General features: G+C 30.3%; 1 protein-coding gene and 1 long non-coding RNA gene across 5 annotated transcripts; both read right to left on the reverse strand.

Moving 5' to 3' along the window:
- Nucleotides 1–45,244: 45,244 nt before the first annotated feature.
- On the reverse strand, nucleotides 45,245–46,294 carry LOC129302698 (probable receptor-like protein kinase At5g38990). Its single transcript, XM_054941596.1, has 2 exons — nucleotides 45,490–46,294; nucleotides 45,245–45,354 (listed from the first exon to the last, which is right to left on the reverse strand). Exons 1-2 carry the CDS (start codon nucleotides 46,292–46,294, stop codon nucleotides 45,245–45,247), a joined length of 915 nt encoding a protein of 304 aa, XP_054797571.1.
- Nucleotides 46,295–49,874: 3,580 nt separating this feature from the next.
- LOC129301970 (uncharacterized) lies at nucleotides 49,875–53,510 on the reverse strand. Of its 4 annotated transcripts, none has more exons than XR_008591133.1 (3): nucleotides 53,468–53,510; nucleotides 50,281–50,360; nucleotides 49,875–50,181 (listed from the first exon to the last, which is right to left on the reverse strand). It is a non-coding gene; the product is annotated as an uncharacterized LOC129301970 (long non-coding RNA). The 4 variants fall into 4 exon arrangements; XR_008591130.1 differs by having other exon boundaries at nucleotides 53,457–53,491; XR_008591132.1 differs by lacking the exon at nucleotides 53,468–53,510 and adding an exon at nucleotides 53,213–53,268.
- Nucleotides 53,511–72,089: the final 18,579 nt, after the last annotated feature.

Consider the following 72,089-nt stretch of genomic DNA (forward strand, 5'->3'; position numbering starts at 1 on the left):
GAATTAAATACTTTTTCCAAATAACAAAGGAAGAGTTTAGCATCTAGGAAGGGAAACAAAATTAATATCACACAACATATGAAGCTTAAATGAACAGAAGACAATTTTGGTTTAGGAATTAAGCATATAATTTTATTGTATGGTTCGTTTATATAAATATATAGATAAAAAGTATGATGTTGTTGCTTTTTAAAGCAACAATGTTTATGAATTCAAATCAAAACAATTTGTTCTAATATATGAAAAAATGCAAATGAAAAAAATTTAAGCAAAAAATAAACTTATACCATGGAAATCCAAATTTGTGAAACTCAATGAACATATAATAGCAAAAATATATACAAATTGTAATGCAAATAAGGTAGCCTATAACCAAACACAAAAAATCAAGTACAACAACAGGTACTCTATACTGGTGTAAAAAATATATGTAAAGGAATGGAGAATCTGTTCATGTGCATCAAAAGTTTAAACCATAAAAGAGAATATGAAATCATTCAACAAAAAACTGCTACACTAAACAAAATAAGAATTAAAACATACTATTTCACAATGGCTGGAAACTCCTATCTACGTAGTTCTTAATCCACAATTAACTTCTCATATGATGATTATGTTTGAAGCCATGAAAATTGAGTAATGGGTAAAGATCTTACATAACTTATAAGGACTGAATGTCATAAAGGGTTCCAAGTATTCCATAAACAAAATATGTAATTCATATAATCATAACTAACATATAACATAAAATATGAGGCTTTAAACCAAAGAGTGCAAATGTACTAAATTATAAATAGTACCTGACCACATGTGTAGTGGTGCTTACAAAAAAAAGTTTCATGAAAGAAAATCCATCGATCATAACCGAAATGAAAATGACAAAAAGCTAATCCTTATAAAGTAGCCCTGCAAGCATGTAACAACTAAGACATACAATAAGTTAACAAAATGCAACTACTATTTTAGATATATGGCCATTTAGAGAAACGCATGACTATGCTTCACTTCTTAATGATTTTCATGAGCTTCTAATTTAGTACATTAGTTGAGATACCAAAGTCCCTTCCAACCATTGCACTTAACCGAGGAGATTTCCTACTGGTAAACTTCCTCTTAGCTTTAAAGGAAACGACACTTCCAAAGTCAGAAATTTCAAGCTAATCAAGTTCAAGTCTTATATGTTCATTTGCAATTTTGTCCACCATGTTCAAATCAAGCAATTGAGAAGAAACATTAGGATTATCCACTTTAATAGCATCATAAAGTGATATCTGCCATTGACATGAAGAAGATTGGAAGTTATAAAATTAATTATTTTAAATTTTCAAATAACATACATAAAAAATAATTGCTAAATAGTTACAAAGTCTATGAGGCAATAAATAATAATGAAAAATTGAAGAAATTTTTTCATAGTTGACACTAAAACATTAAAGTTCTCATAGAAATTATTATTCATAACATAAATTGACAATTTAAGTTGTATAATCTCCAGCTGAGGTGAGTTGGATAGATGTTCCTGAAAATGAAGACAAATACTAAGTTGGGTATGTGAAAAATTATGAGCTAAATTAAAAACCAAAGAGACTTTACCTCCAAACCAATAGCACAAAGCTCTTTAATGAGATGAGGAGATTTTGAGTAAGAAGACACACCAATAGAATAATTAGGATGATGGATATTGTATCTATTAAGCTTGAGCTTCAAGATCACTCTCCTACCAACCAAACCATCGAGCTCATCAGGAAAATCATAAGAACGATTTTCCTATATAAAGTAAAGGAAAAAAAAGGAAACAATATCAGTTTTAATAAAGCATAATCATTGAATGAAAAATATAGGAATAACATTATATAAGGTAAAGACCTTCTTAAGTTGTTATATCAACTAAGTAGCAGAGCTTTGTATAAGTTCAGTAGCAAACTTGTCAAAAAATACAACAGAAGTCTTCCTAGAATCATTACTAACAATGTAATGAGCTTTTATCCTCGAAAGTTTTTCAAAGAATAACACAACACATTATAGAATAAACTAATCCACTTACTATTATATGATTCAGTAGGAAAGATTTTTTTTTTTACCTAACAACTATACAATAATAACTATTAAAAATTTTATAAAGTTCATAAAGAAGGGATTTCATTTACTTTAGCTCAATATAATCAAGACTGCTTTCACAGGTGAGGCAAACTTCAACGGCATCCATAAGCTTAGTCTTGCTTGCACATCATAAGCAACCATCATAAACCCAACCATGAGTGATGTCAAGTTTGAGAATATCACATAGTACAAGGAAATAAGTATCCTAAAAAAGAACATTACACATTAATTTAGTTTGAATATTGTGCTATACCAAAGCTCACCTAGATACTATACCAAAACTAACTCAAAAAGAACAAATAACTGACCTCAATCTGGTTTGGAATTTCTACAATTTTGATTTTCTTATACAATTTCAACATATTGTTTACTAAAGAATTGGAACAGTTATAAATAAAGGTAGGAGGAATATCATTGATATCAGATGAAAACACTCTGGTAACACTAGAAAATAGTTACAGATGTTGATAAGTACATGTATTGATTGAAAAGATGAATAATACGAAACATGATAATATAACAATAATAAAGTGTATAGAAAAAAAGAAGACATATATAAATAAAGACCTCTTAATGAAGGTCTTCACTTCATACACACACCTATTCAAATAGATCCTTGTAGCATACAGACAACTATGGATCTCAACCTTCCTTACACAGATAAATAACCAAGTACTGATAATCCAATGCTGATAAATAAGCACTACTTTGTTTAATTAAAAAAATTGAATACTATTTACCATCTTGATCGAAACTAATAATGGCAAGCTACATCAACATAACTATAGGAGGTTCAAATCTATTAAGGAGTGACATGCCAATACTCACAGCAAAATCATTAAACAGAACACATGACACAAAGTTACCCTTGAAGTGGAAAAGAATTAGACTATAATTTAACTGTGCATGAAACATTTTATTGAATGACCAAACTACTACTTCAAATACCTATCATCAGATAGAGTAAGTCTCAGTTTAGTCTTTCTGTGATTGTTAACAAAATGTTCTTCGATTGTACCAATAGAACTGATAAACCTAATAGCATCTACATGAAAAAAGAAAAATTAACATCTAATTAATTAAAGTATAATTTTTGAACAATAAAAGCAAATAAGGTAGTATTATCACCAATTAGGTAGTCAACCACTGTTGACTCATCCATATTACTAATTTGTGAAATAGGGAGTAGGCTATAAGATTTATCAAGGATGATGGCAAGACATTCCTTTATATATGTTTGGCTACTAGCTACAATCTTGAATGGATGGCTAGTGGCCTTGAATTCCTCATTGTTATGGCAGACAACAAAGTTTGCCATGAAGTAAATATTGCCTTCATCAATGAAAGTCTGGAATTGATTGAATGCAGACTTGACCTTAATTATTGCTTGTATTGTAGAACCCTAGACAAATATATTATGAAAAATAAGAATTAATAATGGACAAACCAATTGACTTTAATAAAAACAAAGTACAAATCAAGATTACATCTTCATCAACAAGCAACATAGACACTCTAAACAGATCTAATAGGGACTCCTTTTGATAGATATTCCATCTCCTTACAACTTTGGTTATTATCTTCCACTTATCAGTAGAATCATTAATCTTTTTAATCATGTGAACTTTAGGAGCTCTCATAAGGAAAAACAAAGTATGCAATCACTTAGCAATCAATATAAGAGGTGACCTATGAAGATCAATGCATGAAGGTACTTATAAAGAAAGGACTCAAAAGATAGAAACATAGATGTACAATGGTAATATTAGTTAACCTACAGTCTAAGAAATAAGGATTTGATAATATAATTTATCAGTTATTCCCTGAACATCAGGATTGAAAAGCAGATTTCTATTTAATATTATCTCTTCTTAGAAAATACTTACTAGAATTACATAACCAATAAAAGATTATGTTGACAAGACTTTTCAAAACTAATATTGAATTTTAGAAAGTACCCAAATCTCACACGCAATTGTATCTATTTATAATCACTCAAGTTAATTTTAAATGTATAAATATACCTCTACAATATATCAGAGGATCTGAACGAACAACAGAAACTGTTAAAATATTTGTGATATATAAAGGAACAGCTATAAACACATTAAAATTAAAATTATAAATTGTAAAGGGAAGATAATACATGAAAACACATAAAATTATAAAATTTGATGTCATTATCCAAAATTGTCAAACTTCTAAAAAATCTAGAGAGAATCCACAAGGAATGGCATAAAGGATTGACCTACATTACTAAAAAAATGTGCCAATATCTTAGTATAGATGCTAGACAAGTTTGTAACAGAAATTAAATCATAGCCTGTACCTGCATCATACCACAATATCTTAGTATAGATGCTAGACAAGCTAAGAAGATGTGTGGGTAAGTTTATTAACCCAAATGATGACTTGCTACCATGAAGCAAGTACAGGAATGACAAATGATGCATATAAAATACAATTAGAAGAAAAGAGTCATGAACTGATCGAAAAGCATATTTCTATTCAATCTTATCTCTTCTGAAAAATACTTGTTAGAATTACACAATCTGTAAAAGATTACTTTGACAAAACTTTTCAAAACTAATACTGAATTTTAGAAAGTACCTAAATCTCACATGCAATTGTATCTATTTATAATCACTCAAGTTAATTTTAAATGTATAAATATACCTCTTTAATATATCAAATGATCTGAACGAACAAAAGAAATTGTTAAAAGATTTGTGATATATAAGGGAACAACTATAAACACATTAAAATTAAAATTACAAATTGTGAAGGGAAGATAATCAATGAAAACATATAGTGGTTTCATAAATTCAGGTAACAATGAATTGTATAAATGAAATCATTGTAAACTCTTCAAAATATAAAAATATCCATATGAGTAAATAGTTCACAGACTCCAGCCTTAGTGATTTGAAATAGCAAACAATAATAAAAAAGATTTGTGATATAAGGAAGAAAAGCTGTAAACAAAAAATTAAATTGAAACTTTAAACTTTTTCAAGGAAGAGTGTATTTGTAAACATACAGGGATTTCATACTTTAAGCTGTGACACAGTCTAATGAATTAAATCACTCCAATTATTTTAAATTACCTTAAAAATAATAATATCCAAATCAAAAAATAGGTCCCAGACTAGTGGTCTCATTATTATAAAGATCTCACTAATGAAATGGAACATTACCTGAATGTAGCCTAAGTAAGTAACTGTAGGTTCAGTTATCCACTTAGCCAATATTCAATAGTCCTTTTATGTTGTACATATTAAATAAACTGCTCAACTTATACTTTAAGAGGATAAAGATTTAACTATAATGTTACTAACTATTCAAGGTTACGAAATACCACCTAAAATAAGCCATTCTTCTCACCTTACTTTAACAGGAGAAAGGTTTAACCACCCATTGGTTATCCAGTTAATAGCATTATTTTTAACCAACTACAACTTGCTTTTTAATCACACGCTTCTGTAAATAAGCCTTTCAGCATTCAGAATATGTTAACCAACTGCATTATATAGACCCGTAAGTTTCAAGTGGATACAAGAATAAACCAAAAGGTTTAATCCAAGATAATAGTAAAGTCTGACACAAACATCATAATTCACTGGAAAAAAAATATTTCTACACACTTTACGTGTAAGCAGAATAGATTAAACAAAAAGCAAAATAAAGAGGAAATTAAAAATATAAGACCCAAGGATGATTGAAATAAATCCTGTGCTCTAAACATGCCATTCATAGAAAGAATTATTTGACTTTACAACAACAAACCAATGGACAACAATACTATGGATCACGGATAATTTTACAGAACTGGATATGACTATCAACATTCATAATAGGTTAACTAGCTGCATCATGTAGATTGATAATTTTTAAGTGGATAAAAGAATAAACCAAAAGGCAAATCCAAGATAACAATAAAGTCTAACACAAACATTGCAATTCACTAAAAAGAAGATTTCTACACACTTTACTCCTAAGCAAAGTACATTAAACCAAAAGAAAAATGAAAAGGAAATTAAAAATGTCTGTGTCACGGATGCTTGAAAAGAATGCTCTACTCTGAAAATGCCATTAACAAAAAGAATTAATTGACTTTACAAAAACAAACTAATAGACAACATAACTATTGATCAAGTTTAATATTACACAAGCATTGATACATGTATCATTATAAGGAGTAATGCCTCTTTAAAATATGACTATATAACAACCACTTTATTTAATATCTGTAAAATTCAAAGGTTTTGTTCAAAAAAATTATAGACTAAAACAATAAACAAATCATATAATATTTTAGAGGGAACAAACATTAAATTGCAACATTAACAGGATAAGATAATTTGTTTAGGCATTATCTGGATAGTCAAAAATATTAATATGATATAATGTGAGTTGAGAGTAGCAAAACATGCAACAATCCTACACATGTTTATATTTTTAGCTTGTCATATATTTACAAATAGCAACTACAATTAAGAGCCATCGATCAACTGTCCAAAAATAAAAGAAGACAAGAGTCAACTAAGATTGAGATACAACCCTAACTAAAAAACTTAAAGCTATGCCCATATTCCACAAGTCCAACAAAAGTCATGACACTGCTTTCTATTCAACCACATGGGTTAACAAAAAATACAAAATATATGTAGGCCTAACACTACAATAACTAAAGCCCTACAATAACACCTCCAATGCATTTTCATTAAAACCCTCCTTGTAGGCAGTATCTCAAAGAATGTAGGGTTCCAAAAAACCCTGGTGGCTGTCCCATACATTGTTAAGGCGATACTCCTGAGCAATCAAAAAGCAAGATAAATTTAAAGGAAATCAATAGCATTATTAAGAAAAAAATAGAAATACATAATAATATATGACTAAACCTTTTTCCCTGATAACTCTACCATGCTGCACGATTGCTGTGAGCTTTTGGAAAGTTTCAAGTGGCTTATACTTTTGCCATGCATCCCTTGCAACATCACCATACAGTACACAGTTGATCCTATCTTTCCTAATGTATAAGTTTGTAGATCAAGACCTAGCCTCCATAACTGTAATAATAGATAAACTTCCTCATTCTCTAAATATCTAAAATAAGTTAATAAAAGCATCAACCTTGTGTCCCGGAGCACAAATTCCAACTTCCATGTATACATTCTATTGACCTTCTTCACATTCATCTTCCTGGCCCTAACCACGAGGCCCATAACATCTAGAATAAAAATTTAGAAAACACCTCAGGTGATAGAAAAAAAGTATCAGGAAAAAAATTGTTTATAGTGTTGTAAAGGATGATAAAAAAAACTTACCCTTGACACGGACTTCAAGAAGCACATCAACACCTATCTCATAAATGCCCTCAAGAATGAAATTGTGTTAAGGCATAAAAACAGGATACTCCCTAATGCGAGTGTCAACCTTCAATTGGATATGATATCTTTCATGACAACCCTCTCTACTTATGGCGACGATAATGTTGGATATGAAGTATGTACTCTTTTCACATAATAGATTCTTGAACCTGTCGATAATCTCATCATCGATAGCCCTAATTAGCATATTAGTACCCTGAACACATACAAAAAATTCATTTAATAGTTCAGAGTAGTTTTTTGTGCAAAGAAAAATCTCTAAAAAATCATCTAAAAGGAATATGTATTCTCGAAAATAGTAAAAGGAACCTACTCATCAAATACAACAAAATCAAGAGATAACAACTTCTTAGGGAAACCAACATCAACTCATAAACATCAACTTCTGTATGCATGAACACTCTGTCAACCTTAACGAGAATGTTCCACAGCTCCTCTAATGGCTCGAGATCATCGAGGCTGGAGTATTCAGAGCACATTTTGACATAACAATGTTAGGAAGAATAAAAATTTAAGAGACTCTGGAGAAAATGATTAAGAGAATGAAAAGAACGAACAGAGCGAGCAACACATAAGAATAGAGTTCCAAAGATGTTTCTTAATAACACTAAACGTATGCAATATTGTTTAGAGAGGATAAGCCATAAATACATCATAGAGTTGAATCTTGGAAAAGAAAAACCGCCGTTTGCTAGTTGACAAAGAGTGTATTCATGACATAAGTAATAAATGAAGAAATGGAGACAAAAAACGTAATACTAATTGCCTAAATTGCCAAAAAGGTCATAATAGATGACCGATTATTATTATTGTTGTTGTTGTTGTTGCTGCTGCTGCTGCATAAAAACATATAAAAATATTTACAGGATAAGAAATGATATTATACCTAAAAGTTGGGGCATTTCTCTTGTGCCAACAATTAAACATTGCCAGCAACTCTGGAACATTCTTCCTGGAACTCATATCTGAAATGAACAAAAGTGAAAGAAATAAATGAGAGGGTTTGGAGTGAAATGATAAAAAAAAAAGGCAGAAACAATCAAAGATCAATCCACTCTCTACCATCCCTTACACGTGTTTGTGAAGCTGACTTGTATATGCACCAAATGGAGAAATTTTTTAAACATTATATTCCAAACCAATGTACCATGACCATCACACATGGATCCATTAACTTCCCATAGCTCAAAGCCCAAAAATGAATAGCAAGATGTAAAAGAAACTACACAAAGCCCAATATTTAGCCATCTGAAATGAAGGAGCTGGCACTATTCAATTGAACAGTAAATCATGAGAGGAGCCGACCATGAGCCTCCTTTCGGGCAACTTATGGATGGAGAATGGATTTATATAATCCCAACCCTTGAGCATATTGGTTATATACTCCCTACCCTTCCAATAAATTTCAAATTAAGCAATAATTTGCTTTTTGGCCAAATCAAGGGCTTTTTTTAATCATAAAAAATAATTTGGGTCATAAAAAAATTGAAATCTAAGAGCCTGTTTAGTTTTTGTTTTCATTTTTTTAAATTTTTTTGCAATATAATTTTTAAAATTATTTTTAAAACAAAATTATTTGGCTATGTTAATTTAAAATAATTTTAGAATTAAGAAATAAACTTGATAATTATAGGTAGTTAATGGTGATGGTTTATAATAGAAATTGATCAAGGTAATTGTAATTTTCAATAATCAAATATAGTGTATTTTAAAAATAAGAAAATAAAATAAAAACAACTTGAAATTTTTTCTATTGTTTTGTTTTTAAAAATAAAAAATAAAACTATTTTAGAAACAATTAAATCAAGAATACTTAACAAACATGTTTTTAAATTTTTTTATTTTCAAAAACCAAAAACAGGTTTAAAAAAAAAAACAAGACCTAAAACACTTGCATTATTAACACAATGAAATATTTATTAAAGTAACACTTTACATATTGAGCGTCAAAAGTGAATTTGTTTTGTTTCTAGCATCCCCATGATTTCATATACTGAAAATTGGCCATACTTTTAATAAAGATTTCATGAGGATAAATGACCACCGGCATTTTTTTTTAAATAAATACAATAAAATATTTCTCTAAAGTAAAAAATCTCAAAGGATGTATAAAGCAGAAGATAGCATTATAATTCTAAATTTCGTGGTAGATCACTTGTTCATAAATATCCAGTAATGAGATCATAAATAAGATTATTTCTTTTAAACTTTTAATGTGATTCATAAAAAATGCTTCAAACATAAGAACTTTTAAAATACCTAAAATATGTGTCCACTAGATGTGTTACCTTGTCATGTTCAATCTATGGAAATTCTGATTCAAGGAGAAATTTCAAATTAATGACCACAAAATCATACAAATTATTTTAATTTAATTTGATTCATCAAGAATTTTATTTCTTCCCTACCTAGCCCTTGCACACTCACAAATCCAGCAGCAATTCCTCACTTTCCAAGTTCTACTAGTGCTATTCTAATTTGACAAATTTGTCCTAATTTATTTATAACTAGTGTGTAACCCGTGCATCGGGGTGTGAAACTATTGGCCTGATTGGGTTGTAATGCTATTTTGAATAATTAGTTTGTAGATGAATGTGAATTTTATAAGTTGTTGTATGATATATGAGTAAAAGAATATGCATTTTTTGTATAAAAATAATGTCATTTCTTCTACCTTTGGAGTGATTGAATTATTATCCTAAATTCTTTTATTTTGATTTACTATAAATCAATCAATGGTAACCATTTATGTTAACATCATTACCATGTATTATATATTGTATCAATAATAAACATTTGAAATGACTTCTAGGTCCTTTTTAATATTGCAAATTAGAAGTCAAATGTTGTTATTGAATAAGAAATTCATATGTAAATATCAAAGAGATAATCAATGCATATAACATATTTATGGTTGAAATTTTCATGAGAATTTCAAAGAAATTATTGAACACCATTGAAAATTTCTTTGTAAACAAAATTTAAAGTCTTGTTTGTAGGATGACCTTCTTCATCTAAAATCAAGATCTTCAATCCTTCCTTGCTTTGAACACATGAGATAGCCACATAAAGCTGTCTATGAGTGAAAATAGGATGTGGCAAGTATAATCCAATGCTACTAAGACTTTATCATTGACTTTTGTTGATAGTCATTACACAAGATAATATTATCAAGAATTGTCTTCAACAAAAAGTAAATGGCAAACTTGTGTCGGATGGAGTAATGGTGACTCAAGGAATTAAGACTTTGAGGCCCTTATATATATTGCCTTATCACAATTTTAGCTTCTATCACTTACTTCACAAGTTTTGTCACGATCAACCGTGTCCCATTACAAAGACCAATTGACTTGTCAATGTTTCTCATAAGCATAATAGGCACCCCAACCTTTAATTTGATCTCATGATTTGGATCCAGACATGGTAATTGAATGCAAGAATTCAGTGGAATGAACACTTTTGATTGAATTTGTTGTGCTATCTTTATTAGAAATTGAATTTGCACTTAAGTAAGTAACTTCATCTCTTGGTAGCATAGACAACATATAATCATTCACCTCATGAACTATGGATAATGTAGGAGCTAAAATGGCATAATCTTTGAAATATGTTACATTATGTAAATTGTCCCAAAGATTAGGAAATATTGATTCAACAATGCATTGTAAAGGATCTTCAGTAGGATGCAAGAATAAATCTTCAAATATTGTTATATCTTCATGTCCATCATTATTACCACCTATATTACCCTCACCAATTGAGATAATCCACATTGAGAATTCTTTTACACTATCTAATTTTTCAGGAGATGAATTTGTCAACAACCTCATATTTTTTGTAAGAGTAAATATCTTATAGTTTGCCCACAAGTATGAAGAGATGATAGTTGCAAATACTATATCTTATGGCTGCCTTTTGAAATAACAAGAAGAATTTGCCTAAAATGCCCACCAAGAACAATTATTTTGCCTTCGAAGGCCTTTGAGGGAGCATTTAAGTTATGTATCTTCAATATATTCCTTAAGGACCTGTCAAAAGCTTCAAAACAATGTTTTTAGCCATTAGAGCTTCATTCCATATAATCAGAAATGTATTAATTAGAAGCTTAGCAAGATGACTCCCTTGCTTTATATTGCAAATAGAATCTTCATTAATCACAATAGGAATGCAAAATTGTGAATGAGTTGTTCAACCACCAAGTAACAATAATGAATCAATAACACTTGAAGCTACATTTAGAAAACTTTCCCCTTCGATCTAAGATAGGTAGAGAAAGTATTCCAAACAAAAGTTTTCCCTGTACCACCATGTCCATATGCAAGATAGATATCATGCTAAGTGGTTAATTCTTGTTGTATACATATGATTTCAAGTATAAGTGGTTAATTCCTACAAGTATGAGGGAAGAAGAAAGGGAATTGAGAAAGGAAGGAGCATTTGTAATAAATAACTGCTTGGAGATTACTAACCCACTCAATCACATACATGTATTATTTGAATGTCTATAATAGCAATTTAATAAAGAAAATGGTGTTGGAAAAAAAAAACAAATTTCAAGAATTAAAACCATTTTGTAAATGTTAATACGTACATATTCTGCTAATTTATAAAGTTATGGAGAGATTATGAAACCATTCATATAAAATTAAAAGCTATAAATAAAGGGTAGTTATTCAAATGAGAAAAATAATTATACTAATTTCAAAAAATAATTTTTCAATTAATAGATTGAGAGAATTTTGAGATTAATTTTGCAAGGTTTTAATATTATTGATCTCATTATTGGTGCTTTCAAAATAAGATAAAATATTTATATATATATATATATATATGTTTTTTTTCCTAGGGTGTACTGAGAGCAATTATAAATATATGTATTTATGATTAAACAAAACTTCAAAATTTTGCTTCGGTTTGCTTATGAGAAATTAAGAAAGTTAGTAATGGAACTAGGGAAGTTGAAATTTGAAATCACATAATGAGAAGAGTTGTTACAAAAGTTAGGATAATGGAGATAATGGAGATAAAAGCTTAAATAAATGAGGAAAATGATAAGAGTATTAAAGTAATGGATGGTATATTTATATTAAGAGATAACTGAGGAAGATAATATGAGTGACATAAACAATCTAAAGCAAACCTGCATTATATACTTTCCATATTCATGATAAATGGATTTATAACTTTTTTAAAATTTTTATTTTAATAAAAATGATAACTTTAAATTTGAATCATCCAAATTAAATTTGAATAATCCATATTACATTAAAGGTGATTAGCGGCAAATGTGCAGTCAGTATACAGGTGTGTTTCTCACTTTAAGGCTTCCTCCTTGCTCCATTATTAATTGGATGACTTTATAGAATTATGAAAGTCATATAGAAGCAAGTAATGTGATAAGAAAAAGAAAATATAAGAGACTTTAGATGAGGAAATACATGCCTAAAATAACTCCATTTTCCCACCCAAAATTAGATATATATCCAAAATCAAAGAGAGGGGACAAGACCCATGTGAGTTTTCATGAAAAAAGAGTGGACAAAGTGAGAAGTTTTGAAGAGGAAAGTAAGTGATGCATAGTGTCAAGATTTGTAAGTCTAAATGCTAAAGTTAGACAGTAACAACATAATTGCATAAAGCAAATAACATTATAAGTCTAAGTGCTAAACAAAAACTAAAATAAAATTCAATATAACAAACTATTGTTGATTCTCAATAATCAAGTTCCACCTTGATTTTCTTCTTCAAAGAAAATCTCTTAACTTTAGGCGTGGGCTCCTCTTTTTTTACTTCATTTGAAGATTCAGCTTCAACCACATTAATGGGAGTGAGATTTGATGAAAATATTTTCTTATTCGAAGGACATCTATTAGCTTTAAGAGCCAGCTCATCTTTTTCTAATTCATTTAAGGATCTAGCTTCAACTGTACCAATGGGAGTAGTGAGACTTGCTGAAGTTATTTTCTTTTTCAAAGGATATCTATTAGGTTTAGGTTTTAGCTCATCTTCTACTTCATTTGAAGATCTAACTTCAACCACATCAATGGGAATGGGACTTGATGAAGTTCCACATTCAGAATCTTTCAGAGATAAATCCAACTCCTATGAATAAAATGCCATAGCCTATTAATAAAATTGAATAGTAATGAACATAATAAAGAACACAAGAATTTGCATGTATTAAAACAAACCATTTCCTCTTCAGAAGCTACATATTTGGCAGGGTATCCCAGCTTTTCCAATTCTTGAAGATATAATTTAATGATATCCTCATTATTAGTCATCCCAATTACCACACATCTACAAGCTAATCCTTTAAGATAGTCCTCTGGTATGTGGAGATTAAATAGGAACTTCTTGCCAACAAATTTCTCAAACATATCAACATGGCAACTCTCACTAGTAACCTTATAAGAAAAGGATATATTAGTAATCTATTATAATTGAACACACAGCTCATGTAAGAAATATAACTACATCAAAAAGAAGGTTCAAAGCACAATAACATGACTCACATTTTCAACTTTATTTGCAAGATCTTGAGCTAAGATTTTCAAAAATTCAAAAACTTCATAATCAAATATCACTAAATTAGCTGACCTAGAAGAATCAAAGACATGATGAGGTAAACGGTATCTTGAAGAAAACACAAGCAAAGTGATGCTAAATTAGAATTACATAGATTCACATCAATATATGAAATGAAAATCCAATATATGCTACATACTGAGGAATCACATGAGAAATCTTTTTCTAGCATTTATCATAAAAAAAGGAGTCTCCATTAGGAAGAGCTTTCTTAGCACAAGTGATGCATCCATTATAATACCATCCATGTTTCAAGTCCACACTAGCTATTGTAGCCAATGTTACAACTTTAGCATCCTACAATCACATATTTAAATAAAATAATGTTATAACAATTTTTTTCTAATTAGAAGACTAATAAATGATGTTTAACTTACAATGGAACCATCTTGAAGGTCGTCTACATTTTTCCTATCTGCACATTTCAAAATGTCATCCTTGTTTTTTAAGATTTTCTTGTTAGACAAATTGCAGGGTTCTTTACCCACATCAATAGTCACGGCCTACAACCTACGTGTGTTCAAAAATATCTTATTAATTGTTAGAGACCCACACATGATAAGAAATTAAAAAAATGAATGCATTTTCATGAGTGAGAATAAAGAAGTAAATGTTCTTTTGAATTGAAACAAATAGTGAAATATAATTGAAATAAATGGACTTGAAAAGAAATATACACAAACGTTGAAAATAGGGAGAATGACATACTCATATAGAGTCTATCAACGTGCACAACCCACAATAGAGAAAGGAAGCTAGTGGGTTGGAATGAAGGAATGAAGAATGAAAATGGTAGTGATTTTTGACAAAAAAAATACATTTTAAATAGTAATATATTAATATAAATTATGATATATTAATATTACTTAGGGAGAATGACAATTAAGGACCTTCTAAGAATCTTAATTTCAATTACGGACCACGACATTTTGAAAGCTCAGTTAAGGACCATGGTCCTTAATTGTAATAAAAAAATGTAGTTTGTGAGGTGGCATTCACTATTGCTACTTAGGAATTCACTAACCCAACTTGAGAAAATTTGTAACGTATATTGTAAAAACATGAAACCCCACTTGAAAAATAGTTGTTTAACAAAAAGCATCACTTGGAAATTCACTAACTTGACTTGAAAAAATTTCTAACATATACTGTGAAAACATGAAACTCCACTTAGAAATCGATTGTTTAATAAAAAATACCAATTTGGACAAGTCACTTTTTATTAAACAATTGATTCTCAAGTAGGGTTTTATTTTTTTCACAATATACGTTAAAAATTTTTTCAAGTCTAGTTAGTAAATTCCCAAGTGGCACTTTTTGTTAAAAATTCAATTTTCAAGTGGAGTTTCATCTTTTTACAACATACATTAGAAATTTTTTCAAGTCGGGTTAGTGAATTTCTAAGTAAAGCTTTTTGTTAAATAATCTATTCTCAAGTGGGGTTTCATATTTTCACAATATACGTTAGTAATTTTCTCAAGTTGGGTTAGTGAATCCCTAAGTTGCATTAATAAATCCCACCTCACAAATTACATTTTTTTATCACAATTAAGGAGGATGGTCCTTAACTAAGATTTCAAAATTTTGCGGTCCGTAATTGGAATTATTGTTCTTAGAAAATCCTTAATTATCATTCTCCCTATTATTTAATATTGATATATCACAATATTTTTTACTCAAAAAATATATTAAATATTCATAAATTGTTATATGTAATTACATGATTTGTCAATGCTATATTTTCAAAAAATATCAATTTGAAGTCATTTTTTAAATAAATGAATAATTTTTCATATCTATATTAAAATATATATATATATATATATATATTAATTATGGTATATTTAATATATTTTAATATTTTTGGAGTCAAATATATATAATTGATATTTATAAATTGTTATATGTAATTAGATTCTTTTTCTATAAGTTAATCAATGTTTTGTAAAGGTTCTACTATTTTTTAATAATAATCATGAAATATGAATTTTTAAAGTTAGATTAAAATATAAATTATACCTCTCTATGAAAGAAACAACCTCATGGATTGATGGTCGAACCAATATGCGAGCAAAATAAGGTGTTTAACATTTTCTTTTGATCTATAGTAAAAAATAAGCAACGTAAGAAAAGCTTTGTGTGTGTATCTATATACATAAATGGTCAACAATAATTAAACATATATAGGATTTAAAAAAGATATACTTTTAAAAGTTTTCATCTTGCACCATTGGATAATGACAATAACGAGAAATTTTGGAGATCTACTCATGTAACTGACAATGTCCTTAGTGAAATTGGCCCCACAGTGTGCAAGAAAGATGATAATAACTTAAAAATTGGAGAAAAGACAAAAAAATATGTTAAAATTAGTCAGAATCAGAAAAAGAAATATTGAAATTAAAAGGAAGGGGTCTTAACTAACAAATCATCTTCCAACTCTATATCAATCATGTGTTCTGGGTTTCCATTGACCATAGAAACTTTTATCTCTCCAACACTAGCTAGCTTTCTAATCACATCTAATAAGAAAAGAATGAAAAAGAAAAATATTAACACGTTTTCTTTTAATGGCAAAGGATAACAGATGACAAAAGTAAAAGAAGAAACTGTATGGGTGTATAATCCCTATATCATGGTATGTCAAACCAACTAAAAATTCATTCCTTAAAGCACAAGAGGTAATATCTACAAAATTTGTAAAGTTGAAACCGTATGGATGTATATTCCTTGTGTCATGGAATGCTTTAATGGATGTTGAAACTTGAAAAAGAATCTTGTACTTGTGTTGTCTGATATAAGCCAACATTTATATCCACTCCAAATTAGGTAATCACAAAAACTCTCCTTTCTTTCAGCCACTTTTTATGATGTTTAGCTATACCTAACGGATATAGGCTCCTATGCGATCACCCTATCATTTCACAAACAAAAACAATGTCAAAATATAGGATAGTACATGCAAAAGAAATTAATACAATTGATAAAGTAATTACTAATTCATCTTGGAAAACCATCTCAACCGTAGAATCATTATCTTGCATCTTAGCAATAGTTACAAACCATAATTAAATTATTCGAACTTTGATTTTCCACTATTTATGGGTGTTATTAATATCTCACACAACATGAAAGGAAGCCATATGAGACAAAGGACTATTGCATGCAACAATAGAAGGCCAATATAGAAATAAGATTGCCCGTCATCGTGAAACATACTAATTGCAAAAAACTAACCTCATGATAACCTCTCACATTATGGCTTCATTGGAGATAACTGTAATAGGTGGGTTGTGAGAAATAAACTAGGTTAAGGCGGATAACCATATTAAGGGAGGTATGGGAAGCAACTGTGCTTATGGTGAGTTGTAGTTAAAATATATAAATTTTAAACTTTGTAACAATTAAAAATTTAAACATTTAAATTTTAAATGACTAATTTTAAAAATGTATATTATTTAATAATTAAAGAAAAATTTAGATGCCATAACCGTAGTTTAAAAATATTTTATTTAAATGAACAAAATTGAATATTTAAATAGTTATTACACCTAATAAAGTTGTTAACCATTATATGTTTTAAACAAAATATTAATGAAATATAAAATATGATATAATTAGATTCTTAGTTACACATGTTATTGAAAATTATATGAGGAGGGAGATAATTTTGACCCAAAGCCATTTTATTTTGTAAAATAATAAAACTTTAGAAGCTTAAACTTTAATTGCCAGATTTTTATTATGAAAATGAAATTAATTTAATTACATTGATTTAGTTTTTAAATTTGAATTAATTCCATAATATTAAGATATGATTTAGTTCTTTGGATAACTTCTAATGCTAATAATAATTCTTTCTTTTTATTTCTGCTTTTTTAATATTAAGCTTACTTGATTCTGACCCAGTCAACAAAATAAATATTCATATGGCATTTGTAAAAAAACATCTATTTAAATATGCTCATTTAAATATGTATTTAAATATCCATATGGCATGCGGTGAATAGTAGTATTTGACATATAAATTTTAAATTTTGTAACAATTAAATATTTAAACATTAAATGACTAATTTTAAAAATATATATTATTTAATAATTAAAGTAGAAATTACATGGCATAACTGTAGTTTAAACATATTTTATTTAAATAAGTTAAATTCAAATTAAAATAGGTATTATACCTGATAAAGTTGATAACCGTTATATCTCTCCGTTAAACAAAATATTAATTAAATATAATTTATGATCTAATTCGATTGTAAGTTATACATATTATTGAAAATTATATGGGTTGGGAGATAATTCCAAGACCCACGATTATTTTCCATGTTGTAGGTGGTTACTTAAAATCTTTATTTAAATTTATGTATTTTGTGAGCTAAATATGAGTTTAAAACTTTAACTTAACATTATAATTTAAATTTGTATATTTTTTAAAATAAATAAAAATTTAGAAACTTAAACTTTAAATGCCACACTCTTATTATGAAAATGAAATTAATTTAAATACTATGATTTACTTTTTGAATTTAAATTAATTCCATGATATTAAGATATGATTCGGTTCTTTGGATAACTGCTAATGCTAATAATAATCATTTTTTTTTATTTTTTTCTTTTTAAGAGTAACCTTAGTTGATTCTGATCGAGGCATTTGGGTAGTTATAAAAATATCTATTTAATTATGTTAATATATAAATTATAAAAGCTATTGTGGGATATAAATCTATATATAATGAGAAGTTATCATGATCATGGGTGATTGTTGAATCTAAAAATAAGAAAAAAATATCAGAAAAATTTTAAATTTGTATATAAAATTTAAAATTTTTTGGGTCCATTTTAAGTACATGCGGTATATGAAAGCAATTCTATAGCTACTATGCTTATAAGTTATGATTAACATACTATCTATCATTATTGTAATTAAACTAAACTCTTAATATTTAGAAAAATTTTTATTTCTATTTTTGCAAGACAAGCAATGAAGGGACATATAATTTGCTTAATATTAATCAAATTAGAAGTTTTATTATTATTTTTAAAGTTTTAATATTATTTTTTGGTTAGACTATTAGTATTTTAATCATTATATCTTAAAATTAAGTTGGGAAAGTGGAGAGATATGTGAGTGATTTTTTTAATTATAAAATTGGTTCAGAATATTAATTTTTGTAACAATTATTTTTTTTATTATTCTTTTAATTATTACAATCTTGAAATCAAGTTGGGATGGTAAAAAGATATGTGAGAGGGGTAATAAGCAATAATCCAAATTCATAACTGACCCGTGGGGAGTGAGGCAGCTTAGTTTTTTTTTTTTTAAAAAAAGAAGGATACGTGGTGACTCCATACATGAGCTTGTGGTTCTACTTTTATATATATATATATATATATAGACTAAAATAAACTCTTAATGTTTAGAAAGTTTTTTATTTCTATTTTTACAAGACAAGCAATGAAGGGACATATAATTTGCTTAACATTAATTAAATTAGAAGTTTTCTTATTATTTTTATAGTAAAAAATAATTTTTTAATATTATTTTTTGGTTAGACTATTAGTATTTTAATCATTATAATCTTAAAAATAAGTTGGGAAAGTGGAGAGATATGTGAGTGATTTTTTAATTATAAGTTGGTTCTGAATATTAATTTTTGTAACAATAATTATTTGTTTATTATTCTTTTAATTAGTATAATCTTGAAATCAAGTTCAGATGGTAAAGAGACATGTGAGAGAGGAGTAATAAACAATAAACCGAATTCATAATTGACCCGTGGGAGAGAGGTAGTTTTTTTTTTTTTTTTTGAAATAAAAAGAAAAAGAAAATGAAAGACATGTGGCGTCTTCAAACACAAGCTTATGGTTCTACTTATATATATATATATATATATATAGATTGTTCTAGTTTAAACTAGGGAGAATTTCAATAAAGGACCCTTAACCATATTCAATTACATTCAAAATCTCTAAATTCTTGAAATTTTGCTTCAATTTAAGGGTACTAATTTAATATTAATTTTTTTTAAAAAAATAAAATTGTCCTTCATTTAAATTAATATTAGGATTTCCTTGCTTCACTTGTTAATTGCTTTCACTTGTTCATTTACTTCCTTGAAATGAAATCAAGTGAAAGTTTGACAATGAATAAGTAAAATAGAACAATTAATAATAATCTATAAGTAAATGAATAACATACAGTATAAGAATTAATAAGTTATCTTAAAATGATTTAAACAACTAAAATTAAAAAATGTTAAGTATGGCAATTAACTAAATAAACAAGTGAAGTAGGTCAATTAACAAGTGAAATAGAGAAGTACTGATATTAATTTAAAGAAGTGACAATTTTGTTGTTTCCCTTCAAAAATTTAATATCAAATCAATATCCTGAATTGTAGTTAAATTTCAAAAAATTAGGAGCTTTGAATGTAAATAAGTTTGGTCAAGGGTCATTTATTGAAATTCTCCCTTCAAACTATTTTTTATTTCCCACTCAAGATCTTCTTAAAAGTTTCACACCTTATTTTACTAACATTAATCACTAACATATATTATATCTCCATATATATCTCATAATTCATAATAGTCCTTAATTAACCAATACATTCTATAAGATCGTACATAGCTTCTTATTCTTAATTATGACTCACATACTCTTGTTCTCAAATCATAATCAAGTCTAAAACCGGAATGTTGCTAGCAAAATGATACTGCACTTAATAGAGGGTTTTACTCTTCAACAAAGAAAACTTCTATACAAAATCTCCATGTTGATGTTAGTAACTACCCAAACCATTTGCCCTTAATGCAACCAATCAAATCCCTCCATAGTAGTATAATAAATTTTATATATTTTCAAAATTTCCGAAGTTCTCAATATGTATAAATTTTACCGCATGACCAAATTTTTTTCAAAAATCTCAAAATATTCATTAATTAAGTTGAATTTTATTACTAAGAAGTAACATTCAAAAGATAAATAACTAGTTGGAGTGAGACCTTTAAAATAATATTTCCTGTAAATTAAGTTATAATAATATAATTACTCCCCCTTCAGTTCCTTGAGAAATCATAAATCCACAAAAGATTCCGATACATAGAATAATTGTGCTAGCATGAAATGTGAACTCATGTTTAAAAGATGCTCTAAGCAATAAAGGTTTATCACATATTTTTCAAATGCGCATGGATACACACAAGTTTTTTTTTTTTTTTGTCTATTTCATTTTGTAAAAATTTCAAAATAACTAAAATTTGGGAGGCAAACTCTAAAATGTCATATTTATTTTTAGGCATAAATTCGTATACTTAATTATTCATAAGTCTATAGAATACCATTCACTCCTTCAAATTCTTACCTTGTCATATATCCATTGATATGTCATCCAAATCTTTTTCTAACTCCTTTAATACTCATTTGAGGAAAAGAAAATATAAATAAACTGATTAGTTTACTATCATCGCCTTAATTGTCATAGTCATCATGTTATCAATATTCACTATTCCTTCTCTCTCTATACTCACTACATCAGCATTTTGTAGATATACTATGACAAAAAGTACATTTTATTACCCTTTAATTCACGTCACATTTTTAAAAAGTAACTTAAAATAATTTGTGGTGGCAGTGTAATAAATAAAACAATCACTTATTACGCCACTTTTTCTAGCAGTGATATTATTAAAGGGAACAAGTCATTTTTCTGGAAGAGCGACGTGGTTTCACCTATAAGATTTTTCTTTTATATTTTAACAACCACGTCATTTTCACATTAAAAGGGACGTGGATCCGTAAACCCAGTTTCAAACACCTAGCCCTCTCATTAATAATGGCAAGGCTAAGCTTAACCGCCCTTACCCTATCAACTATATATATACCTATATACGTGCCCTTGCTCTTCCTCACTTGAATAATGTTACTAGCTATGAAAATACTGTTGCCATATAAAAAAATATTAGATGTTGAGAGTACAGCTTGCTCTTGCTTTAATGGTAGTTTCCAACATCTCAACAAGTTCATTCTTGTTATTCTTCAGCTGCTTGGTCAAGCCCTGATGAATCAAAGGGTAACAAAGTGTTATACTTCCTCTATTATATTCTCCACAGTAATAATCAGTATATATATTTAGCATCACTCAAATATCACACCAGTGTTGTTTATTTCGATTTTCGTATTTTATGTTGAATTCTGACTACCTCCTATAGTGCAAGTCCCGATTTTCAAGCTTTTCTTTCAAGAAATTTCATCATTAATAAAACAATTAATATAAAAAAGTTAGAATAAAAATACTCAAAAAAAAGAGAGAAACTGTTATCAAAGTTTAAAACAAGGTAACACCTGATCATGTAACATGACAGTTAGTTCACTGCATAATATGAAGTCAAGCTTTCAATAGAAACATCCAAAAATAAATTTATAATCAAAGAATATACCACAATGGATGTTAGTTCACTGCAAAAGATTACTTTTACCATTCTTGGGTTGCGTATTGGATGTTATCAGAGAAACCAGTATATCTGTTGGACTTAGTTTGATGGTGGACGCTTATGCATGCCATTGAACTGATATAATAATATAATATAATATTATTGAACTGATGCTTGCACCTGGAGAGAGAGGAACAACCATTATGATATCCCATGTACCCAGGAGGCAAATACGAAAATTCAGTCCATCTTTTTCTTTGTTTTCTTTCCTCCTCTTGCTTTCTATGTCGTTGCCGATGTTTCATGAAGAAAAAGATCTAAAAGCCTTCATTCCATTTGAAATCTTTAGGGTAGATCTGATAGTTTTGCTAATGAAAAAGCACATATAAGGTAGTGAATTTCTGCAAATCGTCTTCTTATTTAATTTTTCAATGAATCTCTTTATCTTCATCTTCTCTCTTGGCTTCTTCTGGGGGTTCTCCTTTCTTTCTTTCTTTTTTTTCAGTCCTTCACATCTAGTCTCTCAAACCATCCAGCTCACCCAATAGTTTGGTTTTCTCATTTTTTTCCTGTTTATTCACCAGTTTACTAGTTTTTGATCGGTTTGATTAATTACCAGTTCAATGCTGTCTATTGCACTGGAGCACTGATCAGTTCCCAATTCGACTAATCAATCTGGTCCAATTTTAAAAACTCTAATAATATCTCAAGTATACTTTTCCCACAATCAAACTAGCTTGGATCCACAATGGCTAGGTAGTCTTCAACATTCAATCACAATTCAAAATACAATCACAATGCAAAAATGTGTCCCTTATTTGCCTACTTATATATAAAACAATTAATACAAATCCTTTACACATTAATTGAACAAGAGGCATATTGATGACAAGAGTCTAATTTGTCTCCAATCCTTTTCCCTTGCTACTATCCAAAGCATCACATAATCATCCAAACCTCTAATGCCACACTAATTGCCACTTTACTCCTGACTAACAACTAATCATAGGATTAAAAAATTCAGGATGTTACAATTCTCCTCTCCTTTTAAGAATTTTGCCTCCAAAATTCATAAAACACTTAAATACATACCTAAGGAAACAAATAAGGATACTATTGCCTCATTCTATCCCCTATCTCCTAAGTGGCATCACTCAGAGCCATGCCTTGCCAAAGAACCTTAACCAATCATATAGTTTTATTTCTCAATTGTTTCTCTTTCACATCTACGATCCATTCTATCTTAGCCTTATGCATCAAATTCTCTTGAAGTTCAATCTCCTCCAGTTCTATCACATGAGAAGGATCATGTTGGTACTTTTTAAGTTGCGATATGTGGAACACATCGTGCACACCATACAATTGTAGTGGCAAAGCAATCCTATAAGCCGTTAGTCCAATTCTCTCTAGAATCTTGAAAGGACCAATGAATTGAGGAATCAACTTCTTGGCTCTAATTGACCTCTCAATTCCTGTTACTAGTGTAACCCTAAAAGACACAGTCTTCCACCAGGAACTCTAACAGCCTTCTACGCATATCTACGTAATGTAACAGTCCTCACCCTACCCTCCTATAGGTCTTTTGGACTGGGCCAACCTACATCACTGTAGCGAAAGCCAATTTTTCCTAAGGTGGTACTTGGGTTATTCCTCACCCTAGCCTCATAAGGGTCTTTTGGAACCTTCCCAAACTCAAACCTCTAACCTTTACCATCTTAATGAAGTTAAGGCTAAGTCTAGTACCATTGAGTCACTTGACTCAATGGTATTAGGGTTGGCCATAACTTTATTAAGGTAGGAGAGATTGGGGGTTTAATTCTAGGGAAGGTTCCAAAAGATACCTTTAGTAGAGTACAAAATAGCCCATGTACTACCATGGGAAATTCACACGTGGGCTCATAAGGAGACATGTGCCAACACCACATTCAGTAATGTAAGGAGTTGGGGGGCTGTGCTGTTACACGTAACTCTTTTGCCTGCTCTAAGCCATCAACTACTTTTGCCTAATTAACTCAATCTTTTGAGTTGTCTAATCCACAACATCTGGTCCCAACATACTCCTCTTACTTAATTTTGTCCAACAAAGAGATGACATACACTTTCTTCCATATAATGCCTTATAGGATGCCATTTGAATATTGGAATGGTAATTGTTGTTGTAAGAAAATTCAGCCAAAGCAAGATAGCGATCTTAGCTATCTTTCAACTTCAATACATATGCTCTCAACATATCTTTTGGGGTCTGTATGGTTCGCTTTATCTACCCATCTGTCTGTGGATGATATGCTTTACTGAATCTTACCTCAGTATCCATAGCACGCTGTAAAGCTCCCTAGAACTTAAAAGTAAATCTTGGATCTCTATAAGAAATTATACTCTTTAGAACACCATGCAGCCTCACTACTTCTCGGATATAAACCTCTGCCAACTTTTTCAAAGAATCACTGATTCGAATAGCTAGGAAATAAGCTAATTTCATGAGTCTATCAACTACAACCCAAATTGTGTTATGCCCTAACTGAGGCCTTGGTAACCCATTTACAAAATCTATAAGTATACTATCCCATTTCCACTTAGGAATATCCAACAGTTACAGTATTCTTACTGGTCTCTGATGCTCTATCTTAACCTTTTGACAAGTTAAACATTGAGTTATGAACTCAATAACATCCTTCTTCATACCAAACCACCACCAATATCGCCTCATATCCTAGTACATCTTTGTAACTCTTGAATGGATTGTGTACTTACTATAATAAGCTTCACTCAATATCACTCTCCTCAGGTCTATAACATCGGGCACACAAATCCTATCTTGGTAAACAATAAAACCATCATCACTAGAACTGAAATCAGTGGCCTGATTCGCTTTAATCTCTTCTCTGATCTTCAGAAGACTCTTATCTTCTAGTTGTGCCATTCTTAATTCTCTCCAGAAATCAATGTTAACCTCCATAGAATAGGCACCAACTAATGCCTTTAGTGCCGCATCCTGCAACGACTCAATAAATAATTCCATCGATCTATGCTCCTTAACCATAAAACTTGCCACATGCAAAGTCTTCCGGCTTAATGTATCAGCAACCACATTAACTTTACCCAAATGGTATTTCAATTCAAAGTTAAAATTTTTAAGAAGCTCTATCCATCTCCTCTACCTCATATTTAGCTCATTCTGATCCACCAAGTATTTCAAACTCTTATGGTTGCTAAACATAATGAATATTGCACCATACAGGTAATGGTGCCAAATCTTTAAAGCAAACACCACTGCTAAGAGCTCTAAATCATATGGAGGATAGTTCTCTTTATGCAGTCTCAATTGTCATGAAGCATATACTACAACCCGACTATCTTGCATTAAGACACATCCAAGACCTCTCAACAATGCATCCATGTACATTCATAAGGTAACCTCGAATTAGGTATAATTAACACTAGAGCTATAGTTAACTTCTCTTTTAACTTCTGAAACACTACTTCACACTAGTCATCCCAAATACAAGGTTGATTTTTCCTTGTCAACTTGGTTAAAGAAGAAGCTATCTAGGAAAATCTCTGGATAAATCATCAATAATACCTAGTTAATCCTAAAAAACTGCATATCTCTATGATTGGACTAAGACATTCCTACTTCAATATTGCATCAACCTTATGCGAATCTATCGAAATTCCATCCGTAGACATCATGCGTTCTAAAATTAGACTTCTCTTAGCTAGAACTCACAATTATTAAGCTTAGCATATAACTTCTAATCTTTCAAAATATGGAGCACCATTCTCAAATGCCTCCCATATTGCTCCTCATTCTCAAAATAGATTAGGATATCATCTATAAAGACCACTACATACTGATCCAAATATGGTCTAAAGATTCGGTTCATATAGTCCATGAACATTACAGGCACATTGGCCAAACTAAATAGCATAACCAAAAACTCACAGTGTCCATGCCAAGTTCTAAAAGTTATCTTAGGTGTATATGCTTCACTGACTCAATTAATGGTACACAAACCTCAAGTCAATCTTGCAAAAGACTGAGGTACCAGTTAATTGATCTAAAAGATCATCAATTCTCAATAAAGAATACTTATTCTTGATGGTCACCTTGTTCAACTATCGATAGTCGATGCGAAGACGTAAACTACCATCCTTCTTCCTCACAAACAACACTGGCGATCCCTAGGATGATATACTTGGTCTGATAAATCTCTTGTCTAGTACTCTTCAATCTGTTTCTTTAACTCAGCCAACTTTGATGGCGACATTCTATACGGAGTCTTTGATATTGGTTTAGTTTCAGGAACCAAATCAATTGAAAACTCAACTTCCCTTCAGGAGATAATCCAATCACTTCGTTTGAAAACACCTCAGAGAACTTACTGTCCTAATTTTCTCAATTCCACCATGATACACAATATTAGAGGTAAAAAAACACCATATACACCTCACAACCCTACCGAATGAACTTCTTGGCACTTACTACCGATAGGAACATAAGCTACTTCAAGGAATCTATTGTTGCACACAACACTAGTAGTGAAACCACTTTTTTGGCACAATCAAGCATAGCATTATATGCTACTAACTAACCCATGCCAATAATTACATCTATTCCTTTCATAGGAATACAAATCAAATCAATCTTGGAAACTCTATTCTCAAATCAAATCTCCATGTTTTGACAAGCCCTACTAGTGATATTAAACAATTTAGAAGGCATCGTCACTCTAATGAGCATAGACAACTCTTGCAATTACATATTCTATCTATCCACACACTCCTTAGACACAAAAGAATGCGTAGCACTAAAATCAAATAATGCCTCTACTTTATGGCCACAAACAAAAATTATACCTTTGATCACGTTTGGAGACGCTCTAGCCTCTTCCTGCATGACTGCAAACACTCAATTAGGGATAGTGGAACACTTCACAGTCCCCTCAACTCTACCCTCCAGGCACTGTCTCACTATATGACCCGACTTGCCACACTTGAAGCAAGCCCAACATCTTGGATGAGATCAGTTGCAAATGTTACAATTAGGTGTCCTTCCAATACTCAAGGTCAATGCTAGAACATTCGACGCTTGCCTTGAAGACTGTGGAGGGCCAATTCTCACACCTCTACTTCTCTGAACTGACCCTCTCTAAAATGATTGAGATTATGTCCCTCTAGTAAAACCTCTCTTTCCTAAGGAACTAGAATTGCCAATACTAAACCGAGGTCTCTTTAAAATTTTGCTTTTCAGACTTAAAGGGAATGAAACTTTCCCATACTATCTTGTCTCCTCTTGGTATCTGCCTCTCTACCATATCTACTTGCTACTCTCAACTTGTGGCACATTTCCTTATAAGTTGTCATAGTGCTATTTGCTGGCAATACTTAGGTCTTATCTTTTCCAATAACCTCTCAGCTTTCTACTTTATATCACTGCTATGCTAGAGGTATGTGGAATAAGTTGATAAGTCATTAAACCTTCTTATAAACTCTTCCTTATCGAGATTTCCCTGCCTAAATGCATGAAATTCTTCTTCCTTTTCAGTTCTAAATGAGATTGGGAAATACTGACCAAAGAAGACCTTCTTCAACTCATCCCAACTCAACCAAACACCACCAGTCGGCCTCATAGACTCCCACCACCTTTTAGCAGCACTAACAATCTACACTGTGACCAAGATAACTTTTTGGATAGGGGTACAGATCACCGCCTCAAAGATGTTTTCTAACCACTTAACCCACAACTCTGCTTCTTCCTCTCTGATACTTTAGTCAAAAGTAGGCGGGTTAAACTAAACAAACATCTTCTAAGCACGATCAATTAATGGATCAATATCAGGAATCTCTTGCCTACTACCCAGACCTTGAGTTTGGTCTAAGTCTACTATGTGCTTCCTCATGTATTAAAATATTTTGAGCCTTAACTCTCTCTTCTTACTCTTTACCTCTCAAGATCGTGTCATGATGCCTAACCGTCTGCCTTATATCTACCACCATATCTCTAAGCTCTTAAAGTAACTCATCATGTCTATCTCTTCGCGGCTGAACCGTTAAACTTTTGGACCTCACTCCTTCTTCAACAACGTATTCAGACACAACACTTCTAGCACGAGTGCCTCTCCTCATACTATACTATTTTCTCCACTCTTAAGGACAAAAATAAGAAACACAAAGGATATCAGGGAAAGAGTTGTGTAATGAACAATGATAAGTTGCCACATCTCTAAGTGAATGCATCAAAGAAGAATCAATCACCACAATTAGGTCTTGAAACTCAAGAAACTAATACCAAACTTGTAATCTCCTCCCATATCTGCTAGATATAGGAGAAGATTAACTAATTACATCATAGACACCAATTAGTACTTAAATAATTTGTTTGAAAAGCTTTGGCCAAAGACTTGTTTTGCAAAACATCAAAACCATAATACATTAGAGCAATATACAGCAGAAATAAATAATATACATTCATCTTAATCATTGCATGCCTTAAAAACTATAAAATTAGGTTGGAAAATAGGCCATATGTTATGACATGTAGTATATACGCCACGGCATGTGACGCAGAGCCACACACCCAAACTTTTTATGTCATACGCCACGACACGTCAGTCTGAAATTTTTGCTGTCATTTTGATAGCAAAATGACAAACTTTCTTGTATGCTGTTTCCACATATGATGTTCGATTGAAGTGATTCAAGTGCCCATATGAAGCTTATCTCTCAAGCTAGCTAATGAGATAGGTTTGGATACGATCTAATGGTCCGATCAAAATTTGAACACCTAGGGTGCAAAAGTTACTTTTTAAAAAACTTTTGCTCTTCCAAGCACTTAAATCGATCCCTTTCTCTCATTAGACCATACAAAGGACCTAATACACTTGATTGACCATAACATAACATATATATACACATTTACTAAAATTTGACCCCTGAACGGCCAATCTCCACATTTCTCAACTTTTTACAGTTTAACATATTTTGGCACAACCTAGCCCACTTGGCCCTTTTTCTCACCAAAATCACATCTATCCATAATTATAACATAATCATAACTCAATCTTAGCCCTAAATTACTCATTTCATCATAATTTCACACATAAGCTAAGATTCACTAAACTCACAATATTCACAACGCACACAACCAAATCTTAGCCCCTGATTCATTTCACCACATGCATACACAATTGTGCTAAGATTTTAGAAAAATCTCTAATCAAAACATGAATGCAATCCTATGGAACCTTATTTACATATTTATACATGATTTTTTAGTTCATTACACAATACTCTGAGCTCACACGGCTTTCACAACTCTAAGCTAATCCTGACTCTTTTTCCTTAATATGATCACTACTTTGTCCTATAAAAATATAACCATGAGGGTGAGATAAAAATCTCAATAATAGAATAACTCATTCTTATTGACTATCATAGGTAACTATATGAAAGTAAAGCATAATATACCATTTAATAAAACATATAACATATTTCATTTCAATTATCACTTATATAAATCATTTCTTCACTTTTACACTTGTTTTACCACTTTTTCCACCAATACAACATATAGCAACATATAGTATAATCACTACCGAGCAAACCTCTAAATCACTCGAACATGAAACCATAGGCTCGCTTTAGACCAATTGTGAACACTGTATTTTTTCCGGACATTTTTTAAATTTAATAATAAATAATTAAAAAATATATAAAAATACAAAAATAAAATTTAATCCTTTTTAGGATTATTATTTTTTAAATATTTGTTTAATCCAAAATAAGATTTTTAATCCCTTAATCTAATTTTTGAAATTAATAAAAATAAAAAATAAAAAATGTATATATAGAGAGAGAGTTGGGGTTTCTTTTAAGAATATATATATATATATATATATATATATAAACCGAAGATTAACCATCAACTCCAGAATCCTTCTTTCAGTCAGAATACATGTGCATTTATATCTCTTGGCCATCTGTTCAGCCTTGGATGAGAGGAAAAAGAAAAAATAACACAGCAAAAACGCAATACGTACACACTCATGAGCATTTTCAGGAAGAAGCAGAGATGAAACGCAGAAAGGAAGAAGAGAGAGAGAGAGAGAGACCCTAACCTACACGAAAACACAAGAAAAAAAAAACAGAAGGAGAGAAACAAAAATCATGCACGTTACAGCAATAGCAAACCAGGGAGAAGCAAACGTGCACAGTGAACACAAAAACAGAACCCGACACGCCAGCTGATACATACAAAAAAAAAAGAGCAAAGCAAACACACACACGCGAGACAAACTAGACAGACACAGAGAACACATACACATGCGAGACAGAGCGGACAGGGACTCCTCACACGTAAACTTCCCTGTTTCTGCTTTAAAAGGGATGAAGAAGTGAAGGAATGAGAGGGAGTAGGAGATCGAGAACGAAGGGGACCGAGAGAAAAGAGCATATACAGAAAACCAGCAAGAAAGAGGAGGAGAGACTGAAACTGGAGAGGGAGAAAAATAAAGAAAAAACAGAGCATGGACGGCATTCAAAACAGAGCATGAAAATGGAAAGGAAGAGATGGAGAAAAACTGGAAGAAGGAGAGCGGAGAAGCTGAAGGATGACTAAATAGAGAAGCTGAATGAGAGAGAGCACGGAACATGGACAAAAAATGAGGAGAGACAGAGATGAAGAGAAGAGAACACAACTGGACGAGAAACATAAAAAACAGAGCACTGAAAAACAACTAAAAAAAAGAGAGCCAGGAAGAGAGGGAGAGACCGAAAAAACTGAGAAAAAAAAAAAGATAAGAGAGCATGAAGCTGAACAGAGACGGAGAGGAGGCAGCACAGAAAAAAAAGAGACTGAAAGAGTGAAAGTGACCGAGGAAGAGAAGAGAGAGCACGAGAACGAGCTCCTTCTTTGCTAGGGTCTGCTTTTACATCTTGCTAAGGAGTGTGAAGGAAGGAGAATGAACAAGAAGGAAATGCATGAATTGAAGGAAGGAGAATGAACGAAAGGAAATGCATGAACAGGAGCATGCATGCACACTCACACGAGTTTGTGATGTTTTGCAAGCAATAAAGATGTTCTCTTCTTCCTCTGCTCCTCCCTTCAGAACCAGAAACATGTTCAAAACTTGAAGTCAAGGTGATCAAAGCATTATCTTAAGAGGAAGAAAAATGTGTATCTGCTAAGGTAATATTTAAATCATGTCATCTCCCCTATTCTGTATTCGTTGATGAACATATATATATATATATATATATGTATTTATTGATAGATATTAAGATTGTGGACTGATTCAGATGTATGTTTAGGCATTAAAAAAAATTTCAAGAATCAAATACTTTTATATAGAATTTAGAACATATTTGAGAGGTGTTTGATAAAATAAAAAAAAAAAGAGCCTATAAAAATATTGATAATTTGTGAGGTTGATGGTAGTTTGGGGTCACATCTATTGTGGCTATGATCTTGCTAAAAATTTATGCCAAATCTGATGTTTTTTAGAATATATCCTCAAGTAGAAAGAATAGTGAATTATCAAATTAATTTATTCTTTCCATTGCCTTCATTGCATAAATTGTTTAGCCAATCATAATATTACGCACCGATTACAAACGCAAATATCTTGATTATCTATGTGTGAAATTTAGAATCTCCATAGGCATTTAAAATGATCTTGTATCATGAAAATCAATAAGATTTCGGAGGTACGAGGATTAATTTTGTATATAATAATATGGGTTTCAAAAGCTCATCATTAAAATTAACCCTTTTTTTATATAATAAAATATTTAAGTCTAATGAGAGATTTCAAGAATCTCCATAGAGACTTAAATTAATTAACTCATCGTGTGGGATAATAATTCCTCGCAGATATAGTGATTCTCAATTTTTGTAATAAATAAATGAATTTTTGTAAATAAAATATAATATGGTTTTTATAATTTTAAATTAATTAAATTAATAAATTTAGATTATAATTATATTTACCAATTATATCTTTTGGTCATATGAGATTTTTGAATGTCTATAGACCTCTAGAATAATTATCTTACCATGAAAGTCAATAAGACTTCGCAGGTATAGTGATTAAGATTTTTATATTTAAAAATGTAAATTGTATAATTATGTATTAAAATATATAATATTTAATCCTTTATGGTGTGAGGATTTTGAATCTCCGCCGATATTTAGGATAATCATATTACCATAAAATTCAATAAGGCTTTACAAGTATGATGATTAAAATTCTCTAAAAACATATATATTCATACTTGAATAAATTATTACTAACATATAAATAAATTTAATTCTTTTCTTGTGAGAGATTTTGAAATCTCCACAGATATTTAGAATGATTGCATTATTGTATGAGCCAATAAAGCTCTACAGGAACTGTGATTAAATTCCCAATCATAAAATATATAGCAAAAATTTTAAATCCTTTTCTTTTCCAAAAATTCAAAAATTGAGAAAATAATTGAAATTAAATTACTTTTTGCAATTTAAAACACACATATCAAAAATTTCAGAAATTATTTTTTTTATAAAATGGTGAATTATTTTTAATTAATTTCTCTTCAAAAATATATATTTTCACCAACAAATTACCAAGCCCGAACTACGTGGACTTTGATCCCCATCACAGGGTACGTATGCCTCAGAGTCAGATTCTAAGTACGTATGCCTCAGAGTCAGATTCTAAGTCAAATCCTCCCCGTAAATAAATAAATATTTCTCGCTTAATTCTTATCATTTTTTATATCAAACACATGAATATAAAAGGGATAATTAAAATAATTTTAAAACCATATTAATATATCACAACAAACTTTAGGTAACTGTTCTCACGAACGGGTGTTGTGGGGTGCCTAACACCTTCCTCACACTCAACCAACTCCCGAACCTGTTCTTTGTTTTCGCAGACCATCCTTATCCTTTTTTAAACGGTTTCTCGAGATTTCCCTCAAAATCTTGGTGGCGACTCCCATTTCTCCGGTCTCCCTTCCAAAGGTCGGAACCTCCGCTTTCGTGCCGTCCGTGTCGCATTTCTAGGTGCGACACCCATGCATACTATCATTAGCCCTAAACTCACCTTTAGTGGTAGAATCACTCGGCCAAAGGTGTTTTATCTCAATTTCAAACTATGATTTTTCCTAACACAAACAATAAGGTGTCATTGACTCCAACACCGTATCACACAAACACTAAGGAATTCTAAATCTCTAACACCACACCTCAATAGGAACTAAGGAGATCTTCTCCAACACCACACCTAAAAAGGCACTAAGAAGGTATAACTCTCTAATACCGCACCCCGTCATGCACTGAGGAGAATATGTCATATGGTCTTATCACCACAACCTACACGGGTGAACTTCCACCCTTATGATCATGCTTTTTGAACCATTCTTAAGTTCTCAATCACCATTTATCATGTTTCAATACATAACATATATATATATATACACACACATAATATATATCAAATCACATGTTTCAATATTTCTATTTAATCAAAGGTCATTTCATGCAACATTCACAAAGTGTCATAAATCATGCTTAGTTGAAAACCATTTCATGCACTACATAGCATACTCACACACAGTTAAAATAAATAATCAAACAAAAGAAGTTATCTATTTACCTCAACCCTTCTATCATTAGAAAGGTTACTTGTGGTTTTCAACCACCACTATAACTTATCAGAAGCTTTCTTTTTAAACTCACCCACTCAATATGTCAATCTGAACACATTTGGCATAATTTAGTCATTTAGTTCAATTTAACTAAAAATACATAATTACTACTTATGGCTATATTTAGCCGTATATTCTTTTTGATTTATCCAATCTAGGTTTATTACTACTCGATTATTACTTTACATCACTTCAACCAGTCTCACTTCATTCAAACATGATTTCTTACCCCTTTTTCTCTCTAACTTAGGGCCAAATTGAGCCTATGGGTTTAAAGTTTTATCATTCAACTTTAAACTAATCACAAAGCTCAAATTTAACTCCTGAGAACCTTTTTATTACTATTAGATAAGAATCAAACCCCTAAAATTTCACCGATTTAATTTCTCTACAACTCATATTTATAAAAATTTAGGTAGAATGGAAGGTAAGGATTATACGTAGCTTACCCGCTAAGTTATCAATCAAAAGCACCTTCCAATGACTTCAAATGGCTTACCCTAGCACATCAGCCCTTCCCCTCTTCTCCTCTCATGCATTTCTGATTTCTTCCTTCTAAAAATCACCCAAAATTTAGGACTTAAGGGGTTATTTTTTGGTCCATGTACTGTGGTGCATGCACCATAAGCCGCAATGCATGGCACGATGAGAAGAATTCTCACCATACGCAGTCAATTCGACTTGAAACGCTATCCTTCTACCCGTACCTGTTCACTTAACATCTCAATGAGCCAAATCATCACATAATCATCCAAATCTCTAATCCCACACTAATTACCACTTTACTCCTAACTAACAGCTAATCACAAGATTAAGAAATTCATGATGTTAAGTAGCATATGATGACTTTTCTTAAAACTCCTTTTATTGATGTTTTGCTACTTGAATCTTAATATTCATTCTATATAAGTAACACGCCTTTCTCTAGATTTTTTCATCATCAAAACATTTGGTGCAACAATACCCACTCCTAAAGTACCATCAACAGACCCAAACCCATATCTAACTCCTATCTGAGTAGGTGCCATAGCTATACAACAATAGGAGCTCCCCAGGTGTTGTTTATGCCACAGTTGATTTATAACACAACAACCTCACGACTATGGTGAAATTCCCACCCATTTCACTTTTACAATGATGCCATCATGTTCACAATTATATGTAAACATAATGTATTTTTTGCATGTCAATGATATCATATTTTCAACAATCATATTCAATTCCATTAACATTTTCATATTTCTTGAACTCAATTTTCATAGTCATCGAATCATTCTCATAATTTTCAATATCACATAATATACTCAATTATCTTGAATTTTTGACAATTTATTTCACACCTACTTTACACATGTTCTAAAATACAAAAAAAGCATCATTATATACAAACATGCTTTCAATACTTTCAAATTTACCAAAAATATTTAAACAAGTATATGAAAAAATTTATTTTTTCAATTACCTCCAATTCTTGAGTCAGTCAAAAGGGACACTCATGAATACAATCCAATTCTAAGCTCCCACTCACTCCAAGAGCTCAAGGGAGTTGGTCTACAATTTAGACAACTCAACATCAATTCCTTATCAAAATCATAATTTTTCTCAACTATCCATTTCACTCAAAATCCCAAAATTCATTTTACCAGATAACTTAGTTACCCATTAGTTCCATTAACTTATTTAGATCCCAAAGAGCTTAGCCAAACCCAAAAACCCCAATTTTTCTCTAAACTTTAATTTCTTTTAAAATAATTTTTTTCATCCCAAATATATTCCTATAATTCAATAACCTCGTTTCATTAGTTTGAGTTATTAAACAACACTAATTTACTCAAATCATCCTCAATCTCAAAATTCCATCATTTAAAATTCTCACCAAAATCAAAAATATTCACATTCTATCATTAACCTCAAAACATATCCATTTAATAATTAATATAATCTCCATTAATTCAAAATAAACCATTAGTCTTGAAATATATCACTACCAAAACCATAAATCACAAAATTTCAACTAAACCCTCACTTTAATTCCTCCAAAAATTCAAAGTCTAACAAGCCCTATATTCTTCTTCATCAAAAAACTCAAGAACTAATGAAAAAAGATGATAAGAAAAATTTAGGTCACTTACTTAGTCTAAAAGAAATAGAACTTATCCTTTGAGATCACCTTCTCGGATGCACCCTGTTCCGCCTGTGCTCTCCCTCTCTGTATTGCAACTGTTATAGCACAGGGAAGAAGGAAATGGAAATGAATACAAGGAAGGATATAGCGGGCTTGGCCTATGTGCCACCCACTATGTTCATGTCTTTTTTTTTATCTTGTATAGTTTCTATTTACCCCATAAATCGTATATCACGGTCTGATAACAATAAATCTTCAAATCATCTTCATTTTTTCAAGATTGTCATAAAATTCAAATGAGTAAACTTAATTTATATATTTTTCTCAAATAAAATTTTCATAATATTTATACAATTAAAATCACGCAAGTGAATAAATAGTTTACATAGTTTAATTAAATTCCACTTAACCATATTAATTCTCTTTTCTTAAAAAAATAGGAATTAGAATTAAGATCTTAAACTTTAACTCAAAGAAGGACATGGTAATTTCTAATTACCATGGAATAATTCCCTCATAATATTACATAATTTTTAAAAATAAAAATAGGGATGTTACAGCATGTCTTGCCTTTCCAATTTTGATGTATATCATTATCTTCTATATAAAATAAGAGGCATTCTGATATTTTAAAGACCTAAATGGTGGAGTTTTGTAGTTTTATTTTTATATAAAAATAAAATGAAAATAGTTTTGAAATGTTTCTAACTTTTTGTCTTTAAAACCAAAAATGAAAACAGTTTTAAATAAAATGAAAATCAGAACACTTATTCAAATAAGTTTTTTTTTGTTTTTTATTTTTTCTTCTAAAAACAAAAATAAAAGATTTTTGAAAATAGAAACCAAATAAGTACATAACTACCATGACATTGACATTGAGCTGGGATCCCCACGACGTTGAGCGCCTGAGTCCATTCAATTGTTGGAGAAGCAGAGTATTGATTTCATGAAGAACAAGAAAAGCCGAAAAGGGTATGTCGTCTTGGACTTTCCAGATTATTATTTCAAAATCAGGATAATGATTCAATTCTCGTCCTACATGGGTCACACATTCCACAGTCTTTGCAATTTTGGGTTCATGATATCAAACTTCTAATAAGGGGATAGTTGCCGTCTCATGTTCACTTGTTTAGATATTTGGTGGCTCAATTCTTTAGAGCCAAAGTGCATGACATGAAGCATATGATGAAGTTTTGCAGTGGCTTAGAAAAATTGGCTAAGACATTGAACGTGGACTGTAAAGCTAGGAAGAATCACCAAGCTAGGTCTGATAGTTTGCTAACTCTACAACGTTTATGAAGTCGAAGGATCTTTATTTTTAATGGAAATTTTGAAGTCATGGCTTAAATGGATGTGCATCACAAGGCAGCACACAACATAGCAAAGGCATGCCATGGTGCATTTTCTCTATTCCACATGCTGCAGCTGATGTGCCTTCAGAATGGTGATAGAATGGAAAAATGACTATTTCGCCACCAATTAATGTGTGATTCTATTTTGATGTTGTATTTTACTTCCATTTGTTAGATTACTCTGGTTTTTTACTCTTGAGATCAATGATTTTATTTTATGGATTTAAAAACTAGGAATCCCATTTTCAAAAGTATTTCCTATTAAACTTATGTTTGACTTTTTTAACCATGGTTAATTCTATTTACCATAGTAATGACTAATATGGGGGTCTTAATCATTTATTACCATGGTAGTGAGGTTTTAAGTAGTACATAATTGTGGTGAACATTACACCCTTAAAGCCTAATTTCGACAAATCTGATTCTTTTCAACCCATGTAATAACATGCCCTTTAAGTCTAGTTTTTATTGGCATTTTTTATAAAAAAAAATTGGCAAGACCTCGTTAAACCCTATTTTGACTAGCCACACACACTCATATCCGATGTAAACATGCACTTCACTTCCATAAGGCCTTAACTTGAATAGACCCTATTGTGAAATTAGGTTTTTACAAGTCTTGTCTTCATTTTGTTTTTTGTTTATTCTTGAATCTTGTCCCCTAAATAAAATACATGCTTCTTTCCTCATTTGTTCCAAGGTGAGAATATCATTTCATGATTTTCTCACATAGAAAGCAAATAAAGAGGGGGCAAGTTGTCAACATGATATTTTGTTTGTGTTATTTCTTTTATGTTGTGCAAGTTTTAAGAATCTGTTGGATCATGTATTTTGATTATTAGAAAACTAAGAGAAGTGATGTTTGTTATGTGTGCAAAGAAATAAATAATCATGGATGAAGACAAAACCTTAAGAGCATGAAGAATCAAGAGAAGATGAAGAACTATAGGATAAATCATTTAATTCTCTTAGATTCAATGTGAAAACTTTGAGAGCTTAATCACATTTCATTATCATTAAAATGAATGCATCATCTTTAACTCATAAGTCTCATTTATGCACATTAAGACTCATCTTTGTACTTTCAAGAATGCAAGTTATGTCATTTTAGCTTGTAGTGGTTCATAGAAGTTTGGCTTTTCATTGTCTGCAACATTACACATGATTTTATATGATCACTCATTTGATTTAGCTAGTTAGGCACACCAACTGACATTTCATGCAAAAATCAGGAAGTGATCCACACATAATTTATTACTTGTGTTTGTGTGATGCCTTGACACTGCTTTTGTGTTCCAAATCACACAAGCAACCCCTTAGTCTGCTTGCTTGATTTGGCATATTGTGTTACATTGCATTTTGTCAAGAGTCATTTCACACGTGAGAGCAAATGATAACCACATGTGATTTGTCATTTGTTCCTTTGAACACATTTTGCTAAATTAAGTCTTAAATCATTTCAAGCTTTCTTTAATTTATACACTTGCATGATTTATGATTAACAATTCCATATCTCTTGATCATGCAAAATCTCACTTGAGTGCATAATGGTTTCATGTGTGATATGTATCCCAAAATGGTTTAAGCTTTACAATATGCCATTTCATGTGTGAGTTATTGTGTTCCACGGGTGATTTGTCTTCCTGAATGGTTTGTGTTTGGGATAAGTCATTCCACACGTGATAGTCTATTGTGTCCATGCGAGTTTTGTTATACAAAACTAGTTTTGGCATTCTGCCAACCAAACCACGTGTGAGAGCATGTTGGTTCCATACAAGTTTCGTCACATAGATTGGGGCTTAGCTTTCTACCAGCCAAATAAAGCATGAGGACAAGTTGGTCGCACACAAGGTTTGTCACATACAATTGATTTTGGCTTTCTGTTAGCCAAAGAATGTGTGAGAGCAAGAGGATCGCATGCGAGTTTTTGCACACAAAATAGATTGCATATTCATATATTCAAAACCACATGTGAGATGTCCTTGAGTTCATGCCTGATTTATCACATATAGATATCTGGAACTTGATACAAGCTATTTCATATGTGATATAACAGGATGCATGCAAGAAATAACACCAATGGCTAGTAATACTATTTCAACAATTTATCAACTACCAAGACCATATATGTGATACAATTCAAGTCTAAACTAGACCTTTTGATCTTTGAGCGAACTTTTTTTTATTTGAGCACTCAAAAAGCTTTCAAATTATGCTTAATCATTTAGCATTCATTCATCATTCTTGAAAAGAATTGTGAAAAATCTCTCACAAGTTTATAAGCTTTCAACTATAATTTATCTACTATTTAGGAGATTTTTTTTATGAAAGTTTAACTTATTCTTCTGAAATCTTGGAAAGGTTTTTTTCAAGTGTTTGTAATAACTTACTAGATTGTAGTAAGGTTTGTTAATTGACTCAAGACATGTTAAGTATTATGAGTTATACTGTGGTGGCAAACACCCATTGAAGCTTGTAATTTTAGTTAAAATTCTCGAGTATGATCTTAAAGACTAGATATAAGCCAAGTTTGGGGTTGAACTAGTATAAATCTTGTGTGTTTCATCCTTTTCCTCCAAACTAAAGTTTTTCACTCTTTAATTTTTTAAAAATTTTTAAGTGTTACCCAATTCACCCTTTCCTTGGGTGCCTATGTGATTCAAACGAACCATGTTAGAGTCCATAAAGTTGTGTCAAAAAACTTTTCAACTAAAAAAAAACTATTGCAAAAAAGTGTGAGTAGTGGCATTGTCATAAATAAAAAGACTTAATAAAATACTTTCTACTTAGGTTCCATATATAATCGATGTAGAAATTTTTAATTTTTTTAAAGAAATGTAAAAAAATGACAATAATTCTACATTGGGTCTTTATTTACCCTGTATAGAAAGTAGTTACTTTTTTAAAAAAATATATGAAAAATCATATGTTTCAACACCAAGTAAAATGATGTATATAGAATAGAAATTTAAAATTTTTAGAAAAGAAATTAGAAAATAGTTTTTGCACTAGGTGGACTTTACCAACTTCAAGAATCAACAACTTCAAAATGAAGACTAGCTTCAAAAATTGAGGCAGTGCATAAATTGCATTGAAGATTTTTTACTCCCTTCCTTAAAAATTATAAGACATTTTTAATTAAATTACATTCATAATAAGTTAGTTAATTGTCTTTAAATTAACATTATATTTCCTTATTTACCCTTGTTATAGGATGTCACATACATTTAAAGGTGAATTGGTCAACTAGTTTATTTATCAAGGGTGTTTTTGGAAAAAGGTCATTAGTTACACATTGAAAACTAAAGCTAAAAATAACTTCTATTTTTAAACATTCAATCTTAGATAAATGTCTTTTATTTTTTAATAGATGGAGTATTTTCTAATACTTGACAAAAGGGTAAGGGATTGACAACTTATTTGATCTGAGAATATGCTTACTCCCTCCTTTTTCTTTCTCTGTCTTCCCTATCTCCTCCCATATTTCACAACTTACAAGGAACTTCTAATTATCTCATCAAAATTAAGAAGATGTAATTAAATTATTGATATTATTTTTAAAAAGAAAGAAAGCTGTTAATTTATTGTTATTTAAATAAGCCAACATTCAAAATATTTTCTCTTTCATGCATAACTTTTTTTATTCTACACAGATAATTACAATTAAAATTAGAAAAAATAATTAATAATCAGGTTTCTTGCAAAGTGATTAATAAAAAGGAATATCAATTTTTTTTAAAAAAATGACATATTTGATATATATATATATATAAAGACCGGAGGGAGTATAAAATTGTAGTAAAGCTCCTTGAAGTCTAGAACTCTCAATTGGAAAATATCATTTTATAAAAAAAAATGAAATTTCTATTTTTATTTTTTAAGATTGAAATTGCCTTTTGTTTTCTTCCCCCACCTTCCCTTGGCATCCACCCGTTCCCAAATTACAAAACAGCCCCTAAAAAGAGATAAATTAAAGTATATTATTGGTAGACATTGAAGTTATAAAATATTTATACTATTTAATTAATTTAAATGCAATTATAGCGAGACCAACTATTGGGTTCCTAAAGTCTCATATATGAAGTTTGAATAGTATCTGGTGGCGATGATTCAGTTTGAGTAGTCAGACCATTATTGCGGTTTGCCCCAAACAAAAGTTTGAATTTGTTATCCCTAAAAAAAAAAAAAACTGACAAACAAACAAACAAAAGTTTGAATAGTCAGACTATTAATGCAAAATAGCGATACTTGCCTTGTCCAAAAGCATGGTAGCTGGTGTCAATATTTTCTTTTTCCATTCTAAATTATAAAATATTTTTAAACAAAATCACACTTATCAATAAAATTTATTAAATATGCTTTAAAACTTTATGTTTTAAAATAAAAATATAAACTTTTAAAAATACTCTTCATTTAATACTCTATTTAGGAAAAAGTATTAAGAAAAGTAAGATAATATTGAAAAAAACATTATTAATAAAATTTTATTTTTATCAAAGTGTCTTATATTTTAAGACATCAAATATTTTTTAAAAGTATTTTATAATTTGAGAGAAATAGAGTATATATCAACTTTCAACAACCACAATTTTATACATGATATTTAATTTGAAGGATTGGCAGGCATGTCTTATGTCCCGGCATGATGTGGAAGTTATGCGAAACGTTCTTCTAACTTATAAGGGGTTGAATAGCAGTAGTTGGAGGTTGGAGCTTCTATTATTCAAGCTGAAAATTGATGACATCTCTTCCTCAGGTTGGGGAGGAATATCCAAGATTATTGCAGAATATCTTAAATTAATAGTGATTATTTTAAATTCATTAGAATCTCATGATCATAGGAGAATCTTTAGTGGAATTTTATTTCACTTGCACTAAACTCAATTGTTAAGAATTAGTGGTATAAAGTTTGGAGAGCGATTAAAGAGTTCGAGCTCTTTTTACATGATAAAAAGAATATATTAATTAGGGGAAAATAACGAGAAGGAAAAGGATGTCACGCGTTTGAATAGTTGTAAACATTTAACGAAAGAAATTAGAAGACAAAGAAAAGAAATTTAAAATTAAAGCCGATAATTTGAACCAAATCCGACGGACCAGCCCGAATCCACCGAGAAAATTTAGAGCCAAACTTAAAAAAAATATTAATTTTTTATTTTTCGGGCCTATTTGGGCCCAAGGAAATTCAGGCCAAGCTCGATCAAGTTCGGGCTTGGCCTGAATACCCGAATAAAAAAATAATTTTTTAAAAATATATATAAAATATGATAAATATTAATTAATTTTTTAAGTTTTATATCATTTTATATCAAAATATTATATATATATATATATAAGTGTTTTAATGTAATTATTTTTTTATAAAAATTAAAAATAGTTATATTTCATATTTTTATTTTTTAATCAATAAAATATCTCAAAATAATATTTAAAATATATTTTAATATTGATTTTAATATTTTAAGACATAATTTTTTTTAAAACATTTTGAGTCCTATAAATCATTTGCATATATAAAAATAATTTTAAATTTTTTATAAATTAAGATAATTAATTTAAAAGTAAAAATAATTTTAAAAATAAAATTTAGGCATGTATAAATTTCCGACTCTACTACTAGATAAACATAATAAATAGAATAATATTCTTGAATAATTACATAGTTATTGTCCATGCTAGATTTAGTTAAAAATTAAGAGTAAACTAGAGTAAGAATCCTTTATATGTTTTACTCATAATAGTCTATTTAATTATAGAAAGTTATATAATTTACTCATAATTAAATAATATAAAAAATTAAAGAAAAATGATTTCAAAAAAATAATATTTTACTCATAATTAAATAATTTTTTATATAATATAATGATGGAAATTTTTTTTATATTCATAAAAATGAAAAGTACAATTTACCCAAAAAGTTATTAAAAATTTTAAACTAATTAAGATAATAATTTTAAATTAGTAATCTAACTGTGATTGAATTAAAATTAACTTAATCATAATTTAAATAATATAATTTAATTAAAATATATAAAATATTTATGATAAGAGCAATATTTAAACAACTAAGACATTAATTTACAAATAAAGGAAACATTCATGAATAAATTATACATAATACAACAAAATAATAACAAAGCTACTTAAGTACAAAGTTGATAAGTTATTTTTTATTTTATTTTTTTAAAATTAAGATAATATTTTATGCTTAATAGAATTATTTAAAAATTAAAATTGGTTCAAAAAATAAAAAAAAATACTTTTAAAAAGTTTTGGGTACTCGGGTCACCGTGCATAAGCCCGAAGCCGGAAGGTGTTAGGACTGAACTTAGTTATATGGGCTTTTTAGAAAGGGTAGGATACTTTAAGTTTGATTCGAATAAGCTCAACTCGAATTGAGCCCAGCCTAAATAATCCTAGCCTGCCTAAATTATCGGCTCTATTTAAAATAGTGTTCCATTAATATGAAAAGTTTACAATATACAAACTATCCTAATTATAATTAAAGAATATCCTGATACTAACTAATTATTATAAGAAAAAAAAACTTATGTACTTTGCCTTGTATACTTAAGGTGCTTGTATTTAATTAAATTAAGACATGTAGATCTTTTATAAATTATTTTTCCATGATGAATTATTGTTATTAATTAAATTAATATATAAAAATTCACATGTCATGATTTAATTTGATATAAATATATTAAGTATATAAGGTTAAGTACATAAGTCTTACCTGTAATATAAGATATTCTTTAAATATTAACAGAATAAATATCAATACACATAATATCTTAATAGTTGGCCCAAAAAAAAGATGTAATATCTTAATGGACTAAATCTTTATAGATAATATATCATGACACTTCCATTCAAAATTAAGGTGCCATTGAGTTTGTAACAACTTACATTAATTAATTTAAAAAATAAATCTCAATATATCTTGACAAGATCCCGTCAAACTCAAGGTGCTATTGAGTTTATAACAATTTGTATTGCTCGGAATGATTCTTTTCTGCATAAATCATAAATCATCACCAAACAAATCTTGAAATGATTCTCAAAGGAGATGAATTGGTTAGTAGGAAATTCATGAGTGATTCTTAAAAATAAATCACTAAGTAAAAAATTTCAAATGATTCTTAACAGAAAATTTAATTAGGAGCGATTATTGGAATGAGATTTGAAATGGTGTTATACATGAAAAGTTTATTGTGTATTGACTGTTCTAATAATAACTAATGAATATTATAATAATAACTAATAAATAAAAAATATTCTTTAAATTTCAACAGAATAAATATCAATAAATAATATCTAAATAAAATAAATCTTAATAAACTCAAGATGCCCTTACAATTTATAACAACTTGTATTGTTTAATCTGAAAAATAAATCTCACTATAACCTACTAATCAATACAAGAAAGACAATTATACTAAATATAGGAAGAAAACAATTATATAGTGGCCATGGGAGTGAAAGATAGAGTTGGGACGGTAGAAAGATTTATAAAAAAAAAAAAGAAAGAAACAGAAAATGAAGGAGAAACAAATTCAAATCAAGAAAGCGCGGAAACTATGATGGGCATCTGCTTCCTGTTGTAGTTGCAATGCACGTTCAAGCTGCACTTCAACTTCACCCATGTCTGGCCTCTCATCCGGATCTATTCACGTGCAACTCGCTGCAATGTCTATGTAAAATCTCCAACACTCTGGTGCTATCTTTCCTACCAAACTAGGGTCAATTTTTTTCCCAATATTTCCCTCTTCCTCAAGACTCCTTAATCTCTCAGCCATACTTGCGATAGATTGCAAAGCAAATTCATCAACAAATGTCAGCAGAATTTTGGAGATGTTTTCTCGGCATATTAATTCTACCAAAAGCATTCCAAAACTAAAGACGTCGCATTTACTTGAGATCATAGAACTATGAAGATACGCAGGGTCTGTGTATCCCAAGGTGCCTGCTATGGGTCTTTTCACCTCCTTGGCCTTTTCCTTCGATGAATATTTTGGTCCTTTTAAAGAAATCCCGAAATCTGTGAGTTTGGGACTCCAATGGTCGTCCAAAAGAATTATACTTGGTTTCACATTACAATGGACGATGGTGCGCTTGGTTCCTACGTGGAGGTAGTGTAGTGCACGCGCTACTCCGATGCTGATCTCTAGCCTTGTCTTCCATGAAAGCGCTGGCGAGTTGCTATCCCTTTTGTGAAGTTGATGGTGGAGGGATCCATTAGGCATGAACTCATACACCACCATCATTTCATCTTTAAATTCATCGTCACAAAATCCAAGGAGGGACACAAGATTCGGGTGGTGTAGCTGGCACAAAAACAGGATCTCGTTCTCGAAGTTGGAACGCTGTTCGATTTCATATCGATGCATAAGCTTCGCTGCAATTTCCATTGGTTGGCCATCGATCGAGATGTGACCTCTGTATACCTTACTAAAACATGTTTCATCGATTAGTCGGCTTTCGTCAAAGTTGTTGGTTGCTGCTTGAAGTTGGGAAAGAGAGAAGCAGTAGGAAAGCTCTTCTACGGTTGCAGAAGGTCTTTTAGTAGAAGCAGATCCTCGAAAGCACTGGGTCAGGAATCCCATCGTTGGAGTGGTGGTCTGCAAGGGAACTGGCGTATATGGTGAGTACAAAAGAAGGCAATTTTAAAAGCTAGAGAAGGGGGTCCACGCGAACGCGGATTCGGATCCTGACCATTAGATTAATCTTATGGTTGGAAGAAGTACCAGTTTAAAATTAAGTAATTTACTAGTTACCGAAGTTGTTTACCAAGACTCTTAATCTTCACAAGTCCCTGATGAAAAGTTTCCTACAAAGGCAACAAGCCAGCTAAGTCAACTACCACAGACTTTTAGCTATTGGAAGAACACAATCGAAAGATTGAATCCCTATAACATTTATACATATGTACGGGAGGAGACAAACACAAATGAGCAACCATCAACTTTATTCAAGCGGCAAGGTCGAAGAAATTTGTGTAGATAAAGAACGGGAGATCAGAACACGGGTGAGGGCTGCAGTGATTTAGAACCCGGACCGGTTCGGCCGTCGTCCGGACACCTTACAGGCTCGTTTTTTAGTTTTGGACTGTTTGAAGAATTGTCCAGGGTTGAGACGTTCAGAACCAGCTTTTGAACCGGAACCGGAGCTGATTGAAGGAAACCAGACGGCCAAAATAGAAGAGAGAGAAGGAGAAAGAGAAAGAAAACTAGACAGAAAGAAGGAAAGAATGGAAAAGGAGAGAAAAATACACATATCGCTCTTGATAAAGAAAAACTTACCATGGATCTATGATCAGAACAGGGCGACGTTGAACAAGGAATACAAGAAGGCTGATCCCAATGGCGAAAAGAAAAAATGAGGGGAGAAAGAAAAGCTAAACATAAAAGATAAAACATCAGGAGGCTAGCTAACCGCAAAAAGTGAAACAGCCTGAACGTAAGGAAGCTTGAACGTAACTCCTCATTCATAACTTTAAATGCCATAATTCTCTGTAACTTTCACAGGTTAATAAACACTCATGTAACAGCTGAAACTCCTTCATCAGCATTTAAGTCCTTGAATCTAAGGTTTAGTATAAATAACTGTGTCATTTCCTTTGTAAGGAATCGATTTGGAGAATAAATAGAGAACTTTGTTCAGAGAGTGGTTTCTGTGCCAAAAAGAAACTCTCGCATGAAACCTGGAGACAGCTGTCCAGCATTCTTAATTTCTTGTATATTATTGAACTAACTTTCATCCTTTTCATTTGAGTAAAATAATTTCAATATTCTTTTATTTTACCTTAATTACATAAATTTTTTTATTTTAAAAACATACAATTTAATCTAATTTTTAATTTGATTAAAAATATTTTAAAAAATTATTTTTAAATTAAAATTTATATTAAAACAAATTTTATTTACTAATTACCCCTCATCCTAATAAATCTTAAATTATATTAAATTGATAGTTATATAGTTTCATTGTAAAAGACATGTTTATAAATTTTAAATTTCAAATTTAAATTATTTATATAATCTTTCAAACTTTTATATATATCATTTGGTGTTATGTGATAAACAAAAATGTATTTGAAATATGTTTTTAGCAATATAAAAACATAAATAAATAAGTTTCAATAAATTTGATGAAAATTAAAATTTTATAATATGATAAAATTGATAAATTTTATTATATAATAAAAATTTCAAAATGTGTTAATTATATTTGTTAGTTGTATAAATATTTTCAGAAAATATCAATTTTTAGATAATTCTTATATTAAAGAATGACATTTTGGTCAAGTTTTAAGTTTAAAAGTCATATTTAACAGTTAACTAACAGTTGAATGTATGTAAATAAAATCTCAAATATTCAAGGGAAGTTTATATGATACTCATTTCATTAAAAAATGTACGAAATTTTTTAAGAAATTAAATATTTTAACATATAAAGTATTTTTAGTTCTTCAAGGTGTAATCATTATCTTTTTTTTTTAAAGTATCCCTATTGATTAATAAATTTATATTTATTATAGGATATTTAATAGAGATAAATATAAAAAGATAGAGTTAGTTTGAAAGTAGGTAACTACTTTATCGAAAGTAAGATTCAATTAAAAATACCTTATATTTTTGAACAAAAAGAGTATATATTTTAATTTTAATGAAGGTTTATATGAATTTTTAAAACAGAGAGGAGGTTTGTGTCATTAAGGTATAATAAAAAGGATGTCAGTATATTTTACTCTTTTCATTATTAATATACTTTGATCTTTAACAAAAAATAAAAAAAAGGCAGATGATGCAAACATTGAGGATAGCTTGAAGTCTTTGCATTCTGGTTAGTTAATGTAAGTTGCTATTTGAAAAAAAAAAGGCAAAAAGAAACATTTAAAAAAAAAGATGATGAAACAGGGCTTTTCACTTTTTACATACAAGACTTTAATGGGGAACAAGAGGAGGGGACCCATGCGTTGCATGGGTAATTTAAGGGACAATCATTTATATAATTATTAGGGTGGAACCATATTTTTAATTAAGAAAAAATAGCATGTGATATTTAACCTCATAACTTTCATGTAAATCAAAACTGAGCGAATTGGCAAACAAAATAATAGTTGTTAAAAAATAGTCAGCGAAGACATTAATTTTTAAGAACATCAATGATTTCTAAGTTAAACTGTGATAAAATAATGTAAAACAAAATAATGGCCCTAATAATTAAATATCCAAACCATGTTTAGTATATAAAATAAATTCAATGACATGAATTTATATTTGGTTAAATAGATAAACAATTAACTTAATATCTTATATTTTAGACAAATCAAAGTTTTTATCGATAGTTTTTGTTTACTGTGTGTGTATTTTCATACTTGGTAATATTGGAAGCGATAGTCTATATATTGAGGTTATTTTTAATTTCCCGCTATTTCAGATTTAATATGTTATGACATTGAGAAATTAATTGAATGAAAATTTCATAAATTATACAACAGATTTTATTATATTATAGAGTTTATTATAGCATATATTTTAATATAGGCAGGTTTTTTTTCCTTCCAAACATAAAGCATAACTAAAACTCTTTAAGAATCAATTTTTAATAATGGAATAAATAAATACATCCCTATTCCTTAATAGTATGTCCGTTTCATTTTTCCCCAAGCTAAAGTATAAGCATAACTATTTAATATTGAATTGCTTTTTTTTCAATTACATAATTTTCATAAAATGTATTTCAAACACAATTTTCGAGCAAAATGTCAAACATTTATTGAGAACAAATAGAATGTAAGTTTTATGATGGGACCTTTTAAATTTTAATAGTCAATTTAAGTAATATGAAAATAAAATTCATTTATAACTATATCCCTTTAATTATGGTCATTTGTTATAACATGATTGGATGAATTATAGTAACTCTTTCGTTTAAAAAAAATTAAAAGTCTATACAACTTTGAGTTCAAGGATAACATAGCCAAAAAACCTACAATTGGATAAAATAGCATTGAGCCTTATGGCCCATATGGCACCCCATACTTCCTTGCCTATGTGGGGTGTGAGTGTGTGTGTGTGTGTTTTTTTTTTTTTTTTGGGGGGGGGGCATGTTCATCCCTTCTTATGGGGAAGGATTAGGTTAGGAGTGAAAAGAAAAGGAGGAAGAAGAAGAAGAAGAAGCTTAAAACATCAATTCTCATTTACTTTTTCTCCTCATTTGTCATTTAAAGATCCAAGTAAAGCCATGTCTCATGCTCGTTGACCTTGAAAATAAAGGGATAACAACCCTTAGATTATCAATGACCATAATTCAAATTATGGCCTTTATAATCATTATAACCAACCCTCTTCAAATAAATAAATAAATAAGGTGAGCAACAACAAAACAACTCCAATTTGTCACATGCATCATGTAATGTTTTAGTCATTGTAGCAACATATTGGTGCTGTAGTTGGAGTTTATTGAACAACTCAAGGGTGTCATCAACCTACACAAGATCAGAAAGTCCAAACAATGAATTAAATGAGTAAAAACTACTGATAACTATAAGATATTACTATACCATACCTATAAATGAATAACTCACCCGCTAAAGTATATCATCACATGTTTTGTATGTGATTTGTTAAAGTGGTCACATAGTGTTGACACTCCCTTTATATATGCCTACACGAGGAGAATGAATTGAGTGGCATATCAAAATTCATACAATTTGATCCTTTGCTACAAGAAGTTAATAATTAGGGGCTTTTTCAAATATACCATTCCAAGCACTAATGTATGTTGGTTAGTTCTCAAGTTATAAGCATTACAACCTAAGCATGAGTTGGCTAATTCACTTGAAGGAAAAAGATAGAAGGCATCAACCGTAAAAGTAAACTGTAAAGACTTGCCAATTGATTCAATTGGCCATAATTTTAAACGCAGTTTAAGAAAACACTCAACAATGTTATAATATGAAGATATTTCATCAATATTCTCAAAAGTGAGAAGCTTTCATTGATATTCTTAGTAGTGAGAAGCTTTTGCTATGTACTGATTTGACAATATTTTAAATCCATTTACATGACTATATTTATCATCCTAATTTACACAATCAAAACAATGAGAATTAACATGGAGACAGAGAATGGCTAATTCCTACTCTCCTATTTAGTAGGCTAAAATAATATGACCAATTGCTACACTCATGTTTCTCTTGAGATAATTAAATCAATCAAATTCTATCTCAAAATAAAAAGAGAGAAAACGATTCATCTAAAATTTTAGGAGTAGATGTAGGAATAGTAGGTCAATAGAAAAACCAATGTTAATGTATTTCAATGTGGTATTAAGTGTTTCAAATGACTTGCTCTGAATGCGATGTTAACATGCCTTGCATTAGAGTAACAATAATTCAAGCTAGTGGCAAAACATACACAAAACACAAAAAGTCTCAAGTGTAGAAGAGAGAAAAAAAGTTGTATAACTTCCCATTTCCACCCTCTTCATTTCAATAACAAAATTTACTATATAAAATGCTTATACCCTTCTCCTTTCATGATAATCTCCCTACTTCTTATCAATATAAATGTCCAGTTGATGTTCTTTAACTAATATATGTGTAGATTGCATGTCCTCCACCCAACCTTTAACAAAATGTAGATGACTTGTATAGCCATTAGAGCCATTAGCCATAAGCAAGGTTGGATCAAGACAAAGGAAGTAGGTGACTCTGTGGGTCTAAAACTAATGGAGTATTAGCTCTATTAATCACATCTCATTCATTGAATTCATTTTCATAAGAGTGAGGCACTTACATGGTCAATCACAATAATAGAAAGATCTATGTGGAGGTAAGTTTACAAATTTTATTGTGAAAAGATTGTCAAATAAACCAGGTAAACTTAGGAAACATTTTCAATGATTACATGCTATTAATTACTAACCAGCAGTATATTTTGGACTCTCCAACCTATCTAGTGACTAGAACAAACAATATATCCATATCCTTTCTTATTAAAAAACCTTCAAGTGGAGGCATCTTTAAGCTTTAAACATATTGTCCACAATATATATGTAACAAAAGAAGTTCAAGCATACCTACAAAAAACTAATGTCACAAATATAAGAAGTGGCTTTCAATCCAAAAAAAAAAAAAAACTATCGCTCCAAGCAAAGTTTAGGGTATTATACCAAGAAAGTGAAAGCAAGATCAACTATGGTTCATGTCACATATAGTCATATGTGAAAACTAAAAAAAGAAGAAAAACTCAACTAATTATCCCTTGATCCACCTCAGATGATGAATCTCCCCTGAATACCACAGACATGCTACATGAAGATAAAGATGAAGATGACATATATGAAAAGAAGTAATAGGCAAATGGTCAATTACAAAATCACTAACTTTCAAAGCTGGCTAATTTATGAAATTCTACCCATTTTCATATAAAATTGTTATAGGTCATCAGTAACAAGTGACTAAAAAAATGATTACTGTACATTCTTTTTTATGAGAATTTGTGTCATAGCTTTAAAGATAATAATAATAAAAGGAAATTGGGAAAAATGATACATAAAAAAATTATAAAACCAAACATGAAAACTTTATTGTAAAAAAAATATCCTTTTTAAAACATCAAATATGATCACATTAGTAATAAATAAAAAGAGTCTCATCGCCTTTTTGATAATATGGGCATTACAACATAATTCTTAGCCAACAAACCAATTTAACAAATTTTAGAAGAGGCAAATTAAATCCACTAAATCATAAGAGGAGAAGCACAACATCTGTAAACCACACAAATGAGATTAATAAAAATGGAGCATATCAAAATTATTTTACAACAATATTAATTGATTCATCATTAGTTTCCACCCACCATGTTGCCATCATTAATTATTGTAGATACATAATTGCAGCATAAAGAATAGGAATAACCCATAACCAATTTTTGTAACACAAAGAGTTTGAGAATGAAACAGGAGATCATACCACAGTATTAAATAAAAGCTGGATAGATTCAAATGTTGAAGTTCTTAGTGGAGTTTGATCGTTATTGATCTTCCTTAAGAAATAGTCTATGAAGGAGAAAGAACTAATTGCTTGCATTCTCCACTTAAGTGTACTTAGTATGATATACAATCATAATCAATTCACAAACATCTTAATTTTCAAGTATTATCTTTAGTGGGGAATTTTACCCTTTGCAATGTTCACAATTTACTTTCAATGTCAAATCAAATACTAAACATAAGTTAAAAGGGTTATCTATGAAATACAAAAAAGCATGTCAAAATTTAATAAAGGTTATAAAATCAAGAAATAGTTTAAAGCTAATTAAGTATATAATGTTCACATCATTAGCTTAAAAATCAATGAGATATTTTGTGCAAAACATAATAATGAGCAATCCAAAGCTTCAATTGCTTATTAACATTAATTAATCAAGAGTTTGGTCCTTGTCCCATTCTCTTGATAAAATCAATGCGAATCGGAAGTCTTAATGGTCATAAGGTAAATGACAACCTACCATTCCAATCAAGACATGGAACAAAAACAAAAGAGAAAGGGAAAATGGGGAGAATTGTTGAAAGATCTAAATAAGACATGTAAGATCACATGTTGGAGATTTTAATAAAAAAAAAATTTTAAAGAAAAAAAGTTATTAACTTTGCCTAATGTAAAGCATGCCATCATGTAGCAGTATAAAAAACTAAGAATTAATTTTGTTTATGTTTATTCTATATTATCAATAAGAGAGAGGATAAGTTTACCTTTAGCTTACCATATGCACTTTTTAAGCCTTTTCTCCCACCATTAAATCTTCAATAGTTGAATTGAATAGCATAAGCAAAATTAAATATACTTGAAACAAACAAAAAGATAAAGCTAAATATGTTTTTAGATATAACAAAGAACACAGCAAAGGAATTAACCTCCACAAGCCAATCAATCAGAATTTCCCACATATCCAGATCGATATCCTCCACAACCTCTTAGTCAAATTTACAATGCCCAAGATATCTAATCTTAGTTTTGCTATTTCTACATTAACCAATTGAGACACATTCAACCTCTGGTTATTAGCAGATCCCAACATCCTATATTTGGTTACATGTAATCTAAGTGTTACTTATACTTTTAATTCTTTAGAAAAAGCAAAATCACACAAAGTTTTTCTTTCTAAAAAATCAAAAAAAAAAAATAACTCCATGAAATTAAAATTGAAAATAGTTTTGAGTAAAAAGCCACAAGAGTCATTGTGTTCAGATTCTAATAATTTGTATGTAAAAGTCAATATCAATTAACATTTATTTCCCAAAAATATATCAAATAACATTTAGTTGTCCTGATTATAGGTGATATAATTTAATATAATACACTAAAAGGAAAAAGAGCTAAAAAAATCTAGGCCCTTATAGTCTTTCCACTTAAAGCTACGACAATGTCTCAAGGCTTCAACTAATCATATTCTTAGAAGTAGCAATTACAAAAGGAACTTGCACATGCAAGCATTTGCCCATCATTTAGGAAACATTATGCATTTGATAAATGTGGCATTTTTCAAGTTAACCTTCTAACTTTTCAAGTACTTAGAGGCAAAATTTCAAACATTTGACTATAAAATAAGATAACAAATGAGAGGAAAACACAAATGAATAATAGACATGTAAAAATGAAGAGTGAATCATAAACTATTTGAGATGAAATCATCTCCCTGATTAATACTTGTAATATGGTTCTAAGTTCTAGCATTCTTAGATCTTAAGCTTGATTTCTTGAAGCCTTTATTAGCCAAAGTCTCCAGTGTACACTTGAATGTCTTTATGGTTTCTTGGCAGACTTTATGTTGACATGATATGTCTGTTTCTGTTCTCAACATTTTCATTTTCCTAATTTAGATTATTTATGCTAAATGTTTATCAGAAGCTAATTTTGGTACAATGGTTGGTATCATTTGAATCTTAGCCTAGACATTGAATAAAAATTGTCTAGATAGTAAGTGTTTTGGAGAAAGGAGCGAGGAAGCATCCACAAGGTGACAACATATAGGTATGTTACAGTACCTTTTTTCCTTCATTTCATGCCAGAACTGTAATTTCATTAGAGGATTTTTCTCACTCATACCTTACATATATAAATTGGACCATGCAATCAACTTATGGTTGATAACACAAGTGACAAGTTTTGTGAATAAGTAATGAAACAATTCTTTCTTGTCCTATAGTTTACATACAGAGAATAATTATTGACTTCCCTCATGATCAAGAAATACAAGTCTTGGTAATTGAAAGAAAGTTTTGATATTATATATTAAAGTGAATTTATAATAATGGGTGAAAATTAAATTTTTTAAAAAAATATTAATCTTGACACCCATTCAATGAGTGTGTTGATCCACTTACTTTTATATTTTTCATTAATAATGAAATAATGGAGAATTTTGAAATTTCAAATAATTCCCCACTAAATAGTGACCACAATTCTCCTTCTATAGAGAAAATGAAGACATTATGGATAGTTTCAAAACCTTTTACTAATTACTAACTTACTACAACATTCTAATTTTGTTGGTTAACTTATTATTGTGTGGAGACTAAGAGATCAGACTCTAAAAAATACACGCATGCACCATTGCAAGCAGCTAAAATTTTTCCTTCTATTTTTGTTAAAGCAATACACATACTAACTGAAAGGATATTGCTAATAAAATAAACTTCTCTACTCAGCCATTTTCTTCCCATTCCTTATGGCAATGCCCACCTTGCTCTAGTGAATTTTATAACCCATCCCAGTGTAAAGACTAGTTTAGACTTTTATTGGAATAGTTAGATTTGTAGGCTATGGAAGATTTAAAGAGAGATAATGAGAAAAGAGAAGAAAATTAAAATAAGTATTTGTCAAAGAACTCTTTTATCAAACTGTCAAGTATTTCTAAAAAGGTTGGTGATCCAGGCTCCTTTCTAAAGCACAATATGTACTTGATTTTAATAACATATATTTATTACTTATGCTAAATTGCCTTAAAATTGTTATATTTATCACCTATGTTTTCCCCTAAATATTGCTTTAAATTTTACTCTCTTCTTTCAAAAATATGAGGCATTTTATTAGGAGTTATGTAAAAAAAATGTAAGGTATTTTAGTCTTTCGAATTATAATTATTATTTTTTTTCAAAAGTGCCCCTATTAATAGATAACTTTATATTTATTGTAGGGTATTTAATAGAGATAAATATTGAAAGATAGGATTAGTTTGAAGTAGATAACTACTTTATTAGGAGGTGAGATTTAATTAAAAATGTCTTGCATTTTGAAATGAAGGGAGTAATAATTTATCAATTAAATCAAACAAGAGTATTCTTCTATTGGTTTTGGAGAACCAATTCATGCCAATATGAGAACTGTTTGAGTGAAAGATGCTGCTGTACTGTGCTATTGCAACAACATCTTTACTTGAGTTGGTGAGAATTGACCTTATCTGAATAAAAAGATTCCTTTCTATCTTTTATTTCTTTAATAGCAAGAAGCTATAAATCATGTACTTCAATGATGCTTTCCACTTAATTCACCCCTAGCCCTAAACAAAATGTACAAGAAGCAATATGATGATGGTAACCTTCTGCTTGAGTCTAATAGATGCATTAGCAATTTTTAGGTAGAAAGTTCTCGTCTAATTGCCTAAAGTCTCATATAGAGCTTATTGGACGATTTCCAATCTTAGTAAAGTTGTTAGCTGTAACTGAAGACCAACTTCTGTAGGCATTACTTCATTTTTATATCCTCTATTATCCTATCTTAGCCATTTCTATTATCTTTTAATGTTAAGTGCTTTTGTGATGAGTCATCCAGTCATTTCTAGAGGCATTAGTTTATATGATATGGTTATCTCCTTTATATATCAATGTATTTTAGGCTTTGGCTATCTTCAGTTGGATCTAAAAATGAATCCTTGTCTTTGCTATCTTCTACCACTACTCTATGTAAGTTATATATGAGATATGTTTCTAAAACCTTTCATTAGACATTTAGCTATACACACACACACACACACACACTCTTTAATCATATATCGTTCTATTTATTTTGACATTTAAGGAACCTCTACACTACCATGCTTGTTGGAAGAGATATAGCACGGAGGAGTATATTTGTCAGTCCTCATATGGTCTCTCCTTATGGCCATAATATAATGAGTCCTAAGCAAGGACTGGAAATATCTCAAAAGCTTTCAAAGTACTTCCATCAACGTGGTGCTGACAAGAACACAATATTTATAGTACCTTATTGTGAAGGGTAAGTTACTTTACGATGCTTCACTTTAATTTATTCAACATTTAATTATTTATATGATAGTTTCTAATTATAATTTTTGTCATAGGGGACACTAGATATTGCTTGTGATCAATCCAACTTTAGGGAGGGTGTGGTATCTTGACCCTATTCGGAGTGGCCATCCATCTAACAGACCACATATTGTGGAAATGATTAATCAGTAAGTTGATTAATTTGTTTGCATATATGTAATTTGTTCTTTTTGTATGAATATTTCTCATGTCAAGTTTTCTATTTCATGTTAGGGCCATTATCATATACCGCACTGATGTTGATCAACAATTTCAACAACTAGTAAAGGGCAGCAGTCGGTTTGATACAGCAGCATCATGGAAAGTTGTCAAGGTACATGTATTTATCATTAATTATGTTAGCAACGTCATTGTATAGGTCATGTCATATTATTAATTAACTATTCGGTTATTTTATCCATTGTATGATTGTAGTGCCCAGAGCAAGCAGACAAAGTCAGGGATTGTGGGTACGCTGTCATGAAATTCATAAAGGACATAATCCAACATGCTCCAACCGGAATTCTTCTAAATAATGTAATTGTCTTCCCATTCTATTTTATTAGTTTTTATCAATAAACATGATTTTAATTTTTTGTTGTTGTTGTCGCATATAGTACTATGAGGACACATACTGTGACACGTATACTCATGCTCAAATAGAAGAAGTCCTTGAAGAGTTAGCACACGGTATTTTTGAAGCATGGTTTACTTTCAACAGCCAGCAGCAGTGATAGTTAAGAAACTTAGGCAAATTTTAGAATTTGAAGCTTTATGTTTTAACCCCTAATTGCTTTCATTTAAGCAATTCAAGTTGTACATAAGTTTTTTATAGGAATTTATTGTACACACACATATATATATAAACGTAACTATTATTGGCTGAAACTTGTGTCTGGGTTCTGGAATATCATTCTGTAATTTACAATGCAGGGGGCTTGCTAGAAATGTAGGCAGAATATGAAAAAAATTAGGTCCTAATATTCAATGGTTATAAGATAAAACCGTTGAATATGATCACAAAACTATTCAACGGTTTCATCTTACAACCGCTGAATAAGTATATATTCAACGGTTTTTAATTAATAACCATTGAATAATTTAAAAATATTCAGCAGTTTTTATTCCAAAACTGTTGAATATTATCTCTCACAATTTCTCATTTTAAAATTTCAAAAATTTATGCAACAGTTTTGGAATAAAAACCGTTGAATAAATTAAAAATATTTAACGGTTAAAAACCGTTGAATAAATAGTCATAAAATATTCAATGCTAACTTACTCAATAGTTCATAACCATTATATGGTAAGGAAAATAACTGTTTTATATTTCTTTTTTTGTAGTAGTGAGAGTTTAGATGATGAAATCTAAAAAAGAAATGAAAAAGTGGTCATCTCACATGTATTGCACGCACATGGTTGATAGTTAATTTTTGAATAGAAAAGGAAGAAAATTTTTGATAAGGATGAAAAGGACCAATAATGGATTCTTAAGGTATCAAGCTTTTAAATATTGAATTTGTGGATGCTGCAAGCAGTATGACATTTACGTAAGTTTAGACTTTTTTTTCGGTTGGGCATGTAATCTTAGATTTAAAGTGTACATGATAGCTGAGGAAAGAGTTCACAGGTTCTGTATGTTTATGCTAAGATATCTCACGTAATGACACAAATATGTTTGTTTTTCAGGTTCTCACAGAACCAAAAAATGCTCTTGTTGAGCAGGAGGAGAAATAATTTGGCATGAATAATGTAACCACATCTCTCTTCCCCCCTTATCCCTACTCCTTAGTCACTAAATCACCTCATAACCAGATCCAGATAAACTCAAACCAACTAAATATTTATTTCCTTTTAAACTAATTTTCAAAACGAAGCTATGCAAATTCATTGATCTATAATGCATACCTCACCAAGTATTGTATCTTTCTTTGCTCCACTGAAATGTTTCATCAAAGAGTAAAGGATAATCTGCAAGAAATAAATGTCCATAACAGAATATTAACAATTGCTTTTTAACTACTGAGAAATGAGTCTGAGATTCAGATAAACCAACCCACACAGGCAAATAAAGAAGAAGAGAATAGTTGGGATTATTTCGAGAAGAAAAGGAAGCTGTTCGAAGAAGAAACACCAAGAAATGGAAGATGGAAGCCGACTGGAAAAGAAAAGAACAACAAAGTCCCAAAAATCAAACCACCGACAACGGAAAACCCAAAATCAACTCTTTATACACACAAGTAAATTATTAAATTAGTGAATTACGAAAAAAGAAAAATTCACAAAGCTACTGATGAGAATCATCGTCACACCTGATGAATGTGGGCGGAATCAGCGAGTTGAGAGTTGATCTCAGAGGCGATAAGAGGGCGGTCGGAAGCTTCTTCAATGTCATCGTTATTGATGGTGCTGAGGTTGATACAATAGCATCGTTCTAAGGAAGCGAATAAAGTGTATGCCACCCTGGTGAGGACATTAGACTGAGGGTAGATGACATAGGTGAGGACGAATCCGTTGTCCATTTGGTCGCCGTCCTGAAAACTGCCGTCAGGTCAACATTTCCTTCCACCATCTTGCCAAAGCAGGAAGAGCGTGATCCGGGCCGGCAAGAGCACGAAAGGTCGATTCCGAAATCCTCAACCATAAAAATGTTCTTGTTTTGAGAAATTTAATTATTCATTAATAATTTTAATCTTTAGGATTTAGCATATGTAATGAATCAAATTAGAAGGGTTGATATTAAACAATATTAACTATAAAGACCTATTTAAACTGACAACAATTATAAGGATTTGCATAATAATTGTTCCTATATATAATTTGATGGTGTGAAGTAATGACTGCATTGACATGATGGAGTCAAATTTGAGCACCGTTTTAGTTGTGCTGTTATTGCTTCTTAATCACCCATAGTGTTCATTTTTTTTTTGGCCAACCCCATGATGTTCATGATTCACGTTTTAAATATATATAATATAATTTTTTTTTTATCAGCCACTCGATAGGATTGTTATAAAAATTGTCTCTTTCATATTGGAGATTCTTTTGAGTCAAGTATGACTATACGATGTTTGGTCAAAAAACAATTGACTATACGATGTATACTTAATTAATTAGACTATCCTAGCCTCAAGCATCACTTGTACGTCTTTATTATAAATTAAATATTGAAAACTAGTTATTTATAAATTTAGAATTAGAAATCAGGTCGTTTGCTCTCCACCCAACCTACAATAAGTTTAATTAAAGTGTCCCATCTATTTTGTTGAGCAGAAATCAATGTTATTAGAATTGGAAAAGACGTTGACCTTGTCAAGATATTAGTTTACTAAACCATATTAAATTATGATTTGAATGGTCTTAATTAAAAATAAAAATTTAAAATTGTGTAAAAAAATAAAAATATCTTCGATAATATTGAACCATATCCTTATTACTTCTATCAAATTTATAGTACTAATATTATAATAAAACTATTATTGTTTTCACCTTCAATAATAAAACTATTATTGTTAATTACAAATAACCAAAATCATAAAGTATGCCACATTAATTATCTAATCAAACTAACAGGCACAAGGTTCCATTATTAACTAAAATCACCAATGTATCATAACACATACACTTCACACACACACACAAACCCCAATAAAGGAAAACTAACGTATCACAACAAATAAAAACATAAAATAACATCATTTTGGGTTATTAACAGTTCTTAACTAATTCTGACCGGTTTTTCACAGGTTGTTGACACTTCTATTTTTCAAGGGAGAAAATGTATCATATTAATTAAATACTATTCAAATATCCACTATCAACTATAATACAAATGTGATTGGGTTGCCTAATTTCAATAGAATTATACATAAGTAATTTAAAAAATATAAAAAGCAACTAATGGATGTTAAGTTTAGTAAAAAAGACCAGTCCTTCATAACGTAGCAAATCAAAGGTTTGAATTCTCATTGGGAGAGGCACCTATTTTTAATGCCCACCCATGCCTTGGAGCCCATTTGTTTAAGATTTAAAAATAAGTTATTTTTAAATAGTTTAGGGTTTTATAAAAAAAAGATTTATTTTGTAGATACTTTATAAAAAGAAGAAATTATTTTATATTTAGCTACAATAATAAAAAATAATTATTAGTTAGTTATTTTTAAATTTTATGATATGTTCTTTGATTTCTATTTTATAAAAATAATTTATTATTTTATTATTTTAAAATGTTATGATATCTTATTGTATCCTATCTTTTCAAAACATTTTTTTCCATCTATCACATTAGATTATTTTCAAAAGATATTTAAAGTAATTTCTTAAAATAATCCTTTTTTTTCATTTTGATTATTTTCAAAAGTTTAAATAAATATAATAAAAATTCACAACATCAATGAGCTATTGAAGTGGGTTTGTTTTTTCAGCTCAAAAGTTAATGTTTGTGATAGGTTTCCTATATTTCTTAGATACTCATACAATACTTATATTTTTTTTTTAAAAAAAACATATTTGATTATTGGATGAAACCAAAATTAAATTAATGGTATTGGTGCAATCTTGCCATATAATTGATGAAAATTACATAGAATTGAAAGTTACATTATAAATTTTAAATTATATATACATAGATTTTATATAGAATCAAAAAAATAAACTTAAATATATTAACTAATATAGCATAAAATGATCACAATCAACAAATTATAAAATAAAGTGAGGAGACATAATAGTTTAAAGTTGACCATCAAGAAAATTAATTTATACCCAAACAAAATTATGATTGTTTTATCAGTTGATATTAAATCCTAAAATTTTTAATCAAAATAAAATGGATTCAAGAATTTAATTTTCTCACAAATTTATTCCATGATTACACTTTTCATAATTAAAGAATCAAATCACGAATTTAATTCATTGATCCATACACATTAAATGCATATATTATATTTTCAAATAATGAATAATAATTTATTATTGAGAAATTATTCAACCTGCATGCACTTGTCAGTACGGGAGAAAGCCATGGAGCTGACGTAACTTCATAATACATCAACATGTGTACTTGGGAGTCCTGACTATATATATATATATATATATGGATGGAGGGGGTATATTTTAGTGAGATGAAAACCCTGTTTCAAAATCTAGTTGTTGCCATGGGGAATCCAACCCACTCAAATACTACTGAGTCTCATAGCTGCTCAATGTACAGGACTACTTATTTGTGAGAGGAGTCTCTCCATTTCTTGACCATTGTTTTCCCTTATATTCCCTAATCATAACCATTTATTGAATTTATGGCTAAAACATATTCATTTAACGCTGTGATATCAATAGTTAAGATTGGGAAATAGAGGGAAAATGATGTCAAGGAAATGGAGAGGTTCCTCTCCCCACTGGTATCCATATTACCAATTTAAGTCTCCATCAATAGCCAGAAAAAAAAAAAGTTAATGGAGTTAAATGTGGGTCAGCCAAACAAATTCAATCGCACTCATAGCAAAAGAATTTCAAGGATTTATGATTATTTATGAAAATAGAAGAATGAGATAGGGACTAGAAGAAAGAGTAGAGAAATTGATGTAGGATTCTAAAATTTGTTTCTCCATCAATTATGGATTTGCAAAATCAAATTTGACTTCAAAAACAATACTTTTGAGTTTTGTCTATTAAGATTGATAGAATTAAATTTCAGATTTGTTACAATATATCTATGTCTTCTTCTTCTTCTTCTTCTTCTTTTTTGTGCGAATATATCTATATAAGTCTTCTTTATTCATTCTGTCATGTTATTGAAAGATTATTTAATTTTTAACTTGTGATACGAATGCGAAGTCTAAAATACGTATTTAACGTTTGTCTAATCTTACAGGATAGTGAGATTTCTAACTCTATGTAATGTATAAAATCAGGAATATATATATATATATATATATTATAAAGCTTCGATCCCTAATTAAAAAAAGTAAAAAAAAAAATAAAGCTGCGATCCTGGAGGAGCCTTTTCTGTGATTAATTCACGTTGGATTCCGTGTTACTTGTAGGTGCTTACATTTTATCTCAATTTTAGACTACGTACTTACAATTTATTTTATTTTACTCAAACTCTTATAATTTAATCAATTAAATAAGTTAATTCCTAAAATTTAAAATTATAACTAAATGATTAACTTAATTTTTAAGGACGAAAAAACTTTTAGAGTTTATAAAAAAAATTGATTTAATAAATTTGGAAAAAAAGAAGAAGGAAAATTTGATTTAATACGCCATTTAAATTTTTATTAATTTTTTTATGAAAATTCTATATGCATAAAAATTATTTAAAAGATAACTTAATTATGTAAATTCTAATGTTCTGTTTGGATGGGAAGAAAAGTTAAAAGAAATGAAAATGAGAGGAAATAAAATTTCTTCCCAACCAACCAGAGGGTAATTTATAAAAATTATGTAATTAATTTTAAAGTTATATAATATTTTAATAAAAATATAAAAGTTCTTAATTTCATTTTTTTAAAAAAATTCAACAAAATTACCATTTAAGATTAGCAAATTTAATGAATCAAACTATAAAAATTTAATTAAAATAAAATAAATTACAAGATGTTAATTCACAATTGTGCGCAGGAAGCTATATAATTTCTTGCCATCAATACTGCATGATTGCAGCCGCACACATCTTTGTCAGTAGAATTTTAGTAATTTCTGGGGGATTAATTGCTTCTCTGATTGTTTAATGGCCATTATATTCCATTCAAAATGTTATTTCGTTTTCTGCATTATCAATTGGATTTTATTCCCTCCAACGTGGTTAATTAAAAAAAAAACTATTGTCCATTCCCCATAATGCCAAGCATGTAACTTTCCTTAATTGGGCGGGGTCAAAAAGGGACAATATTATAAAGGAAAATTACCGAACTGTAACGTGCCAATCAAATCAAATGGATTTAATTACGAAACCAAATTTCAAATCACAATGACTCTAGTCCTCTCAATATTCAACAACATTATATATGAGTAGTTCACAAGCAAGAGTAAAAAGCTTGAAAGCGATATTCATTACAGAGAAGCCATGAAGATCAGTCAGCAATCACTCTCATATGGCTTTCTTCTCGCACTAGGTATGCATCTCTTGCTTCTTCTACTTATAACCCCGCCCGAGTGGTGGAGCCACAATATGGTGAGAGGCAAATGCACTCTTTTTTTTTTTTTTTAATACACAGGGAGTAGACTCTGTTGACATTAGAGATTACCTCCCTCAATGTACTAAGGAAAAATAATGGATTTCTCTTAACTAAATTGTTATATACATAAAGACTAAGATTTCTTTATTTTGGAGTAAAATTATAAATTTGGTGTACAAGTTTTAGTATTTTGTATTCATATATACTCTTGAGATTTTGAATTACTTACCCTTACTCTCACAGTCTCGATTCTGCCACTTATGACAGTTAATGATCAATGCAATTGTGGCAACAATTACAAATTTGGTTAAACAAATAATTGGATTGAGTTCACACACACATATTATATAATATGGTTAATTAATAGCGGAACTAGTTGTGGTGAGAGTGGTAAATTTGGTGTATATGTAGATTTCAATTTAGTATTTTGTATCTATTGTGCGTGTGTGATAAAATTTTGAACTACTCATCCTTACTCTCATTTAGGAGTCTCGGCTCCGCCACTGATTACGGTTAATGATGAATGCAGTTATGACAACAATGGTGATGTTGGGGAAAGCAGAGGTATGCTCAGACGTAGTGGCTGTGGGGAGTAATGCTTGTGAATCCCCAAAGACTTGCTATAACCCATGTATTGAGAGGCATCCAAATGGGAAACCATCGTGCCAGCAAAACACGTGCATGTGCTTTTACGAATGTGCCCTTCCTCCCCCAAAGAAATGTAACTTGGGTCTTGGTAGGTGCTTTGCTGGTTGTGATGATAAATGTTGTAAATCCAAGTGTACTTCTGCCAAACTTGGTGGTGTTGGCTTTTGTGATGACACTTTGGGTAAACAAAATTCCTTGTGTCAATGCCAGTACACTTGCTAACCATTTCTTGTTCACTCATAAAGGTGTACTTTTGTGTGCGGGGGCGGGCGCGCTTTTTGTTTTCGGGCATACTCAAAAGGTCTGTACTTGACTGTCATATTTTTTAGTATGAATAATATGGTTTTGACTTATTTGAAGGAAGAGATCATAGTGAAAGATATACATTTTTTTTTTTCCTTACTGCTAATGTGCGTTTTTCCTTTAGAATAAACGTAAAATCCCAAAAGTTTAAATTAATGATACTTAGATTCTGACATTTTTTTCAAAAATAAAGTTGTACAATATCAATGTAAACAATTACTGTAAAATACCACAAAAAAAATAATTTGAAAAAATTGATTAAAAATGACCTGGTTGAAAGAGAATTTGTACTTAAAGATGAAGTTGAATTTAAGGAGCGAATTGAATATTTTGTTTATTAAATAATATGAGCAAATGACTAAAATGCCCTTCTGTTTAAACCAACGAAATTAAAAAAAAAAAAAGCTGCATGTTCAACACTTACACCCTAAGCCAAAAACTTTAAACTCAAACCAGAAGCCTTGCACCTTAGCTAGAAGCCTTGTATTCCAAGTAAGTTGTAATTTTTATTATCATGGGTATAAGATTTTTGGCTTAAGATGCACGGCTTTCGACTTAAGGTGCACGTGTTGAACATGCAACTCTTTTTTTTTTTTTTTAGTTTAAACTGAGGTGCATTTCAGTCATATGCTCAGATTTTTTAATGCATAAAATATTTAGTTTGGTCCTTAAATTTAACTTGATTATTGGGCACAATTTCTCTTTCAGTTAGGTCCTTTTCCTCAATTTTTCTTATATATTTTGTCACAAAGTAAAAGACAAAATTAAAGAAGTGAGTTCAATAAAGATTAAGTAGATGATGATGATGATAAAATTAGATGAACCAAAGTACATATTTTTAGTAGAAGATAAACTATAAGTAAAGATAAAGTAAAAATAATAATAATAATATTTAGCAAATCCTGTCGAATCTTAAAATTAAAAAAAAAATTATCTTCAAGTGTCTTCTATATTCACATTGCATGAGGATTTTGAGAGGTTCGTGGAACGGAGTGGGGTAACTGATGAGAAGGATTAGAATGTCAATATTGCTAGCTTTGAGCAGGATGTTTCTAAGTGGAATAAAGACGCGTTTGGTCGTTTAAAAAACAAGAGATTGATGAGTCATCGGTTAGAGGAGGTAATTGATGGAACTACTAGCGAGGATGGGTTGAGAAGCTACAGAGACAACTGTGAATTGAGTTGGAAGATGTTATCATCAGGCAGGAGATATCATGTGGGCCCAAAAAGCGAAGAGTAACTGGTTTGTCCTGGGTGATAAAAATGCGAAATATTTCATACCCAGGCAATTAAACGCGTGACGGCGACCGAACAGGATTGAGGCCTCGTAAAATATAGATGGAGAATGGATTTATATACTCCCAACCTTGCAATAAATTTCAAACTAAGCAATAATTTGCTTTTTTCCAAATCAAGGGCTTTTTTAAAAAAACCATCATAGATAATAATTTGGGTCACAAAAAAATTAAAATCTAAAACAATTACATTATTAACACAATTAAATATTTATTAAAGTAACACTTTACATATTGAGTGTCAATAGTGAATTTCTTTTTGATTTTTTTTTAACATCCCCATGATTTCATGTACTGAAAATTGGCTATACTTTTAATAAAAATTTCATGAGGATAAATAACCACCGGCTTTTTTAAAAAAATAAATACAACATAATATTTCTCTAAAGTAAAAAATGCTCGTAGGATGTATAAATCAGAAGATAACACATAATTCTACATTTCGTGGGAGATCACTTGGTCATAAATATCCAATAATGAGATCATAAATAAGATTATTTCTTTTAAACATTTAATGTGATTCATAAAAAAATGCTTCAAACATAAGAACTTTCATAATACCTAAAATATGGGTCCACTAGATACGTTACCTTGTCATTTTCAATCCATGAAAATTCTTATTCAATGGGAAAGTTCAAATGACCACAAAATCGTACACATTCTTTTAATTTAATTTGATTCATAAATAATTTCATTTCTTCCCTGCATAGCCCTTGCACACTCAAAAATCCAGCAGCAATTCCTCACTTTCCAGCTTCTACTAGTGCTATTCTAATTCGATACGTTTGTCCTAATTTATTTATAATTGTTCTAGTTTAAACTAGGGAGAATTTCAAGAAAGGACCCTTGACCATACTTAATTACATTCAAAACCTTTAAATTTTTAAAATTTCATTACAGTTCAAAGGTACTGATTTAATATCAAATTTTTTTAAAAAATAATAATATTGCCCTTCATTTAAATTAATATTAAGACTTTCTTGATTCAATTGTTAATTTCCTTTACTTATTTATTTACTTACTGAATATTGATATATCCATCCTTGACGCCAAGGCTAAGGCTAAAGCAACCAAGACCAAGTGTGTTTAGGTATTAAGAGTGAGGGAGGCCGAGCTAGAGTAAGAATTGGCGAGGGCCTAGAACGAGATTGGGGAGATTGATGAATCAGAATCAGCCTCAAGCACAATGTTGAGTGAGGTACGGGCACATCTTGCTATGCTTAAAGCTGAATAGGCCATCCATCTTTCTCAAGCAATTGAATTGGAGCAGGCCAAGTCTTGTTATAAACACGCCAAGGCTAGCTTGGACAAAGCGGTAGATGCTTGGAAGGCCTTGGTGGAGAATTGGAAGACTTAACACTTTAGGCGCCCGCTTTTCTTCTCCTATGTATATTGAACAATTTTATTACACCTATATAGATATGTACATAACAGCAGTTATCAATATACATGTTTATTTGTTAGAAAATAGTTGTCTATTTGTGTACCTTGATGCCGCTCTAGGTATCAAGTCCTTTGTTCCTAATTTATTTGCCTAAAGCCACTTTAGGCCTCAGCCCCTTGTAATCATTCTAGTGACGACCAATATTTTTTCTAGTAATTTTCGTTTATGGCCCAGATATGTGGAATCCTGTTGAGACTAGATAGCTGATATGTGTTACCTTTAAGTACTTCACTAACTTTGAACAGTCCTTCCCAATTAAGTAATAATTTATCAAGTTCCTAGTCCTTGGTACTAGGTGACAAAATAAGTTTCTAGACAAGTTTGCTTGTTTAAAATTGTTTCTTCTTTATCATTCGACCATATATTTTTTAAACTTCTTCCTTTTGGGCAATCATGTGATCTAGTGCCTGTGAATGAATTTCATCTAATTGGATTAACTCGTTCGTCATAGCTTCATTATGTTCCCTTGGAGGCATTCCTAGGTTGTTAGCAACATGTAATGAAGGGACGGCTACTTCCATTGATAGCATAGCCTCATGCCCATAAGCTTAAACATATGAGCTTATGCCAATGGCTTCTCTCTTTGAAGTTTTGTATGCCCATAATGCTTCAAGAAGTTGTTTGTGCCATTCTCTAGAGTTTTGTTCAATCATTTTCTTTAGAATGCCTAGGATCACCTTATTTGTAATAACCCTAAATTTTAAATTAAATTAAATTAATTTTTCTTCTAATTGATAATTTATTTGAATTAGTTTTACAACAAGTAGAGAATGGTAGTTTAATTGAAACTTTCATTAGTAACTTTTTTGAAGATCTAGAGTTTGAATTCTACCAAGCAAACTTTTGGTTTTTTTTCATTTTAAATTATAGGAAAATTTTTGCCCTTTCTTGTAATTTTTCTTATGTCCTTTCTTGTAATTTTCCGAAATTATTTTTAGTTTACATTTTTTTCTTCTTCACATGTAAAGAACAGAGCATTAGTTTTCATTTCTTCTCTTCATTGACAACATGCCATCTTTCTTTCTTCTCCCCACCACTGATAGCTCGTCCATCACCCTCTTCTCCATCTTCGTTCGTTTGTTACAGTGTGTAACACTTGCCCCGAATATTATCTAAAAATCATATAATTCAAATAAACTAAGTGTGGCTAAGGAGTTAATCCTAAAACCAACCTAGAAAACAAACCATTTAAATCACTAAGAAGATACACGATTGCAAAATAAACATTTAAAACCTTTTTTAAAAAATAATTTATAGGTTTTACCTATAGTGCACGAAAGCAAGCTAGGCGAAAGCGGGATAAAAAGATGCTGTCTAGCAGCCCTCCTGGGCCAACTTTCAAGAGGCACCGTTCTGTCATCCGTCCCCGATTGATGTAATTTTAAAGCTCATACGTCAAATTCAAAAGGTACTATAAGTGTACTAAATTTCAAAAAGATCCAACGGTCAAATTAAAAATTGAACATATTATAAGTTTGATCATTTTTGCTGTCATGACAGCTAAAAAGCTGTCATGACAGCACCTTCGGACTAACTTTTGAAGCACACCATTTTATCATCCGACCTCTGATCGGAGCGATTCCAAAGCCCACATATCACTTTTAAAAAGTACTATTAGCATACCAAATTTTGAAAAGATCCAACGGACGAATTAAATTTTGTGCATATTGCAATATCATCACTATTGCTGTCATGATAGCACTATAGCTCCTCCAGACCAAATTCCAGAGTGCGCTGTTTTTCCGTCCAATGTTCGATCAACGTGATTCTAAATCCCACACAAAGCTTATAAAAGGTTTTACTTGTAATCCAAATTTTAGAGAAATTCAATGGTCGGATTAAGATTTGGATACCCAGATGTGAAAGTGCAATTTTTTGGTAAAAACTATTTTCAAAATTATCCAAATCTCATCATAATGGCCACAAACCTGTGAGAACATTTTGGACGCGTCAAATAGGATTAAAAACACTTGATAGGATATTTAAATGATAGAAAAACCCCTTATACCAAAATTTGACCACCCAAGTGCCATTTTTTAAAATGGACTCTAATCCTCCAAAATGCACAAATCACACAAGAGTGGCCAAAAGCTATTTTAAATATCATATACACATATGAATACACACGCTCAATATTTTCACTTGGCTTAGAGATCTCTGTGGAGCCCACGCACCCACTCTCTCAATCTAAGGTATATGTTTGCCCATAGCATACCATTTGCAATGCAACCACTTTGCATTTGTTGTGGAACCACATATATACCAAAATAAATATTTGCTTGTAGTGAAAACTTAGTCTACTAAATAAATCCATCAAAACCACACACCATAGCCAAGTTTTCTAGCCACAAGTCTACAAGCAAATAAAAATTCATACACAAGCCATACAATCCACACATACTCACACACACACATATAATCATATTCTACTGGCACCCTAATTCTAAATACATTACAATATATTTGCTCAAAAGAAAGAGATTACAGTTCTTTACAATTCACAAACAACCCCTAGCTCTGTTCCTTCTCCCGTCCTCCACTGGTTCCTTCTCCTGGACCTGGAAATATTGAAAAGAAAGGGGTGAGATAACCACAGTCTCAATAATAGAGAAATCTACATTGATTATTATAAAGTAAGTCATAATTGAATAAATGAATAATAAATTCAACATAATATATAATTTAGTCATTTAAAATACATGAATGCATGACATAGGCCGGTATGGCCTTTCATGACCAACAGAATGCCCCCTGGCACTCTTTAACTCGCAGGTAAACCTTATACCCACTTATACCTCCACAGGTACAAAACATAATCTAAGGCATGATCTAATCCACCAAACCGCCTATGCCCCTTCAACGTGAATCCTGAGCAGTCGAAACTAACTCCCTTCTAGAGCCAGCATGACTTACTCTCCATGTGAGGATTACCTTGGCCTAAGCACTCAACCTCATACTTCATATGTCAGATTCTCTCCCCCATTGAGAGGTGTCAAACACTCAATACACTAAGCACTTTAGTGCACTGAGCCCATAATATGTAAGGCAACACTAAGTATTGATAATATGCCATAAAATATCAAAAGTCCACACCTTCTCATTAGTGAACTCCCACCGAGATCATGGCTTTTACTCGTGTCTACCTTTTCCAAGTATTGACCACTTCAATACTCTAAGGTAGTATAACATTTATAAATCTTCCTTAAACGGTTCCTTAGCCTATCCAAGGTACCTTACTTAGTTACACTTCCTTAAGTACAACTTCTATTCTTTATAATTACAATACATGCAAATAAATCACGTTTTCATAAAAACATTGTTTTCAAATAATTAGAAAACATATTTGCACTATAATCAAAGTAGTACCATATAACCCCTTATAAAGTACATTTAATCTTTTAAAATATGTAATGTATGATAGCAAGTAATATTTATTCAAAAATAACTAAAACAAAGTAATAAGAAATATAAATTTCCCTATTATCTTAACCCTTTGATACCAAAAGGGTTCCTCTTGTACAAAATAGGACTTAGCTTATTCCTTAACTTCTCAATAAGTTTCACCAACAACTCTCTACAACATATAAGTGATCCACATCACTTATCATGACAAATAACATTAGTGAAGACTATAATTCATGCCACACAACTTGAGTTAATAAGTCATAATCCATCTTAATGATCCATATATTAAACCAACCATTCACATAGTATCACTTAACCACCAAAACCATTTATTAGCCATCGGTAGGCTAATTTTCAATTTATATAATTTTTAATCAATTAAAAACCTTCACTTATTGTCACCAACTTTTACCATTAGCCCTTATAATAAAAACTAAACCTTAATATAAATCTTATTGGGCTCAAATAGCAAAATTATAACTAAGTCAATAGACTTTAACCATTACAGAGAAAAACCAAATCTCTTGGGGTTTAAATTTGTGCCCAAAACACCTCTTTTTATACAATTATCCACTCAAAACATTAGATCATTGTATAGAAACTCAAAACATTCTCCCTAGGATCCAAAGAAACTAAAGTTTACAAGAATAAAGCCTTTGAGATCAAAATTTAGAAATTTTCTCTTCTAAAAATTGAAGAAAATCAAGAGGGAAGGAAGAAGATTGAAGTAGGGAGTTTATCTATTGTGTAACTAAGCTTGCAACAGTCACAAAACCTCCTGGAT

This window comes from Prosopis cineraria, unplaced genomic scaffold, assembly GCF_029017545.1.
Source record: "Prosopis cineraria cultivar Desert tree isolate PC_DT_omini unplaced genomic scaffold, ASM2901754v1 PC2, whole genome shotgun sequence".
NCBI lineage: Eukaryota > Viridiplantae > Streptophyta > Magnoliopsida > Fabales > Fabaceae > Prosopis > Prosopis cineraria.

What these genes read in the sequence shown, in the direction of transcription:
- LOC129302698 (XM_054941596.1), bottom strand. Translation starts at nt 46,294, where the DNA reads ATGGGATTCCTGACCCAGTGCTTTCGAGGATCTGCTTCTACTAAAAGA. An exon ending in TGCTTTGCAATCTATCGCAA is followed by an intron (nt 45,355 to 45,489) that starts GTATGGCTGAGA and finishes GCACGTGAATAG; the next exon opens with ATCCGGATGAGAGGCCAGAC.